Genomic DNA, 60,948 nt, shown 5'->3' with positions numbered 1-60,948 from the left:
CAATTCAAAGACAATTAAAAGTATTCTTGATGGAAGAGATTCAGATCCTAAGGTTTTGATGCTTAAAACTAATTTGGATCATCTACTAAATCTCTTCAAAAGTCATTGGCGGGAAAAATGTACAAACAATTGGAAGCAATAGTGGAAAAATAAAGATAATTGTAATCCTTTATCTGCTGATTTTTTATTTTCCTGTATGACTTTTATTTGCAGTTGTTATTATTAATCCAAAAAAAAAAATATGGGCATAGGATGACCATTTTTTTTATCTGTTGTAAAAGAATAACACTAGTCACACAATTGCACGGATACAAGCAAGCTCCATTGGAGATGAACAAAAATTAGGCTGTGCGGCGTGCTTTATTTTCAAATGCAGATGCCCTTTTGTCCATTTGTGATTTTACCATTTTAGAGCGGCATGTGTTGCATTACTCGACAAAATTTCAAGAACCAAGGATAGTCTTTCATCAAACATCCCCATTGTACATTCGTCCAATACGATTTACATATCTCCCCCAAGGCCTCAGTGTAAGAGACGACTCTATCTCTTCTACAGGTTTAAACTTGATAACAATAATGAAACCAGGATAATCAATTCAAAATTCAGCCAGATAGCCACCAACAAAAACAAAGCTATATTAAGCATTAACCAGCAATTTAGTCACAAAATCATTCTCCTATAACAACCCTGACTAACCTCTAATTTCTTTTATAACATATCATTAGGCCTAAAAAAATAGTGAGTGCTCCAAATATAACAAGTTGGCTGCAGCACTTGATAAACTAGCTTATAACAAACTTGTTATTTTCAATTATTTTCAAATACAACCTTGTTCACTCACTAATTTTTTTGGGATTGAAACCTTGTTCACTCAATCCTACGGATTGAGGGACCAAATTGTCATCGAATAACAAGATCTTCTATGTCGGTTAGGAGACCTGCATTTCCAAGAGACTTTTTGTCAGGTTGGTTAACCACCAGCTGCCCACAAGCACCGCTTATGTCCTGACCCATCTGCTTCCGAACTGTCGTTCGAACACCATAGTTGCCCCTAAGAATTTTCTGAAATCTTGATACTTTCTGCTCACAACTAGTTCTGAACTGACTCAGGGTACCAATAGGGTTGAAAGGAATTAAGTTCACTACCTGCGTCACAAGGATCAAGGTCGTAAGGAAAAATGATTTAAAAACTAAAGAATCATGTTTGATGAATGGAAGCTTGTATTGGGGAAGAAAGGTTTTAGCAAATAATGTTTGGAGATATTGAACTGGGTATCCATAAGGCATGTACAACATAGATGATAGAACTTATCAAAAAACTCCGGTAAACAAGTGCAAGTATTCATACAGACAGCGGAGAACAACTTCCCGAAACTAGTTATATACCCTTAATTTAGTGATCTAGATTTATTTTCCGAAATGCCAATGCCATTCAGTACAAAAATCGAAACCAAGTATCAATTTGATCATTCAATTTCCTTGGATTTCTGAGAAACACCGCTATTCTCCTGCACTATTAAGGAAAGAAGGTTAAACAGTTAAAGGATTTATGTTAGAATAGCATAAATGCGTAAAAGAGATGAACCAGAGAGATAAAAGTACACAACATCGTCAAATTTTTCAAGTGGCATTAACAAAAGAATCAAAATTCAGATGCTTCTATCTAATATGGTTCAAAGTACAGTCTGAGTTTACCACTTGAAATGCCTCCATCAGTTTCCCCAGTTGGTGGGCATGTTGCTCTTCATCATTCACCCCATCAAGCATGATGTACTCAATTAAGATTTTTTGCTGACTGTAATTAAGAATGAAATACTTTCACATTAAGATCTCATGAATGAAAACATATATAATCCTAGAGAATATAAGGCAACAAGTAATCTAAATATGAAAGCATTAACTCACCTGTTCCTTTGATATTCTTGCAATGCATCCATAAGCTTTTCCAATGGGAAAGCACGAGCTGCAGGCATTATCTGGCAACGGATGTCTTGGACTGGTGCATGGAGTGAGATTGCCAAATTCAAGCCAGGCAGGTCATTATGAAGTCTCTTAATAGCATGAATAATGCCTACCTATTATAGATGAAAAGGAAAACAAATGTTACAGCTAGATATTTCCAGCATTCAAGAGTTTTTGCCCAAGGAAATCAGATATATATCAATTTAAAATGTAGGAAAAATTAATCATTTAGTCCCTATAATTTTAACTCACTTGTAACTTAGTTCCTAAACTTTGACACATTGTAACTCAATTTTTATAGTTTTAATTCAGTTATAATTCAGTCTCTAAACTTTTTCTCTTGTAATTTAGTCCCTATAATTTCAACCACTTAAATATTGGTCTCTATATGAAAAAATAAAATTATAAAGACTAAAAATATTTTGAACTTTTAATATTTATAAAGATTGAAATAATTTAATAATTTAAAAAATTAGTTAACATAATTCTAATCTTTATAATTCTATTACTAATACTATAGATATTGTAAATATTATAATTTTAATCTTTCAATCTTTAATTATTATAAATATTAAAAATTCAAAACATTTTTAATCTTTATAATTTTATTTTTTAAAATATAGAGACTAATATTTAAGTGGTTGAAACTACAGGGATTAAATTGCAAGAAGCAAAATTCAGGGACTAATTACAATAAGGTCAAAACTACAATGATCAAATAATTAATTTTCTCTGAAATGTATCAATGAAACAGTATCCAAAAGTGCCTTGGGTTGTAAAATGAGAAAAAAGGCCTACAATACTATAGGAACACCAAAAACAAAGGAGAAACCGACCCAAGAGACTTGAATATAAATAAGATTGCAACTCAATTTAAAATACATTCATAACATCGTTAGGTAGAAAGATCAAATTTTGTAATCAATATAACTCAATGGAAAGCTGTTTTCTTCAATCAAACATTTTTGGTAAATGTTATTGTTAGGACCATGCGAGATAAGATATTTTGCATTTACTACATACAAAATATGACATTCCTTAAAATGCAGCAAAGAAGTCATAGCAAGGACAGTGCCCCAACAAAATGCAATCAACATGATTCACTAAAAGGTACAGAAGCATTAGCTGATTGGTGATTGTTAGGCAATTAAACTAGCAGAGTTCAATCCAACCCATAGAAACATAGCATCGATATAATGGAACGAAACTGAAATTTTTGTGAATCTCATTTCTGCCAATGGCCAATTCAGGGCTGGGAAGGAAAAGACAGAAGAGAAACAGTGGTAGTCTACAGAGCATATATATATATATATACCGTTGATATAGTAATCTTTTTTGGTGACAGTTGAAATGGCAACCCGGTCATGACACGAATAGATTCTACCAAGGAAGAATAGTTATTCAAAGGCTCTCCCATTCCCTGCAACAAAATATATGATTAGACTGCAGACTGAACATTAACTACAAATGCAGTGACACTTGTATGCATTATGCTTTTATAATAATGCCGCAGAAGAGAGAATGCTTGCAACTTGAGAAAACAGAGAAGGAAAATAACAAGTAAACATGATGGTCATAATTTAACTTCCAACACATTTGATAGTTTATTCATATTTCCTAAGAGACTTACAAGTGCCAAAAAATGGAACCCAAAACACAGATGATAGGAACTAATAACACATGGTAATTCATTACATTATCGATATTAAGTACTACTTCAACAACACAACTGTGTGTGCTAATCAGACATGACATGTGATCACGGGAACTTTTTTTATTCTTTTCTTTTTCCACTTATTTTTGGACAATTATAGAACAAGGAATCAAAGTAATGTCAAGTCTGACGCTAGCTAACTACTAAAAAGTGTCACCGCAAGTGGTTATATAAGACCATTATAAGCCACAAAAGTTGATGATTTTAAAGGGGGAAATCAAATCTTACAATTTTGTCTTTACTAGAATATCATATTTTCATAGAGCAGGGAAGACAGAGAATACAAGGAAGAACATTGTAATTAAGTATTTTGCTCCATCACAAATACAAAAGTAGAACCTTTTCAAATCAACAATAGTGGAGAAAAAAGAATCACCATAAAAACAACATTACGGATTTCAGATAAACAAGAGGCATGAACCAATTGTTCCACAATCTCTCCAGATGACAAATTACTTTTGAATCCCATACTTCCCGTAGCACAGAATTTGCAACCCATTTTGCAACCTACCTGTAGAAAACAGGAGAAATAGGCTTTTATTGCACCAACCACAAATAAAAAGGAATATGCTTCAAGCAGCCGGAAACAGATTAACATCAACGCTCAATTCTTTTTTTTTTTTTTTTTGGGTGGGGGAGGAACCTGAGATGATATACACAAAGTTGATCTCAGACCACCAGGACGAGGTTTACCACCGTATTTGCCCAATCGTGTATCATACCTCATTATCACAGTCTCCACAAAAGCTCCATTCTAACAAGAGAAATACCAATCACAGTTTAATCATAATTGAAATTGAAATATATGTGTGCCTATGTTCGTGAACCAATGCTAAATTGCTATTAGCAAGGATGACTAACCAGCATGCTTCAAACTCCAAATAATTCGGCAATTCAAGAAAACAATAAGCAGAATATATAGAAAATCGTGGGTTAATAAAAAAAATTACAAGCATAAAAGTTCAATTGACATCCAGTTTATAATTAGCACGCCCGTATCAAAACAGAAACAGGAAAACTTAGCATGAAGACTTAGGCTGGGAAGGATATGCGGGTGTTTTAATCTTCCAAGAACTTGAAATCTTGTTTGTATATAGAAGACGGAATAAGTGCGAATACAAAAGATTATATATCATTTAGATCATCTAGAAAACATCAGTTCAATATTTTCCCATATACGTAGCTATTGTGTACTGAATCATAAAGCAGTTAGGTTTCCAATGCTTGGAAAATTAGAAGTTTTCACTTTTCACATAACAGACCAGGCTGCAGAGAATCAGTTTCCAAGCCCCCATTAACTTCTTTCTAATTAAACTTAATCACACCTCACAAGAATTGCCCATTTTGTCTCCCTCACCAGAAACTATAGTTCGACAACAGCCTACTACCGTTCAATCCAAAGTTCCTAAAGTAACCCCTTTTGCCCCCAAAGAGAACACGCCCTGAATCGCCCAGAGCAAGATGCATTTGAAAAAAAAAAAAAAACCGAACGAACCCAAAGTGGAAATCAACTTGGCGCTAATTGCAAAGTGATCAGAGGAATCATAATGCTGGATGCGATAAATAAAGGAAGAACGGTCCATTGAGACCGTAGACAGGGAGAGGATCGAGTAGTACATGGAGCTTGATGAGGAGCTTGGTGGTGAGGTTATCAGCAGAGTGGAACACAGAGTGAACAGAGGAAGAGAGGGGCTTTTTGAACCTGGAACGAAGCAAGGAGTATGCTGCTGAGGGCAAAGACGGAACTTGCTTCTCCCAGTCGAATTCCTCGCACTCACTGTTTTGCTTCTGATTCTGAATCACATGCTTCCATATAATCGGAACAAACTTCGGGTCAAGCCCTGCGTTTTGGAACTCCCTCCTGATGTCGGCCGCGTCGAACACCGATTGCATAGGCATTCTTCACCTCCTTTGCCGTTTCAAGAGCGGGACTGCCCGGAACCCGATTAGGGTCGATGCTCCGGCAAAGAGGTGGATATGGGTAAAAATGGTAAACCAGAACCAACGAAGAAGAAAGAATCTCATATAGGCCCTCGGAAACAATTTTTCTGCATGAAAACCTAAAGGAATATGAAATTCCGCCGCGAGCCCAAGGACATGTAATTAAAAGTTTTGTTGAAATATCAATAACATTAGGAATCTCACCATATAAGATTGAAGGATCATGTTTCTAGAAAAATAAATAAATGCATTAATTTTTTGATTCACATGATTTTTAAAGAATATTTTGAGATTTGATAGACTGTGCATTAATTGTAAGAGTTTTATAACTTTTTCTTTAACCTGATATTAATTTTTTTACACAATTTTTATTATGACTTTGTATTTAAGAAAAAAATTGTTGAAATGTCATCAATATTCTTATCTCTTTTTTAAAAAAATAAAAAATAAAGCGTCACAATCACCAATAGTCAAAATTCCCTCGCTTGCAAGGAGGACATCACTGCCAACGGCTAGCCACCGCGCGCACGCGCGCGCGCGCACACACAGATAATGTTGAATGAACAAGTTCTTAAAAAAACTAAAAAATTAAGTTTATTCAATTTTTTAATATATGAATAAGTTATGTTTAAATATTTATAAATAATTATTTTGATATGAATAATAATATATTCATAATTAATTACAGCCCATGAAAATAATTAAAAAAATTAAATTTATAATATATATATATATATATTATTTAATATAATATTGATAACTTATCAATTGTGAAGAAACAAATTGTTAAAAAAATTTAACAACTTGGTTTTTAAAATTGATAATTTTTTTTATGCATGAACAAATCATATTCACATATTTACAAGCGATTGTTTGGATGTAAATAATAATATGTCTATAATCAACTACAACCCATAAAAATGCTTGAAAAATAAATTTATAACACACATACACTATTTACCTATCAATCTTGAATGAACAAGTTCTTAAAAAAACTAAAAAATTGGGTTTAAAAAAGAGAAATTACTTTAGGTGCCACTCAAAACTCAGTTGTCAATGAACATAAAAATAATTAATTGTGTTGAGTGGGTATTGTACAAAAATCTCCCTTTAAAAAATTGAAAACTTTTTTATACATAATTAAGTCATGTTTGAGTATTTGTGAGTGATTGTTCTGACATGAACAATAATATGTCCATGATTAACCATATTTCATTAAAATACTTGAAAAATAAATTTATAACATATATGTTATTTAACATGATATTGATAATTTGTCAATATTTAAGAAAAAAGCTATTAAAAAATTGAATAAGTTATATTTTAAAAATTGATAACTTTTTTATATTTAAACAAGTCGTATTTACATATTTATGAATGATTGTTCAGATATAAACAACAATATGTCTATGATTAATCGTAACCCATATTAATACTTGAAAGCAAATGCTATAACATATATATTATATTTTGTAATTTTTAATGTATTGTTAGATAACTTTGGTCGTTTAATGGTAAACTACCTTTTATAATACCGCAAAGTTAAGGGTTCAAATCATTCCTTAACTCCCTTTGATCGGATTTGATCGTCAGTGCTAAGATTCAGCCACTGACGATGACAACAGGCTCCCTGATGGTGATGGATCTCTAGTGGCCATTACTCGGCAATATTGACACTTTTTTATAAAATAAAAAAAAAAAGCTAAGGGCATTTATGACACCTCAATACAAATTTTAATTACATGAAAGCCCTTGAGTTTATAGAGAAATTTCAAGGGAGAATTTTAGTTAAGAACTATTGTAGAAAATTAATTTCAAGTAATTTCAAATTTTTTTTTGAAATTTTAGTTCAATCTAAAGGAGAAAAGTAAAAAAAATTTCGATGATAAATATCTTTCACTAGTTATTTATCTTCTTACTGCACTTGTTAATTTACCAATATTACTTGTAAGTTACATCCATTTGTCAAACAATTAATAACATTAATTATTAATTTACTAACTTTATTTTTAATTTACTAATATTAGTTGTAAATTATAAAATCTGTCAGTAATTTACAATTGATATTAGTAAATTACAATACTTATTAGTAGTTTACAATTGATATTAATAAATTTACAAGTAAAGCTAGCAATTTAACAACTTATGATGTTATTTATGATTGAAAAACTACTGTCAAGTTTTATATAATTATTCACATATCAACTCATGTAATTTGCAATTAATATTTGTAAATTAACAATCAAAGTAATGAAATTAACAACTTTAATTTATGATTTTACATAATAAGTTAAGAATATTTTAATCTTTTTGTCATTTAATTTTTTTTAACTTTTCTCTTATGAACTGATTTGAAATTTTAAAATTTTTTTGAGCCCGCCTAAAATTAATTCTTTTTAGTGATTCTTAAGTGAAATTCTCCCAAATTTTAATTTTCTTTGAGCCCCTCATGAAGGTAACGTACTTCTGGGGATATCATATGAAATTTTCCCAATGAAAAACGTCACCACTTCAATTGAATGCCCATTCAACTTATTTTTTTATCCAAACGAAAAAGAAAGTCTTATTTCCTACTTTATTTTTGTTTATAATTAATCAATTTATTTTCATATCAGCAAAAAATTATTTGAATTACAATAAAATTATTTCCATCAATGTCATCTCACTATATATATATATTTAAATTATAAAAATTAATGTTGCAAATTGATTAAACTAAAAGAACTGAGAAAAATAAAATAAAACTATAAAAATTAAAAAGAAAACACAATCAAAGCACGTTGTTTTCCTTAATATTAACACATATATTGAATTTTATACTCTCTCTTTAAAAATATAAGACATTTTTTGAGGAGTTATATTTAAAAATATAAAGTATTTTTAATTTTTTAAGGTGTAATTATTATCTTTTTTTAAAAGTGCCCCTATTGATAATTACTTTATATTTATTATAGAGTATTTAATGGAAATAAATATAAAAAGATAGGGTTAGTTGAAAAGTAGGTAATTATTTTATTGGGGATGAGATTCGATTAAAAATATTTTATATTTTTAAACGGAAAGAGTATATTTTTATTATATATTTATTGGAACCCCGCAACATATTTTTTATGTTTTTTAAAATCTAAATAAAATAAATCATCTTTTATAAAATTTATTTATTTTTTAATTTTAAAACAAATGGATCCAATGTTTCTGATTGAGAGATTATGATTAATAATTAGATCGATGGATTTGCTTTATTTTTGTTTATGATGATGATGATGCTTGGTAGATCTATTTCAAAACGAAGACATACAACTACTTGCTGTACTTATTCTATGAAATGGTATTCTTTTAAATGATAGTTAGCGTTACAAAATCATTTAACGGATATCACAAACCATATTATATGTTTTTTATAGGTATATAACAATGAAATATTCGTAAATTCATGCAACTTGTGTGTCTGTTTGTGTATCCAAATAATGTGGATGGACTATCAAGCAATCTCAGCGTTAAATATTTTGACGGAAGCATTGGCTTGAGACGAAGCTTCCCTATCGACTATCGAGCTTATCTTAAGAAGCAAACTTTTGACTGAAGATATGCAATAACAGACACCTTCCTTCCTGAACTCTTGTTTCCCCCAAGTCCAACGTTATAAATATTTTACATTCATTGAAATGTGAAACCAAACACAAATAATATTACTTTGCATGCCATATTTGACAATAATTATGAATCTATCTTTGACAATGTTTATGATCAATATCCTATACTTTAATTGAAATAAATTCACATATTTCTTTTTGATGCTCATTACGAATTTCTTAAGACTATCAAGTAATTAAGACCATAATTGTCTAGATAAATAATTTTTTCCAACAAGATTAATTTCTTTCAAATTCACATCGAAGGAAAAGAAAATTGAATATATAAAATTAAAAATATATACCTACCCATAAGTTAATAACAATAACAAATGGCTTTAACAATTAAACACACTAAAGCTATATTCTTGTGTAAATTAATTAGCTTTCTTTTGTTTGTTACAAAGAGGAAAGAAAAGAAAGAAAAAGAGAAATTATCCACATTCTCATTACAGAAGAATTTATGATATGGTTACCCAATCGATCATGGTTGAAGATGAATAACCATACTAAACAAACAAATCCACCATAAAAATTAAAACAGCCATAGATGAAAAAGACCAGGAAAAAAAAAATCAACCTTGTGTGTGTTTCCATGGACAATATAAAATGAAATCCTCAGTACTTCCGAACGTTGTTGGAATTACGAGAAACTAATTGAGAAGCATGAGATGAAGCTGCAGATTTTGCAGCGGGAGAGGCAGCAGAGAGGAAAGGAGGAGGATCTCTTGGGCTGACCAGGAACCCGTCCTTGCCATACCGGTGATCCGAGAACTCTGCGGCGGCAGCGGAGGCCGTGGACACAGGGAAGTCGGAGCGGGTCCTGCGGTGGGATGACCCGCCAAAGGAATCGGATCCGAGGAGCAAATGATAGCTGCGGCCGTTGGAGCTGTCGGAATTATGAGAGAAGCTACGGCGATAGGTTCTGGAAGGAGACTTGTGTTGTTGTTGCTTCTTGATGGCATGAATAAGATATGGAATTAAACCTTCCATGTTAATTTTTTGAAAAAAAAAACCAAGAACTTGCCTGATTCTGTATGGCTTGGATTAAAGGTACAAGAGGATGATGATGGTTGACGAGGATGGATGAGATATGGGTGTGTAGATATATGTATATACATATATAGCGAGAAAAGCAGAAAATGAAGTGGAAATTAAATGGAGGACAGCTCATCAGAAATCTGATATGAAAAGAATATACATGAAAGTGTCACGCGCCTTGATATAATAATTATGTTGTTTTACATGCATTATGTTAAATGGATGGACCTTTGAATTGTACAAATTAAATAATAATTCTACAGAGGCGGCTTTGTATGTATATGGAAATACTCAAACGCAGCTTTATCTGTTTGACATTTATGAGGAGCCCTCATATCTGCATATACGCATCTATGTGCGATGGTCAATGAATTTCGGTTGGAATTGAAATTTCTAGAACTTGTGTCCAAAACTAAGACCAAAAACGAGAGAGTTGACTAATTTTTTTTGTATAATGATTCATGCATATCCAAATTAGTTTGACTTTCTGTTTTCCTTTCGCGTCTTCCCCAACGGCACGTCACGCAACGGCCACAAAGTCAAGCTATGCCATTATCATGTTTAAAGGAAATGGATCCTTTCCAGCTTTCGCCTTCTGCTCGCCCTTCTATTCGGAGGGGAAAAAAGAAATGGACTCAGGTAAAATTGAGAATCTGTGAATATAATTATTTTTTTTAAGAAAATGGAGAATATTTTATATTATATAAAAAATAATAAAATGAATAAAAATATAAAAAATTTATAAAAATTCATAAATATCAACTTTAAAAAATTTAAGTCAATGTTTAAATATTCACGCGAACGGACACACACACGATCTTCTTTTTTTCTGTAGAATAAAGTTTCAATGAGTTGGGTCTCAACAGTTTATTAGAGTTAGAATGTGCTTTCAAACTTAAAGAATACTTATAAAAGTATTTATAGATCAACCATAAAAAAGATCATCATATCAGCAGCAAAATTTAAACTAATATCCTGATGAGTTATGGTTAAATCCTTACAAAAGTATTTACAAATGAATCATAAAAAAATCCTTAGCAAAATTTAAACTAATTACTTAACGAGTCATGATTAAATCTTTGCCAACTGGACAACTTTTTTATCTTTTGAAAACTGGCCAACTTTTATTGGCATACACATGGAATTTTCGTAGGTCAAGAATTATATTTTCCCCCTTTTGGGGCTGACGAACCAAGTGTGCTTATTTTAATCAGTGTTTTGACGCAGGAATCTTTTAAGTATATCATATCATTGCAGGAGAATATAAACCTTCGCAAATCGTCTTAAAAAATGGTCAAGACGAAAATTGAACATGTATCGTGTGTACACTTCCCCTTCCCTCATTGTTACTCTTTATTAAAAACTAGAGAAATAAATAATAAATTATATACAGAGATTTTGGTGTTTTTGATCTTTTATGCTGAAATGAAAAGATGATGCGGAATTTTCGTAAATAATAAAATAAAAAGAAAAATGACAATTAAAGACCTCATAACAACGTTAATTAAAATTACACATCTTGAATGATTGAAATCCTAATAATAAACAATAATCATTACTTGCATTAAAGTATTTTTTATTGATCAGTTTGAAATTTACAACTAACTTTTGTAAATTCTCAGTTAATAATACAAAGAATTTTAAGTATCTTTTATTGAATTCCTAAAAGATATTATCTATACATTGATAGCAAAAAATTGGCTTGCAATTCATAACTAATTTTCATAAATTTTCAAACTAATGTTCCAAAGTGTATTTTGTAGGTTTTTCAAGCAATTTATTTATATATTGACAGCAAAAAATTATAAGTGATCAATTTGCGATTCACAAGCAACTCTCTTAAATTCTTAACTAACATTACAATTATAATTCCAAGTGTATTTTATTATTTTTTCAAGTAGGTTATCTGTATAATGAAAACAAAAAAATCAAGATTCATAATTGACTCTTATAAATTTACAATTGATGTTATAAATAATTTCAAGTGCATTTTATTAATTTTTCAACTAAATATTTATATTTTTTAATTGCAAGCAAGGATAATGATTTATTATTGAGATTTTAATGATTTAAGGTCATAATTATAATTGATGTCCATATGGGGTCCACAGTTATCATTTTTCCTAATTAATCTGTGTGCTTGATCCACATCTATTTTAAGTCAAATTGTATTATGGGAAAACATCATTCAAGAACTACTGAGGCAATTTAATATTAAATAAGGACTAAATAATTCTAAAATATCACCTCAAGAGTATGTGATTGATTTGAAAATAATTTTAGATAGGAAAAATTAATCTTTTAGTCTTTTAAATTTTAATTTACTTATAACTCAATCCTTCAATTATGATTCACCTATAACTCAGTCTCTCAACTTTTGAATCACTTACAAATTAGTCCATAAACTTTTGTTAATTTTTTTATGTTAGCTTATATCTCACATCAATGAATAAGGAGAGGGTATTTCAGAATAATATATGAGCATTTTTTATCCCTCTTATTTGATAAGAAATTTAAAAAAAATTAAAAATAAGGACTGAATTATAGGTGAATCAAAAGTTGAGGGATTGAATCACAACGAGTTATAATTGAGGAATTGAGCAAGTGAGTTAAAAGTTAAAAAATTAAAAGATTAATTTTTCCTTTTAGATAATAAAAGACTATAATACCCTTTCTTTTCTTAACGGGTACTTGTTAATTAATAAATGGATACTTGTTGAAACATAATTTATATTTGTCTCTTCCTTCAATCAAGATCTTTCATATTCTTAAACTTATTAATTAACAAATATGTTCTTGTTAAATGTGAATGAGTACTTATTAATTAACGAATATATACTTGTCAATTAAAAATAAAAATAAGGATATTATAGTCTTTTTTTATCTAAATTTAATTTCAAATCAATCCTTAATCCTGTAGTGATATTTTAAAATTTTTTAATCTTTATTTAATATTAAGTTGCCTCAACAGTCCTTAAATGATATGTTTCCTTATTTTACTTATGTGTATTTATCATCATATACTTTAATAAATATGAAACATTTTTTTTAGAAATATAAGATAAGAAATTTAACTTGAACGAATAAAATTTAAAATTTTCGATACAAAATCCATGTTATTGGGATAAGATTAATAGATAATGCAGACGAACATATTGGCATTGCCATTGAGGGGTGCGTTGACAGAAAATCAGAATAGACAAATTAAGATATTTATTTGTGCGCGAAACGTTAACAAGCTGGAGTAGCTCAGTTGGTTAGAGCGTGTGGCTGTTAACCACAAGGTCGAAGGTTCAAGCCCTTCCTCTAGCGCTTTTCTCAACAGTAAATATTTTCCTTTTTAAGCCAGAATTTAACTTCAACTTTCATAATATACGCATGACATATCACAAACAGGACTCCCCCAAATCCGACCACTGCTAAACTTTAGTATATGGCTATTCCAATTTCATATAATTTAGGTTGTAGCTACTAGATACTTTGGAGTCACTTAGACACGAAGCCTTCTCCATTTCCACTTCCTGAAACTTTAACATCAATCTGGTGTTTCACCTGAGCTTCACTGGAAGAACCCACCAAAACGGTGTGCTTTCCGAGGACCAACTTCCTCTTCCCTTCACCATCCACCACACTCAGGTCTTGGCACACATTTATCTTTACATTCACAAACTCTATCTTCCCAACCTCCACTTCCACTCTCTCAAATGCCACCAATTGGGTCACCGGAGCTCCGTAAATTTGCCCCGATCCCACTGGATCCCAAAACACAAGCACCACATGGGACCCATCATACTTGGGTCCGTTGTTCTTCACAGCAATCACAAGCAGGATTGTCAAGTCCAAGCAATTTAAGGTTGAGATGTCCAGTGCTTGGCCTTCATGGAGGGACTGATCAAGGTCGTGATTGAAGGGAAGCGACGTGGCGTTGCTTTGAACGAAAATGGTTGGAGGAGCAGAGGCTATGAAAATGGAGAAAGAGGAGTAGCTCAAGCCATGGCCAAATGGATAGATTGATTTTCCTGTGTAGAATCTGTAGGTTCTTCCTGGGTAGTTTCTTGTACAATTGGCTCTCATGTTCATGTCTGTCATGGGAACCTGATCCACATACGATTGTGGGTACCATGTAAATGGGGACCTCCCACCTGAAAGTTTCACACTTTAGTTAGTCATTAGTAGTAGTAGCACTACTATACAAAATGATCTATGAGAATACTCCTAGCATTTCTATGGGCAAACGCTCTAAACTATAGATGGGGTTAAGTGATAAATTTGTATTTAAATTGTAGGTCAACAAACTTATGGGATCTTCAATTTCATTTTTGATGCAATCTTTTCCTTTAGTTTTTCAAAAACACTGCAATATCATCTCTTCCATTAACAAATATTAACTTTAATTGTTAATTAATTAAAAAGTTGCAAAATGATTTAAAAAAATTTCTTGATCATTTTTTGCAATTTTTTATGACATTGTCTGTAATTTTAGGTCCTTTTTGTAATTTTGTTGGTCTTTTTTTATAATTTTATAATCAATTAATAGTTAAAGTTAACTTTTATTAATAATAAAAATGACATTGTATTATTTTAAAAAATTAAAAAGAAATATTATGTAAAAATTGAATTTAAGATTTCAAATGATTTTGACTTATAATTTAAAAAGTGAAATTACCCATCAAAAATTACACACCTGGGTTGTAATCTCCAAATATAACTTGAGCAATTGCATCTCCTCCGTCTTGGCCAGGATACCCGACCCACAGAATCCCCCCAATGTTACTGATACTTTGAGTGAAAGAAATGTCAATAGGACCAGCAGCCATAATCACCAGAATCACTATCCCATTGGAGGCACCAGCCACATCTGTGACAAGCTTCTCTTGAAACCCAGGCAACGTCAGGTTCACTCTATCAAGCCCTTCTGCCTCAACAGATTGATCCAATCCCACAACCAACACAACCACATCAGCACTAGCCGCTACTTTGACAGCCGCTGCAATAAGACTCTGATCACCACATTTCACATTTCTACAACCAGGTGCATAAGTTAGGCCTGGCACGTACTTCTTTAGCCCTTGTAGAGGGCTAGTGTACCTACAGGGTATGCCAGCATAGTTGCTGATCATCACTGTGGTGGCATTGGCATTGGGTCCAATTAAGGCTAGTTTTTTGGTGTTGGTTTGGGATAAAGGAAGAGAGCCTTTGTTTTCCAGTAAAACGATGCCTTGTTTTGCAGCTTCTAGGGCTAATTGTTGGTTGCTTTGGGTGCACACATCAGATGGGCCTAGGTTTGCAAATGGAAGTGACTTTGGGTCATCAAAGAAGCCTAGTCTCATAAGGACAATGTAATTGTACACGAGGGCTTGGTCCACCGTGGATATATCCACTTTCTTTAAGTTCACTGCACTTGCCGTGTACTTTCCTAGATAGTTTCCACAGTTCATGTTTAAACCTGCATGATAATTGATAACATTTATGACATTTGGTATTAGAATAATAGTATAGGTTAGTCAAATGTTATTATTTAGTGTACCTGCTTTCAGTGCAAGAGCGACTGCATCTTCTGGCGTTGGTGTGTACTTAATTGTCTCGAAAAAGACTTGCACTGAATCACAGTCTGAAACAATATATCTGCATTGAAGCCCAACAGGAAGATTATAACTAAAATGCTTGAAAACTAATTTAATTTGTTTATATTTTATTATTTTTTTGGGAGTACTCGTGGAGTGAAAGAATTACTTAATTAATTAGTGAGGGGAAGCCATACCCGTCAAGATCCCATTGGCCTCTGACAATCCCTTGGAGGAGGTCAGGGTCGGCGCAGGTGGGAATCCCGTTGACTCTGTTATAAGAGCACATCACGCTGCTGACGTGTCCCTCTTCCACACAGCTCTTAAAGGGAGGCTGATATGTGTCCTCCAAATCTTGCTGTGTCACCTACACCAAACCTCTCACCCATTGGCCATTTCCCAAATAATTCAAACAAAAAAAAACTAATTATGCATCTATGATCTGTGCCTTCTATGTATTTAAGATGGCAGATAATATCAACCTGTAAAAAATAATATCATATAATATTTAATATTATTAACACCCCTATATAATAAGTGCATTAGTCATGAAAAATACGGCTTGTTTTATAGAACTCTGCAACATACGGATCATGGAGTATTATTTATTTTAAAATTAGCTGCCGTAAAATATTTAATGAATTTAAAATAAACAAATTGAATTAATCATATACTCTGTACTTGATTTATATATATTATATAACATGTAAAAATTATTGACATTGTCTAAAAAATAAAGAATTTTTTTTAAAAAATATTTTCTCTCTTTCACATATAACTGTTTACTTCATTCCTAAAAATTGTGAAAAAAAAAATAAAAGTGAAAGGAAGTAATTAATAACGCACCGTGTAAAGTGACTTGTAAAAAATACCATCAATTCTTTCTAGGTGACTTGCATATATAGAATCGGAAAGAGTGACAGACAAAAACATGTAATAATGATAATGTTAAGCAAGTATGCGTAGCGTAGATATGCCTACATATATGAATGAGTTCTATACTTTTTGAGGTAATATGCATTATTTAATTTCATTAATTAATCCTTCTTATCTGCGTTGTGCACAAACACTGCAAAAATATTAATTTCTGTTCAAGCAATTTAGCATCAAATAAGTCTCATTTACCTTGGCGTCAAAATGAAAGCGATCAATGCCTTTCCAATTATCAAGGTCATAAGCAGTATAATGCTTACAACAACTTGAAACCTTAAGCCTCCCACCCCTCTCGTCGTCGTCGTCCTCGTCGTCACCGTCAACTTCTTGCAGGCCACGAACGTACCTGACGGCATACCTGCTCACCACCAAGGGGTCCTCGCCGGGAGTCTCCTGGCCGCGGCCCCACCTCGGATCCCGAAACACGTTCACATTAGGACTCCAAAACGTCAACCCGGCGAGCCCCACATTGTACATGCTTCGAGCCTCCGTCGACACCACCCGACCCATCTCCAGCCACAAGCTCTCATTAAAGCTTGCCGCCGATAGTATCACTGCCGGAAAGCTCGTTGCGCCGGGGACAACTTTGTTGAACTTGGTGCCCGGGCCTACGTTGGAGACACCATGAAGCGCCTCCGACCACCACTCATAAGCCGGCACGCCTAGCCGGGGAATGCCAGCAGCAGTGTTCCCGAGCTGCTGGGCCTTTTCTTGGAGGGTGAGGCGAGAGACGAGGTCAGAAGCTCGGGTGTAGTAAGGTAGGGTAGTGTCGCAGAAAGGGAAGATGGCGGTTTGAGAAGAGGCATTGGTGCATGCATGTTTTTGGCTAACTATGGGAAGGGTTGGACTTAGAAGGAATGAAACACAATAAAGGAGTAATACAAGTTGGGTTTTCATGGTTTAATTTTGTGTTGAGATTTGAGTGTTGTGTATGTAGGGTATATATAGAATATAGTGACTACACTGCTTCATCTATTGATGGAATAAAAGTAGGAAAAAAAAGTAGAATTGAAGATTTATTTAGACACTCTGCAGATTTCAAACTTTAATTATTGTGAAATTGTATTTATTATTATCTTTTTTTTAATATTTCATTGATTATTATTATCTTTCATGATATTTACATTTAATTTTAGGATTTTTGAAATATTCTCACATTTAATTTAAAGGTTAAGTTAAACTGTTAAAAGTCTATAAATCACATATTAATTCTTGAATGAATGGAATCAAATAGTGAATTTTGACTTTCTTTCTTTTTCTCTTGGACATGTCGATCCAGAAACAATTGTGTGGGGAGCCAAAATTTATTTTAGCATTTTTCACAATTAAAAACAAAGTATTTTTTTTTTAAAAAAAAATTGTGATAGGGGTGCTTGCCTCACTAAGTCCATCCCTGCTTCTTAGTTATTTTTTAATCATCTCTATCAGCTCTTTCTCTCCCGAGATTCCCTTTCCCTGCGTGTGTTTGATTAGTTGTGAGAAAACGTGAATATATATGAGAAATAAGGGAGTGCAAATATTTTTTTTTTCCAGTAAAGGAGTGGAAATTTTTTTAACGGCAATAACTGTGTTTGGGAAAAATTCTAAATGATATAGAAATGCACAAACTGTTTCTTACAGAAAACTTTTTATTATATATTTTCAATATAATTTCGGCAGCTGGCGTGATTCGCGTAAATGAACTATTTTTAAGTGTTATGGGGTGATATAAGTTATAAAAATATCTATATATTACCACATGCATAAAAATGTTTAATTATATTCTGGATATACATATATATGCAGGTTTCCTTTGGTGCGAGTTCTAAAAGGTGGTTGCTTGTGAACTGAGATAGAATATGGCTAGAAAATAGATGTCGATTGTATGGTCATTCATATCATATTATCATATATGTAATGATCATGACATGCTTAGGCGAAACAAAAGCTTCTTTATCTGATCCACTACGTGGTCGGATGGTCCAGCACGTCGATCGTCCCTGTTGACGTAGTGCCGATATATTGTTTAGACCAAGACTCCAATCAAGTTAATCAAGTTAGTATACTTTCAACTTTGCCTAGGAATTGTATTATGTTTTCTTCTGATGTAAGTTTTCTCGTACTGCATGTATATAATTGATAGAGAAAAAGGGGAAGAAGAATCACTCATGCTTGGGTGACTTCTAAGATATACACATTATAGAGACAAAGACGTGCACCCACCTTATCCCGCCCAGTCATGATTTATTAGACAAGACTTTAATATTTTAAAGTTGATTTTTTTATTTTTTTTATAAAATATAAAATCTTATCTCTCTTTCTTTCTTAAAAATGTAGATTTTATAAAATTTACTGATTCTTATTTGAAAAACCATACTCTAAAGTCATATTATTAAAACCAATGAACCAATGCAAAAGAAAACTCGGGTTATTGAATGAACTGGTGCCTAATTCGGCCAGAAATGACCAGAATCAAACTTTTCATGATTGGGCCGGTCAATAACCATAATACAAATTCAAAGCAATTAACTGTGGTGCCCCTTATGGAAAAATACCTTGGGCCTGATTGGACCTCAGCCCATTGTGCTTCAATAAATGTAAAGTGAGTAGGAAGGAATGGACTCGGGAAAATCCCGAAAACGCAGGACCAGGCCTTCATCTTGTCAAGGAAAACATACCTGGAACAAATAAACTAATTAATTTTTAAGGTGTTTAATTTAAAGTTTTAAACTGAATGCAAACGAACATGGTGAACAGAGACTCTTTTATCTATTATATATCTATTTTTATTTAAAATTATAGCACGTAAACTAAGAAACATGAATAATGTAAAATACTCTTATTTTAGAAACAAAAGGAGAAATATGATAATTGGAAAAAAAAATGATAGGTAAGAAATAGGTGATAAAAGATTAATATAATCAGGAACGCATTTTTACACGCCTTCTATTTTCAAGTTAATAATCAATAATACTGAATAAACGTTTTGAACGAGAACATAAGATGGAGGGAATGGATTGTAGCAAGAAGTGAAGCACTATTTCATTGCCCATGAGTAATTATTATAGCTATGCATGAAGAAGTTGCCAACAAAATCAGCAATTGGCCAAAAGGGGGGGGGGGTTAGACCAATTCGCTATAACCTGAATGCACTAACCTTAGGTCAGACCAATTTGCCATAATCCATCCGCACTAACCCATCCAATTTTTAAATTGGGTTTGCATGGAGCACGAGCAGTGCCAACCCATTTTTGTTGTGTACTGGATAGGCTGCTGACCAGCCTATCTTGCTTATTGTAACATCATAAATATTCAACTTTAAAATTTCAAGCATCTGAAAAGAGTAAATTTGTCAAAGTAAGAGATTTATAAATTAATTATGTTTTTGGCTGACTAATACGGTTTATGGATTATTAGACAGTCTTAGAAGAGGGCTAAATTAAAGTTGAGTGGGCTGAGGCATAGAAGGAGGCCTAAAATAGTGATAAGCCTTTTCTGTGTTGCAGATAGACAAAAATCTGTGTAAATCAGTTTCGTCTTCACATCTTAAATTGAAGGGAGAAAAGAAAGAAACAAGAGAGAGAAGATGAAGCAAAGGCTTGGGATTGCTAGGGCTCCATTCTTGGACGGATTTAGAGGCATTTGGAGTTTGCTACACGTTTGGGTAAGTTCCTTTTCACTTCCCTCTCCCTTTATGCAAATTTATGTAATTTTGGTATAATGTGGGGTTTGATTCCTGTTTTTTTAGATTGTGATTAAACCCATTGCCTTAGTTAAGGTCTTAAAAAGTTAAATCAAGCATTTAAACCTAGATTTATAAATTTTATAGTAATTTAAAATTTTATATTAGAGTTTGGATGAATCCTAAATAAAATTTAGGGGTTTTGAAACAATATGGGTAAAGGATTGGCGTCATTAGTGTGTTTGGATACTAAAAGAAATTAAAAGAATGTATTAGGAGCCTTCATGGTGTTAAAGTAAAATTTTGGATATAGTAGGTACCCAAAATCATACTAAAAAGAGGATTAATTAGAATGAGAATTGATGTTAAAATGTTTAACCTCATAGGTTAATTATTGATCAGGAATTATTATGCCAGTGGATACTTGTGGAGCTAAGTTTTGACCACGATAACCCTTTTTGTAACAAAAAAATTGAGGTAACCAGATTATCTAAACTTTCTATTTGTATGTTTGGATGGTTGTGTGTTAATTGAAAAATAATCATTATGATTTTGTACCAGTATAGTATTAATATGAGAAATGATTATGATGTAAAGTGAAATGGATAATTATGTTTTGCACACTTGTGGTTTTGAAAGTTTTGTGCTAAATCATATGTTCATGTATATGCATTCGTGAAATTGTATAATTTATAGTGGAACTAATTACTCAAATATAATTCATATGTTTATGGCTATGCATGAATTTGTTGAGCACGTCTTTAGCATGATCACTGTAAGATGGTAAGAGTTCACCCTAGTATTTGTTTGGGAATATTGTTTGAAAATTCATATAATACACTAGCACCATGGAAGCTCCAGTGCATAGTTCTATATTTGTTTGGAAGCCCTTGTATTATTTGAGCTAGATTGGGCATACGACACTTTAAGTATTCATGAAATGGGGGAATTTATGGTCCATAATGTGTGAAGGCACATTTGGCTAGGGTTGGCTCCTACGATTGGTAAGCTTAAGCCTATCTAGTCACTTGGATTTAGTTCTATTGAATTTTCAACCCACAGATTCAGTCGGAAGAAACAATAAGGATATAAAGTGGTGTGTTGATCATGCATATCTCTAATGGATAGCCATGTGTGTGTGTGTAACATGATATGTATAGGATATGTGTTTTAAATGTAACTTAATATGCTCACTAACTGTTCTCACACATGAGTGGTTTGTTTAGATTATTTAGTTACTAAGTCCCCGATTCATCCCGTGGTAATATTTTACAAGGCAAAAGGAAGGAAGGTGCTATAGAGAATTGAGACTTGTATTGTATAGTCTTCTTTCTCCCTATTTTGTGGTTTTGTAATGAATATTAATTGATATTCATGCCAACTTAGACATGATTTGTTTAGGAGTCATTTGCATGAGAACTTGTGTAAATGTGTGTAGTACAACTTAAAATAATGTATTTATGTTTTTGTATTGTTTACATATTGGAATGGCCAAATGATGTTTATTGTGAATTATTATCACCCTTTGAATTCATTATGGAATTAGGGGTTTTGTTGGCCAGTTGTGTTTGGATTATTTTAGTTATTGTATATTTCGTCTATCAGGCTATTCGTGGTCTAATTGAGTCGATTCAAGTGGTTCAAAGCTTATTGGCACTAAGGTTATAGGTTTAGACACCCTTATAGTTGTTTTGAAAGGAAATGGATCAATTTGTATTCAGGTTTTCAACTTTTGAATGGTTGAGTATTTGGGTGTGAGACTGGTGTCAATAGCTAAGTGGCTCTAAGAACTACATGTGGACACTTGAATCGCTCAAATCAAACGTTGGATAGTGAAATGTCACTCTTCTGAAGTTAGTCTCGAAGTGATATCATGATAGTAGGGGTGTGTTGCGACGCACTGCACAGAGAGAAACATGGTTCCTTTGTGTTATCTGTCACAATGGGTAATACCTGGCCGTTGCGGATGGTGCATTTTGAAAGAATTTCATAGTACTTCGTTGAGGTAGTTAAGAGTTGTAATTTGTTTCCTATGCGTCCGCTATCTTGTTTATTTGACTTTAAATAATATGTTGGGCTTAAAAGTTCTTAAAAAAAGATTTCTTCCAATCTTTAGAAGTAATTTTCTAAAACTCTTGTGTTATGATAATTTTATATAAGAAATTTAATTCATCCTAATTATCATAATTGTATCTTGTGCCTCGTATTTCGTGTGTTTGGTAATGTCAGAATGAACATTATACCTATTACTCAATATTGGGGGACTAATCAAAAGGTCAAGATACCTCCTCGTTTCTCAAGTAAATTAAAGTCCATTTGGTACAATGGAATTAGGCTGTATGGGAGTGAAATTGAAAATGAAAATCATATATTAGCTTGTTTGGTATGTCAAATTTCAATTTCATATGGAATCAAATTCCACGAAAATGATGGAAATGATTTCCACTATATGACTCATGGAATTCTAAAAAATTCCATAGAAATGAGATCTATGACATTTTTCTCCTTCCTTTTTATCCCCACCTTCGACAAAACTTGTTTACCTCTTCCTAGATAGATCTTGCATGATGACGATGATGACAACGACCTCCTTAGTGACGGTGAAGGTGACCTTCTCAGCGACGATGATGGCTTCCCCTTTATTGATGGAGGTGATTTTCCCTTTCCATGGAGTTCGAAGCTTGCGACTGCGATGGCTTCCTCATTACCCCACTATCGATAAGAAACCTATTTCACAAAGCAATGATGATGGCTTCCAGAGCTTTCTTCTCCTTCATATATAGACAGCAATGATGGAGCAATGATGGAGACGATGAGCAACAACCACAACATAGTAGTAACATCTTACATCTCCTCCTCCCTGTTGTTTGTGAGATCGTTGATTGTTCTTCAATTGGGCTGCCTTTGATTTCTTGATTTTTGAATCTGGATTGTTGGCTGAATGGTTATTTCTTTTTTAATGTTGGTTTTTGGTCTTCAATTTGATAAGTGCTCTTGGCTGTACTTTAAATGGTGTTTTTTTGTTTTGTTTTGTTTTGTTTTACGGTCTTCGATTCAGCCTTAAATGGTGGTTTTTCGCTCTTTAGTAACGGTTCCTTTAGCAATCTTCAACGAAGGGTAATTATGGTGAATCTGTCAATATCTTCTTTTTTTCCAATTAAATTCATGGGCAATTTGGTCTTTTCAATGTATAAAGAAATACATTAAATAAAATTTATATCATATTTTTATGTGTATATCGAATATATTTTATTATTTTTACATTTCATTTCTACTTCCGTCTACATCCCCATCTCCACTTTCATTTTTGTTTTTATTTCATAAAAAACACTTTTATTATACTAAACAGCCCTCAAGCTTTTTTAGAGTATAGTTTCAAAATTTTGGGCCATTTATATGTTTCTTGGATTTTTGTTTTTGTCGTCTACCATTGGGCTTGAAGTGTCCAAATCTATAACTCTGCTTTTACTGGCGAGATGTATCTCTTATCTTTCATGAAGTCTTTTTACTACTTGCCCCAACGTCCACTTTATTGGGTTGGTCATTTTTTATTAAAGATAAATTTTTATTTCAACTAGAAAATGCCCTATACAATGTATGGAAGGGAAGAGAAATTCACCCGTTTTCTTATTCTTTTTTATTTGTCTCTGGACATCATGTGAGTATGTATATTTATGAGAAATTATGGCTCAATAGAGTGTGATTCTTGTGTTCAATGAGCCTATTTTTAGCAGGCCACAAAAATATGTTAATGTGTTAAAATGATATCATAAATACAAAATATCGTCACATGGTATTATAAAAATATAGTGTGAAAAATTTATTAAATATTAACATTCATAATTAGGCATGCTTTAATTTTCATAAACTGAAAAGGATGATGAATATAGAAAAAATGTAAATTTTTTTTAAAAGTCCATAATTAAGATTTAGAGTAAAATATACTAACTACTCTTCTATTATTCTTTAATTTAAAAATAACTAACTAATAATTATTTTTATTATTATTATTATAATTAAATATAAAATATATTTGCTTTTTATAAAACCTCTATAAGATTAATATAATTTTATAAAATTTTTAAATTATTTAAAAATTACTTATTTTTTATTCTTAAAACAAATAGATTCTTAAATTTTTTGAAAAAATTACATATATATTCGATACAAAAAATTATTTATTATAAGATTCATTAATAATTGAATTGAGATCATTAACAATACAAATTTTATAATAATTAATTTTTTTGTATGGGATTTGAACATAATTTTTGTTATTTTTTTTAACTATATATAAAAAAAGATGATCATATCAAAAATGATACAGACAAAAGAGTTGAGGGAAAAACAATTATTTTTTAAAAAAAGAAATTGACAGGTCTACAACATAGTTTTTTGTTTTAAAGAATGATCAAATTTTATTAAAACACAAATAAATCGATTACAAATACAAATGCGCAACGAATTTAAGTTTCATGCTCTCATGTCACTATTGATTTTATCGCTTCAGGAACAATAAAAAATTATTATGTTATATTTTATTATATTTTATTTTACTTCAATTTTATTATGAAGCGGACTTGTTTACTGAAATAAAAAAGAAAATGCTAGGATGAAGCATGAAGAGTCCATGCTTCGTTGTTAAGCATAGAGGGCGCCATTTATTCCGTGGACTCATGAAAGAGTCAATAGATCGGTTGCGTTTCCATCTCTAGCAAGTCTCCCTTCCCTTCTCAGACTTATTTCTCACACAACCATTGAACAATAACCAGCAAGTTCCAAGCTTGTTTTTATTTCCGTGAATTTCCGACCAAATTGTAGTGAAGCTAAGAATAAAGGCATGACTATTAACATCTGGGGTTCTTTTTCAAATTGAACTTCTAAGCTAACTATTTGAAAATTCTGGAAATCTCCGTATCTCTTTCTCGTCGTCCTTACAGTGCAGAAAATGAAGCTTCGGAGGTCATCGCTTTCTTTTCTCCTAGGGTTTCTGTTGGTTTCCTTCGTGCCCTTATCAGTGGCGAGATTCGTGGTGGAGAAGAACAGCTTGACGGTTACGTCGCCAGAGAAGATTAAAGGCACACAAGATAGCGCAATTGGAAACTTTGGGATCCCTCAATATGGAGGCAGCATGGCTGGGAACGTCGTGTACCCGAAAGAGAACCATAAAGGGTGTACAGAGTTTGGGGATTCCTTCAAATCAAAGCCTGGAGCTCTTCCGACCATCCTTTTACTCGATCGTGGAAGTAAGATTCTTGTACTTCGACTAATCTGTTGTTTATGTTGAATTTTGGGGTTCAGATGTTTTCGTTTTTTTTTTTAGTTCACTAACTGCTAAAATCGAGCAGTAAGATTCCTTTACTTCTCACTCCGTCGATTTTTCACTTTTTACTAATCTGAAATGGGTAGCATCTGTTGGTTTTAGTTAATTGCATTGATTTAGTTCATGGAGAATATGCCTCTTTTGTCAGTTTGTACTAACATCATAGTATATTTGTGCTTCACGTCTATCTCTTTCAGGTCCATCTATAATTTTCTATTTTTATTAGTTTTGTTCCCTAAGAAGTGTATTCTAGTTACCTTGTATTGATTCGTTGAATCCTATGTTTATATTTGTCTAATTTAAAATAATTTTGAAAAACCATTATTTGCTATTTCAGTTTGTTCTAAATGATTTGATAATCCAAGAAATGACATTAGGGTTTATTTGATAATTACAAAGTTAGCGGTTTGGTTTAGACATGCAACTGAAATGAACATATTTTGGAATCAGGACTAAACCCCACTTCATGATTATGTTTATGGATCAACAGCAATGCGTCTTAGTTCTTACAAATTAGGCCCTTTTAACGTTTCACTGTTCTTCCAGAATAATTCCTTTTTCTTATCTTCTCAACTCCTTTTACACTGCTTCAATTGAAATTTGTAAATGGATTTGTTTCAAGGTCCATTCCAGTTTGCTTACTGGTTGGATCTCCTGGTTGGTTGAGGGCTTTTGGTCTTATTTTGAATGAGATGAATACAATTCTTAATTGGGCTTGAGACTTGGTCATAAGAAACATCTTCTGAGTTCAGGAGGCATACAGATGACCAAAGGAGCTGGAATAAACTCTTACAAATAATGCTGTGACCATCAAATAATTATCACAGAGCAGCTTGATCAATTTGTAAAATAAATTCCTGATACCTCTGATTTGAAGTGCACTTAAATTTAAATTAAATGAGATTTGAGCCTTGAAACCTTCAAATTTATTTATGATGTAATGGCTTTAGCTTGTTCATATTTGACATGGATTCCTGGAAATCATGCTCATAATAACTATTTGAATAGTTCATTTGCTTAAGAATTATAAGCCTTCCAAAATTAATGAAATTACAGTGACTTTACCACAATACGATGATCCAAGTTGGTGATGCTTTCTTTGCAAAATAATAAGTATATGCAGGTCTAATGGATTGTCCCTATGGGCATTTTGCATTAACTTTTTATTGACTTGTTAGATACGGTAATTCATTGTTGCAAGCAATATGCTTGATTCATTTGGAATTCAGGTGGTATGCTATACATATGAGAGCGGCTAAGCTTCAATCTGTTCTATTGGGTGCATTCTTAGAGCTTTTATTTTGTTCTTTCAGATTGCTTCTTTGCTTTGAAGGTCTGGAATGCCCAGAAAGCTGGTGCTTCTGCAGTTATTGTTGCAGATGATGTTGAGGAACCCTTAATAACCATGGATACACCTGAAGAAGATGCAGCATCTGCAAAATACATAGAGCATATAACAATACCATCTGCACTAGTTGAAAAAAGTTTTGGTGAAAAATTGAAGAACGCCATAAGTGGTGGGGATATGGTTAATGTAAATCTTGATTGGAGAGAGGCAGTCCCCCACCCAGATGATCGCGTAGAGTATGAGCTGTGGACTAACAGCAATGATGAGTGTGGAGTTAAATGTGACATGCTGATGGACTTTGTGAAGGATTTTAAGGGAGCAGCACAGATATTAGAGAAAGGTGGTTATACACAGTTTACACCTCATTACATAACTTGGTATTGTCCACAGGCATTTACATTAAGCAAACAGTGCAAATCCCAGTGCATAAATCATGGAAGATATTGTGCTCCTGATCCTGAGCAGGACTTCAGCACAGGTTATGATGGGAAAGATGTGGTTGTTGAAAATTTGAGGCAGCTATGTGTTTTCAAAGTGGCAAAGGAAGCCAAAAAGCCTTGGGTGTGGTGGGACTATGTAACTGATTTTCAAATTAGATGTCCCATGAAGGAGAAAAAATACAACAAGGAATGTGCAGATTCTGTCCTAAGATCACTTGGTGTGTGGACCATCATTGATTACAATCTTTTTCTAGGGTTATGTTATTGATAATGACTTGTTAACTGTGTTTAATTAATGTGTGCAGGTCTTGACATTAAAAAAATTGAAAATTGCATGGGGGATCCAAATGATGATTCTGACAATCCTGTTTTGAAAGAAGAGCAAGATGCTCAAGTATTACTCTTTAGAATTATTATTAGTTTCATTTAATTACATGTATCTGCTCAGTAATTCACAGCTGCTTAATGAGAACTGCTTTTTTTGTAGATTGGGAAGGGATCACGAGGTGATGTGACAATATTGCCAACACTCGTGGTCAATAACCGACAGTATCGAGGTATATCCTGTATGCTGTGCGATCGGTGACAGTCTACTTTCTCAATTCTAAACAGTTTTTTTTTTCTTGTCCCAGGAAAATTGGAGAAAGTTGCGGTTCTAAAGGCCATTTGTTCTGGTTTTGAGGAAACTACTGAACCAGCTGTTTGTTTGAGCAATGGTAAATGTTTACTTCCTTTTCATACTGAGAAATGTGGGGATATTTTTTGTTCCTTGTTAGTTTTGAACCTTTTTCTTCTAAAGTGTTGAATTTTGTTTGTGATTATTGTACTTTAGCTAGTCTATTACACCAAAATAACTCAAGATACTTGGCTAGGATTTGCCACAAGCTTTAAGCTTATATGCCCCTCATCTTTTTCATTACATTCAGATACAGTTCTTTTTATTATACTCTAATGCTGAGTGGCATGCTATTCTTGGCAGATTTGGAAACAAATGAGTGCTTGGATAACAACGGTGGGTGTTGGCAAGACAAAGGAGCCAATATTACTGCATGCAAGGTATTTAACTATTTATATCTGTGATAAAAAAATTTGCGATATACCTAGTGCAATTAAAATTTCTAGAACCTGATTTTCTATTTGTACATATATGCTTATGTTTTTTTAACAGGATACATTCCGTGGGCGAGTATGTGAATGCCCCTTGGTTGATGGTGTGCAGTTCAAAGGAGATGGCTATACTATCTGTGAAGGTTAAATTACTGCAAAATTTACTTTTCTGTTTGTATATATTTCACTAGGATTTAATCTAAATCAGTGCATGATACTTGGACTGGAAGATGAAGAAAAGGGTGAAATAAAAAAAAAATCATACTCCTTCCGTTAAAAAATGTAAAGATTTTTAATTTTTCAAGGTATAATCATTTTCCCTTTTCCAAAAGTGCCCCTATTGAATAAATCATTTTATATTTATTTTAAGGTGAAACACCCTATTAAATAGGGGTAAATATAAAAAGATATGGTTATTTTGAAAACAAGTAACTACTTTATTGGGAAGCTAAATTTTGTTAAAAATCTCTTATATTTTTAAACGAAGGGAGTATTAAAACATTTTTCATCTTTTATTTTTTTACAGAATGGGCAAAATGTCTCATTCTTTTAATAACCAGAGAAGATTTCTACTCTAAATTTTGTCTATTATTTCAAACAAATAGCATGGTTGCAGTATATGTTGGTGAAAGAAATGAATGGTTGCAGTATGGGAGAATGTAGGCCAGAGAAGTTTCAGCCTGTCACCCTTAAAAGGGGCAAGAAAAAGGAAATAACTATAAATATAACCAATGACTCAAAATAGGAAACTATTTAAGGACAATACAGGATTTGACTTCAGCCTTTTAATCAAACAAAAACAAAAAATGTGATTCTTTTGCAGAATCTGCCCACTACGTGCCAAGAATCATGTCTTGTTAACTGGAGAACATAAGGAAATAAATAAAGGCATTATGACCTGAGAATAATCTCATGTTATATGTTTTGGCCAGAAAAAGCACATGTTAATATGTTATACGTGATTTCCAGCAATCTGTTACTGATAATTGCACTATTACTTCCCCCACATGCTCATGCTAGCAGAGTTTCTCTTTTCAGCTATTCAGTACTACTTGAAGGTTAAAAATAAAATAAGATGATGACCCAAACATGAAATTGTGTTTTCTTTCATTTTCTCAATTGAGGTCTGGGAGGCGGGTTTATAACTAAATGTGGTGAACCATGTGAATAACCTGGTGGTTATTGACTTTTGTGGCGATTTATGTCACTTTCATACTGTTAGTATTCCAAAGAACTCAATAATATTATATGAAGTTTGGATGGTTATCCGTTTACTGATTACGAGGTCCTTTAAATATTTAATTGGAAGGATTTATCTGCTATGGCATTGAGCCTCTTGGATTTTTATTATCAGTATGGTACACGTTTCATTGTTACTTGAGTTAGTGAATACTGGGCACTGTTCTGCAAACTTGTTTCTTTATGTTGCTTTTGTGGTGACACTGAAAATCTAAAATATCTTAGATTCTAGTATGATGGTTATTCAGTGATACATGTTTGGACACTCCCTTTCTTGATCTGTTGAAATGTTGCTGCATATTTTGGTGATCTTGTTTTATATTTTCCATGTCCTTGAGTGGATTTATCTTCAATGAATAAATGTCATCTGATAGAGCTCTGTTCTATATTAATTACTTTCAACAGAACTTTAAATGCAAGAAGGAAATAAATGAGGGAAATTTTGAGGTTTTGATATTAAGACTTAAGAACCGAATCAGTGTTATAAAAGAGAAACTCACTGATTTTGGCCAAAACCCTATTCCTTATGAATGAAAATTACAAGAAAAGGAAATAACACAGCAACAAGAACACGGTCTCTCACTGGTGTTTGAGAGACCAGCACTCTCCTCCCTTCTGTTTGACTCACAAAAACATTTTTGAGTGCTAACTAAAACAGCAACAGCAAAATAAAGCAAGCAAAAGGTGACCCTTGTATCTAAACTGAATCTAAGCCACCCTACCATACATCATGACTCAATCCTTAATTTCTGGATCCCAAGGATATTAACTCTGATCCACTGGGTATTTCTTTTCTGCACCCACCTGCCCCCGGATCTCCTCTTGTAAGTCTGACCATATCTCAGGGTTACATCATCATCATACATGATTTTGCATTCTTTCCCACTTAGATATGGAGATTACTTGCTGTGGGTTTGATCATTCTTACATCCAACTTTGTATTTATTGTTGCATTATATTTGTTGAGAAAATGAGGAGAAAAGAAGTTGGGGAGAAATGGAAAGTATCAAACAACATAACCTATTGAAAGACACACCCACTCAGATGGTGTAACCTAATATCTGAAAGGATATATGGATTTCATTTTGTTAATATCCTCTTTCATTTTTTGGGAGGTACTGAAACTAATATTACGGCTTAAGGTTGACGCAAATGGACGTGCTTTTAAAAAAAAAAAAAATTAAACCAGAAGATTTGACGGTAAACACTAAATGGAATATACGGCTGTACAAGACAAACAAGTGCATGTCAAACCAATCACTAACTGTTGCATTGACATGAAACATCTTATTTTGCAAATCTGTTTTCCACACTTGATTGAGTATGGTGGTCCATGATGTGTATGTTTTTTGCCATCAGTTATGTGGGTAATAGATCAGATCCTGAAAATGTAGAATGTCTTTCATTCTTTATTTATCAATGAAGAAAGCCCAGATTGGGATTTTTCTCATTTTCTTATAAATCATCTAGTTATGAAGAATGAAATAGGAGGGATGAGTCAGCCACTAATCAACTGCACAATCCCAAGATTCTAGGAATTAGATGATGACAATAAATTACTATTGGAGCATTGATTCAAGACTCTTAAGAGATAGGAACTGAAAGTCAAGAAAATAAAGATAAGATTAAGCTTTAATTGTTGAGGTAGTGGCCCACAATCTAATTCACACTTCTATTAAGCTAGTTTCTTCTGTGTTTACAGCTAGTGGACCTGGGCGATGCAAGATAAACAATGGAGGTTGTTGGCATGAAGCCCGGAATGGGCATGCATTTTCTGCTTGTTTGGTTAGTACCATTTAAATTTTTGGGCCCATCATGAAATTCGTGATGGTCAAATTTTAATATTTGTGGACCCCATGATGGAAACTGAATAATTGCATAAGCTATTGTTGCTTTGCCTACAGGATAATGGAGAAGTTACATGCCAGTGTCCTGCAGGCTTTAGAGGGGATGGTGTGAAAAATTGTGAAGGTGATAGATGCTGGTGTGTGTGTGTGTATTGTAGTTCAAATTCTTGCAGTAAATTTTGGTATTCAAAACGTTGAGGAAAATTCAGCATGCCATGAGTAGATTCCCATATCTTGTTCTGATATTATTAATGAAGTGTAACAGGATAATCCATGAGTGTCTTCTATGTGTACAAGATGGAGCAATATTGGGATTTGTGCTTACAGTTTTATCCTTTTTTTTTTCTTGGCCCATTGATACTTGACTCTGAACACCTGGGTCTAAATTGAGTTACTCCCTATTCTCTCTACCTTTCGTAGTCTCCCCTATGTTAAATTTGCTAGTTAGAATTTGATGCTGAACCCATTCAATTGACATGAGATAATGGAAGTCAATTAATGTGGGCCACGTTGCAGTATTGTGCCTGGACAGTATGCAATGTAGGCTCCTATGTAAAGTGTGCTTCTATAATTTGACACTTGGGCAACTTTCTCAACTATGTCTTTTTGCGCCACTCGTGAAATGATTATGGATAGTCCATTCTTTGGGTTTGGACAAGCATTGTGAACCTTATTGTGTCGTTTATTGATTAATGAGAAATGTGAGCTGAGGACCTAGGGAGTTATTTGCAGATAACTAAACGATGAATGTCCGAAGTTGATCTCTCTCTTCCTTCCTTGCAGACATTGATGAATGCAAAGAGAAGAAAGCTTGTCAGTGCCCTGAATGTAACTGCAAGAATACCTGGGGCAGCTATGAATGCACTTGTAATGGGGATCTACTGTACATCAGGGACCATGATACCTGCATAAGTGAGTCCATCAAACTCGACACATTCATTTGAGTAATGCTTTGTTTTTACATTCCCTGTTGGGTAATCTGCAGGTAAAACAGCTAGTCAGGGGAGATCTGCTTGGGCTGCTTTTTGGGTCATTTTAATTGGCTTGGCCATGGCTGCTGGTGGAGCATATCTAGTTTACAAATACAGAATAAGGGTAAGCTTTTTGCGTTCCCTTAGTTCAGTGATGTTATTAAATACTCTATTTATTGCTAAATTCCTATTGCATGGTGGGCTGTTGAGTCTGGCACTCGAAAGAAGAAAAATGGAATTTGCAAATTTTGATCTCATTCCCATGGAAAGTTAAATATGTGATTAAAATGGCCATTTTAATAACGAAATTATCCGTTGTTTTTGAATTTGCGCATTAAAGTTTGAGCTTGAAATGCCAGAAATTGTCAAGAATTTGAACACACTGCATGAATGTTAAATGAGACAGAATTTGAATCATGGGAAGACACTGATTTTATAGTCAACAAAGGGGGGATCAAACTGTAATTTTACCTTTATTTTTGGCTTGTGTAGAGGGTGACATTTCCTCCATTTATTACTTCATCATGTTTGATTGTGTGCAAATCTGATGGTATTATGGTGGATTTTGCAGTCATACATGGATTCTGAAATCAGAGCTATCATGGCACAGTATATGCCGTTGGACAGCCAAGGAGAAGTTCACAGTCATGTCAATGATGAAAGAGCATGACGAACGAAACACTGATATTTCTCTCTTGAGATCCTATCTCATGACACGCAGCATATACATGAATGTATCTTATCTTCTGCTCTTTGTAGCCCTTCACAATTCTCGGGATTGAATTTGTTGGCTGTATCATATGCTCAATAAATTACGAATGAGAAAGTTGTCCTGCGAGATTTCTTTTTCTTTTTCGTTAGAGATGTAGGATTTTAGTACAGGCTTAAAGTTGATGTCCAGATGATGTATATTGATTTGTGGAGTGACTCCTCATTTAGTGGTAATTTGCAGATCCATATCACATGAGCGCAATGTCTATACTGCTGCTACTAAAGAAATTAGCATTCACCGCCCGTGCGATGCACGGGTGCAATAAATTTTTCACAACCAACAACTCTTGTATAATAAATTTGGAGAAATTAATACATGAAACATTAATATCTAATGAGATGCTGAAGAATAATAACATTACACTATAGTTATCTTCAAGACGAATTTTTGTCTTTCTTCCCTCACTACTACTATCCCCCAATAATATTTTCAAACCTCTAATTGATTTCACTCTTGACAAACATAAAGTTGAACATGCATAAAAATTGGCCTCGTCAAGTATAATCCAACATATTTTAATGATTGACTTTGATTTTTATTAATAGTCATTGCAAAGGAGAGTGTGATGGGGAATTGTCTTCTCTGCATACGAAACGGCCACCTACTTTTTGAAGGATTCATGTCTATTCTATGGATTAACATTTTTTGATCACACTTTGATCCATTCAATGTTATAGCTTCAATAACTTATTTTTCAAGTCTTATAATTGTAAGTCGAGTTCTATTGCATAGACCAACAGCTTGATCAATGTTCCTCAAAAGCATGATTGGTGCCCCGACTTTCAACACAAGTTTGTGTGGAGGTAGTCCAGAGCTGTTTATTGTGTTCAAAAATCCTGTGATGTAGAGATTTTCAAATAAATCTGCATCTTGAATTGATTTGAAAAGAGTCTAAACTATAGTATTCAATAGAATCTCCTGATAGTAATGAGCACATATAATCATTGATTTTATTGAGAGTTTATTAAAAAACTAAACTAAACTACGGAGGTGCCATCAATAAACTAAACTACGGAGACACCTCATCTTCATGAGTGCCGATTTTTAACAGTTGAAAATTAACATTATTAGCCGACTATCAAGATTTGATTGGACTTGACTTCATGTTTGCTCAAGTTTCTTTAAGTAAGCTGCTTCATTTGATATTTCATAGTGTTTTTATTTATTTATTTTGGGTTTTTTTTATTATGTATAAGTGTTTTTTTATTAAAAATAATTATATTTGAAACACGATCAAATATTAAATATGAGTATGTCTTTTAACAAAAACTTAAATTTTAATATATTATGAAAAATTAATTCTTTTTATTAAATTCAAGTCTCGTGGAATTTTTTTTACATATAAAAAAGGGTCATTGCTCTAGTAATTTTCCGTGAACGCAATTAAAGTTTTCCTTTAAAACTAGAATCATAACCATTGTCTTGAACGGATAAATATTTACAGTAAATCGTAACTTATAATGACTATTTCTTGTCCTTTTGTTATCTTAATTTGATGCCTTAATATAATTTTTTCAAATATAAACTTTCTCACTCCACTGAGTTGACAAGCTCAACCAAGCATTATAGTATTGATAATTAATAATTCGTATTTTTATATAAAGTGATTTATAAAAAAAGTATTAATTTTTTAAAAAGGTGACTTACATATACTTAATAAAAAAATATGAGATATTTTTAATTAAATCTCATCTTCTATTAAAGTTGTTAACTGCTTTCAAACTAACATCACTTTTTCATATTTTTTATATTTAATAAAATGTTTTATTTTAAAATAAATATAAAGCAATTCATTTATTATGGTTAGTTTAAAAAAATATTAATTACATTTTAAAATACTGAAAGCATTCTATATTTTAAATATTCAATTCTTCAAAAAATATTTTATATTCTTGAATAAGACGAGTACAAATTTATCAGCCCATATGAATCTCATGAATGTGGTTAATAATACGAGTGGAAGCTCCTCAGTGTGTATTTTGTGCCACGTTCTCAACCAATTCATGTTGGATTTATATATATACGGAGGGTGTACAAAATATTACGCTGGACATTTTGAATCCATCATTTATTCTGTGTTTATTTGTTAGTGAGCTAGCAAAGCCTCATTGGCTATGTTGTAACGGATACATGTTTATATATATATATATATATATATATAAATGAGGCTCAAGGAAAACAGCTTGAGCTCGTTCCAAATCTTCAGGACTCTTTCCAAACCCCTTTCCCAATGGGAACATCAAGTCTATTTTAATTCACATACACTTGGTTAGCACATAAAGATGGCTAATATATTATAAATGAATAATTCAATTGATGTCTAGTCTATATATAACTTAACATTTTTAATAAGCCTAACTAGTTATAAACCATGAATAATATGACTTATTCCTCGGACTCTATGCAGCATAGAGAACCTATCCTAGTTATTTGATAAACAAAATGAAAATGAATGCAGCAAAAAACATCATGACATAATGTCCTTGGGAAAAGAAAAAATGGTGCATCCTGTTCCTATTGCCTTTCTTTGAGGTTGTTTGGTTGGGGTGATATTGAGGTCTAATCCAATATGCAATCCGTTGTAAGCAATAGGAGCATACATCCACAAGTCATCAGAGCTTAAAAGCTGTTAATTTGAGATCACAATATGAGAGGGAAAAAACAATTAAATTGAGAATCATCTCTCCAAAAAGGTTTTAGATGATGAAGTAACTTAGGTTGTTACCTTAATTTGAAGTTGTAGAAATTTCACATATTGGACAGCTTCCTCAAGCATTGTGCTGATATCCACCTGCATATTTTCCAAGTTCATCCAGCTTCAGAATTTAAGCATCTTAACCAATTGTTTAATACTAGTTTAAATTCACAGAATGTTAGGCATATTTTTGTGTCTCATCCACTCGAAAGTACCTTTGTTCCATTAGGGACAAGGTTTTGTAAGATTCTCAACCTTTCATTTATTCTCTCTCTTCTTCTCTGCATAAAAGAAGAGATATACATATCAAGTTAGTCATGCATAAGAACACAAGTATGTCAAATGTATTTTTTCAGCAACACTTGACATCTGAATGTACATGATAAGCCAAGACGACTAATGAATTGCAGGAGGCTTACTCTTGCGCTCGCGCACTGAGGATCAGTGGCATGACCTCTATCAGATCTTGATTTTCGATTTGGCTTGAGATCTATATTGTTTTTAGGGCTTATGTCATCTTCCTCAGAAGTATTGGAGTTATCATCTGATGAGCTATATCTGCTAGAGTTCTTCCCCTGAAGGCCTTCGTTGCTTCTATTTCTATTATCCTCTTCCTTGTTGCTTGTTGAACACTTTAAATTCTCCCTGGGCTTAACACTCCTCTTGTCCTTTGGGATCTAAAACACCAAGTCATGATGACAATCCCATAAATCAGCTGAAGAATATAGTCTACAGGCTAAATAAAATGCATACTGATATGAAAAAAGGGCTAATATACCTCAGTTGAGTTCCTTGATCTCTTTCCAGAGTTCTCCATGGAGCTGCTTTTATCATCCTCTTGTACTGGCTCAGAAGCTTGTACTTCACAATCCATGGACATGGAACCAAAGTTAATAGTAGGATCAGCAACATTTGAAGGGAAATAGAAGCTTTCGTCACCAGTACTGATGCCTATAGGCCAAAATGCAGAAGATGATTGAAATCCAAAGTTGGCATTCCTATGGAGATCATCTGGGACTGAACAGTTTTCAAGAAACTGGGTCATGAACTCAGCTTCCTGGGCAGTGTAAAACCCACTAAGAGAGCTCCATTCTTCAGAGATTATGTCACTAGCAGGCTCCATTATTTTTCTTTCCAAGCATTTCAGATAGAAGGGTCTTTCATTTTTTTTTCCAGTGTTGTTTGTGGAGAAGTTGGGGTTTTGTTTGAATGCTTGGAAGGAGAAGTAAGATGAATACTCTCTATTTATACCCAAAGAAAGTGTGAATTCATATAACAGAGTATATGTGGACTTGGAATTGCCAATAATGGGGATTTGATTTGACGAAGTGGTGATTCCCTCATGAAATGAATTTGCACTATAAGTTGAGGAACCAGACCCACTTCAAGGACTTGTCATGCATCATAATATTCTGCCAAAAGATTCCCCTCCAAGTATGTTAAGGTATTCCATTCTCCTACCATTTACTTACTAATATATCATATGGTCTCATTCATTGTATGAAATTTGAGAAACAAGTCATACTATTCATGACTTACAAATATTACACTTGTCAAAGTTATTAGAGTTTTTATAATATTATATATCCACATAGATAGTTGCACTTGAGTCATGCATGCATATATATCATACCAGACACTAGCATCTTCTGTCTGGATTGTTGTACCCACCACAACTATGTTAAACTGAAAGCTACCCCTTTATTTCAGAATAACCACATATATTATACTTCTTTCACACATTAGTTGGATTCTTCCCAGTTCACCAGTTTCAATATATTAGTCCATTGTATTCCTTTATGTTAATATGTGATTATTACTAACTACAGTATCACCCCTTGTGCACGTGTAGTTGCAATTTTGCATGCAGTTCAAACTAAGCGTTGGACTATTCATTCAGACTTGGGTGCAAGTGCAAGAAGACATTACACATCAAAGTTGTCTCCTGGTTTGAAACTGGCTTCTCCAAGTTAAAGTAAGCCTACTGACTTTAACTTTTGAATAATAGAACTAGAATCTTCTCTACTTTGATCCTGTACAAATCACCTTTTGGATGGGCAATAATCTTGTAAGTAAATTTTCATTACAACAAACGAAGAACAGAGGAAAGCGGTTTACGTGTATGATGATTGCACATGTTCATTGTTTGTCCTTTTTGCCACCTAATTTGCATTCCCTACCAGAATATATATTTCTGCAGGGTTTGCACCAAAAAAAAAAGGAAAAAAAAAAGATAGATATGCATTCAATTGATTTCTTATTTTATTTTAAGCCACTCAGGATGCACGCAGGACTGCAAAAGGCATATTTGTTGAATATCAAGAAAGAGCTGGCGTTTGGTTTTTCATATCCCACAGTTTTCTAATTTTTTTTAGATTAAATTATATTTAAAATGTTGGAATTATTTAGTATGAGCAAGAGATTCAAAGCAAATAGAAGTGAGCTAATATGATCTTATATTTAAATAACATATAAATGTTTAATGCACAATAGTTGCATAGAATGAAAAGGATTCAAGATTGTTCATTAACCTACCTTAAATTTATTTATGCCACTTAGACCCTACACACTCAGTCATACGAACACACTGATTATAGGTTAATTAGGTCGTAATCTCGTAATTATATTTTTTTGGACCAGATGCTGTTGGTTTAAACTATGAATAAAAAGGAAGTTTATTATTATTTATGAACTAGAGATTGGTTGATAGTGAAGAAGAAAAGGTGCATCAATCAAAATGGGGATAGTCAATTGTGATATTAATAGCACAGAAATTAAAGAAAGCGATAAACACAGATGTGCCGTCCACTGTTTGTAAACCAGCTTCTCAAACTAAATCAATTCTAATTTAATCAAACAACAAATTAAAACAATTTTGCTTACATGGCCTTTATTCATGTCACTTCTATATTTAATTATTATATGCTACAATATTTTCTGAGTTATATTTAACATTTTACACGTAATCGAATCCATATTGGTACACTATATAAACAAATATATTAGCTTAAGGCATGTTCTTAACTCTTATTTTTCACATTTTCTTTGTACATCATTGCACTTAAGAAAACTTAATGCTAATTAAAATCTATAATAAGGTAACAACTTCATTAACTAATGGTGCCGTGGGATTTGACTTTGGGAGCTCCCAAAATGCTGAGTTTCATAAGGATTGACTTTTGATTAATTTGTCAGCACAATCATACACTACACTAATTGATAATTTCAGCTTAATAAAACCCACATGTCAAAGAGGGTTCAGTCCAAATAATTGAACTTGGACATCAGATTTAAATCCGATGAGCTTCTTTTTTTGTCATATCTCTTTCAGTTGGACTTTCAAGTTAACTATAAGGAAGTCCATCACAATTGACAACCTGAATAGTCAAGTTTGTGTGGGGATTTTTTTAAAAAAAGTTTACGTATATGTATGCATTGCATATATACGGTAAACATATACTAATCTCTCGCTTCACTCTGAAAGGAAGGAAAACAAACAAATCTTATCCAAGATGGCCTAAGGGTTTAGAGTGTCGAAACTTTCATGCATTTGATTTGAATGAACAAATTACAGATAATTCTGTCGAAGGTATTAATGTAGGAGTTATAGTTGAAGACTTGAAGTGATCTGGGCAAATCGGTGGTGCAACTACATAGATTCAAGATAATTACAGAGCAAGCCGATAAAGAAAACGTGTGTAAACCCCATATTCCAATTCCACCCCAAACGAACGGAGGGCAAAGAACATAGATGCCTGTGAAGGAATTTAACGCAACACATTACTGTCATCACCATTCAAATGAAACTTATCTTCCATGCACTTATATATTTTTAACGAAACAGCAACTGGTCCGAACAATGGAGCCAAAAAGGTAAGAAGCGAGAGCACCGGTAACCAGCAATACTGAAACTTAACATCTCTCTAGACTTTCTGTGCGTCAAACCATCACACATCATCAGGAACCTCTTCACCAGGACCTCGTTGCACTAGTCTGTAATACAATATACCCATGGTTGCCATGCACGCCCTGCAAATAACCATAAAAACTTCATCATTACAAGACCGGCAGTCTATTGCACCACTATAGTTGTGTATCTGAGTTTTTAACTGGGATCCTCTAAACTTATTAAACAAGCTATCATTTTCAATTTTGAAGAAATATAGAGACAATTTTGAGATCTAGCATTTGATTCGTAGATCCTACTGGTGTTGCTAAACTTGTGTCTCACTTTTCTTACAATAATGATAATGAAATTAGAGCATGACTATCTTGTGCCACAATAGCATTCATGTTCCTCTGGGAGCAAGAAAAGAATGGTGTCCATGAAATCATCTCGAGGAATGTAGATTTAAGAATAATTGGACGTGAATTCAACCCTTAAGCTGTTGTGATCCCCATCAAGCTTGGAATACATGCAATTTATAGAAATTAAATGACATCTCACTTACTCACTACCTTCTTACTAGTACTAAAGTATTTTACCATTAGTCATTTTATATGTGATGCTGAAGTAAATCTCAATTCACAGAAATCTCAGACCTTTTGTTTTTCATCTTTTTAGTTTCTCCAAGACACAGTTTAATAGGAAAGAAAATGTAGAGGATAAGAAGCGAGAGATTTACATAATTGCAATCATGAGAAGGATTTTTCTTGGGTCCATCCTTGATGATTTTTGATGACGTGTACGGCCTTCTGAGGCTTCGTTTCCGTTTGATGCATCCTTTCTTGGAGGTGCAGTAACTGGTAGAGTAGGCAATGAACTAGACCAGAAAGGAAGCAATGCTCTAAGAAACTTATGGCGGAAGGAACCTATACATTTGAAATGATGAAAGCTATAATTAGCCAAGTGCCCATCATGAGAGCAGACGAAACTATATCTAATCAGAAGGTTTAGTTTCTAATCACATTAAATGGAGGCTAGAAACAGAATGCATAAATATCTTGACTAAATATTGAACATTTTCATCAACTTTCATAAAGAATATATCACCTCTTCTTGTATACTTTTTATGATCCCCGTCTTCATCATCAGCATAATATGAAATTTCAGAATTTTGCCGGTCAGCATGGAGAGAACTCTTCCTAGTGGTAGCACCAGGCTGCATTATTTGCAAAAATGAGGGGGAAAATATGTAATATGCATGTTTGAAACAGCACAAGATTCACAATGGAACAAAACGAGCAAAAATTTGGATATACTCATCACAACGGCAGGTAAATGCAAACAAGATAAGTGCACCAAAACTACTTGATTTTAAATGCAATTTCTGAGTAAAATTCTCTTACAAGAGCAGGACTCGATGTTTTGATGAGATTTCCTGCTGAATTAGGACTGTCTATTTCCACAATATCTGACACAGAAAGTTTAGGTCTTGTTCCAACTGGAGGTGAATATCCTTCAACTGAGTCTGATATTTCATTATTTTCCTTATTGATCAATGGATCTGAAGCAAATGCTGGAGGAGGACTGCGAGATTCTGTGACTGGCAATGACACTGGATGATTTCCAAAAAGACTCTTTTCCAAACCAGTCTATAAGAAGCAGACACAAAAATATTCAATATATTTTGCTTATACAATGAAAATGAGAGACACATAAAGAAATTTGGATGCAGAGAGAATGACCCGCTACTTTATCACAGGGAGAAAAAACAACTACATAAATTCAAAGTTGCATCACTGAATTGAAAATTCAAGGGTGGTTTTTTTTCTTTTTTCCTTTTGGGGGGGGGGCATAATTTATTTTCGCAATCATGGATCAGTGTTACTTACAACACTGAGCATTCCCAATTACATATAAACGAATAAGGACTTTGAATGAACATCCAAGATGGTATATCATGGCGTCTACCCTGAGGTGGCCCAAGAGATTACTTACCAAATGAGATAAGCATGGAGGTAAAACTAGTAACATCCTAGTTTTCATATAAATTATAAAGGAGAGAACAGCATAAATTATAGTGAGTGGTTTATTGCTAGTGAAAAATTATGCTGGCATTCCATATTATGTTACTTCATAGATCAAAAGTTTAATCCCAGATTTATCCACCCCAAACCCAATATATATCACCTTTTTGGGGATTTCAGGCTAGTCATTTTCTAATCTTCTACCCTTCCTTCAAATTCCCAACTCATTTTGTATCTATAGCCATAATAAAACCACAAAGTAAGCATCCCCTGTTCGTGCAACAAGGTTCAAACCCAGTATTATCCCCCCCCCCAATTAAAGAATCAGAAACTGACTCCTCCAAACAGTATGCATTTAATTTACATACCTGCACAATAGCTTCCTTCAACTTTGAATGAAGACGAGATCCAGAATCTTTGATGCTTTTGGGAGGCCATATCTGCATGCAACATATAAAATTTCATTTGTAATGACCAGGAAACAGCCAAAAGGTGCCAGAAGAGACTTCTAAAAGTTGGAAATACATGCAAAATCAAAGTTACAAGTGAATATAACACGTCATTTGTAATTTGTAGCTAACAAAGTGCTAATTTTTCAAATACAGCACACTTATATTTAATTGTGCACTTTCTTTCTATTCTATTGATAGAACTGTTTGTCTTGACGCTTCATATTATGGATAGAACTATTTGGTTTGGTTTGGTTTATCAAAAAAGACAAAGGAAAAAATGATGATGAATAAGAAGAAGAACTATTTGATCTGGCAAGTTACCATTAGTCTTCCCTTCCTTTACCCTGTTTATACATGTTTTAGGTTCTGACCAGAACCTTTTTTTTTTTTTTTTGGTTGGGGGCGGGGGACAAGCTAACTTTCAGGCAAGGGTAGACACACTATTTCCTACCAGAAATCAAAGTTATTCCTGAAACAGAAATCATTTTAAGGTAAATCTTACCGCAGTGGAACAAGAGGGGCACACAAATCCAGCTGGGGCAGTATGCGGAGGAAAGCTCTTGATATGTGAGAGCAAACAATTTGTGTGTATAACATCTATAGAAATTTTAAGTCCATATTACATAATTCAGTCTGTGTTCCAGAGGATTTCTGTAGAAGATATATATTTATGTGCACATGTATAAAAGCAGAACAACATACGCAAGCAACCCAGCCGAGTTGTTTGAGATTCTGTCCCCTCTTCTAGAACAGCTTGACATTGGCAACATTTAGGGGGCCAATCATACTCGCCATCTATAACCCATTCAGAGTAAGTCCGAACCTAAGAATAACGACACAAACAAAGTTCAAGCTCAGATTGTGCCTCCATAAACTTATACGTCCTCTTCCTTCTTAAATTAGTCCCCGAGAAAACATTAAGAAAAGAATAAAATTGAAGTCTAAGTCCACAACATAAAGAACAAAACCTTGATAATATAAATGCGTGAACAAAGTTCAACCAAATCAAAAGGGGGCGATCATTAGAAGGAAGAGAATCCGGCCAGGCCATCTTAGCAATAATTATAAAACAATTTGAGCAACACAAACTTACCACGCAGATTTGGTGCTCCGGGAAACAAATACATTCTCCGCAAACAGGAACTTTGTGCACGAAGCAATACAACTTAGTGGCCTATACGCCAAAGAAAACCCAATTCATAAGTCAATACTTCGTATGCAAATTCAATTGACTGGCGCACGTAGAGAATACAAAACCAGCTTTGGCCAAAAGGCCTCACAATAAAGACGAGATAGAAGGTGACCGTATTCCCCGAAGCTAGAAACCAAATTCACAACAACGATATGCTCAGACAGATTACTGCTAAGTTCAAATCCAATAATCAGCTTATGCTTGCGTTTCAAACACTTAATTGCATGAAACTAATGCGTAAGCTTATAGATCACACATGATCCCAAGTTACCATGCCAATCCGATCTATCTATCGGTTTATAAATAAACCTTAATTGCCCAACCGTATTCACAGTGAAATCACCGAGAAAGCATTGCGGCGTGATAGAGAAACAGGCGAACCTTTCGACACTTGCAGACCACCATTGCATTGATAGCTAAAATCTGATGAGATTAAAACAAGAGAACTTCACAATGATTCAGCTAGGTTTGAAGGTCATTTTCTGGGAATTACAGCGAAGTGCGAGATCGAATAAGCTAATTAGAGGAACCAGAAAAACACTCTAGATATTTTTTCAAATGTTTTTTTTTTTTTTCACTGGTATTGCAAGTTCATACTTCTCTCGCTGAGCTCACTGCGAAGAACTCCGTTCTTCGGCCGTCGAGATCCGTTTCGTTTTTTTTTTTTCAAAAATTTCATAAACGGATACAGAAAAGATGTTTAAAAAAGCTTTGGGCCGGGTTATAAATCGGGCCCAATTATCGATATACAACGAGATTGCAGCCGTGGCCATAATTTTGAGATAGTCATATTTTTATCGTTCTATGAATAAAGGAGGAAACCGTTAGAATTTAAAGTGGGCGATCATGTTTTCTTGAAGGTCACCCCCATGACAAGCATTGAGAGATCAATTCAAGCTAAAAAGTTGACTCCACGTTTTGTTGGTCCTTTTGAAATCCTAAAACGAATTAGGACACTTGCTTATTGAATTGCACTACCATCAAACTAAGCCTAAGAGAATAGTCGATGTAAAAGAGAAGTAGTTGAGGAATAAGACCATTCAATCATCATAAAATGACTCCCGAAGATGCTACGTGGGAAACTGAAGAGAAAATGAGGCAATTATACTACCAACTGTTTCCATGAGGTATGTTTTAAGCAATTATATGAATTTTGGGAAAAAAATTCTCAAAAAGGGAGGAAAATTGTAACATTCTCAATTTTAAATCCAGTTAATTAAGCTTAAATAGGCTAATTAAGTGTATTAGTAAGATGTGTGGCTAGAATGGCCTAACAGCCGTGTTTGGTCTCAATTTCAATTCTAAACGCAGCTTCAAAGGAGAATCGGATCACCTAAGAATGGAAGAGGAAGAAATTTTGATAAAAGTGATTCTATGCCACACACCGCGGCTTGTGGATGAGCTACGCCTGTGAGAGGCTCTCTGTTAGATTTTTGCTGTACTAAGTCGTGAAACTGAAGCAAAAGAGAAGATAAAACAAAAGGGACTAAGAGGAGACGAAAGAGCTAAGCTAAGGCGTGAAGAGACCGACTTATAGGAGTAATTTGAAGCTTATAAACACCAAAAGTAAGTTTTTTTATTTAAATTTTTCTCTCTTTTTCCATTTTCTTAATGGTAGAAGTTAGAGTTTGATTAATAATGGTGATTTTTAATTCATAAAGGCTATGGGTTCGAATCCATTAACTTAAATAGAGTTAATGGAAGTAGATTGAGCTAAGTAAACTCAGTACTTATGGTTTTATGATGATTGATAGTTGGAGGATATTAAATGTATGAAATTCTCATAAATATGGTGGTTAGGAATAAGGTGGTTTCATTAATGATCGTTTAAGAGCTCAATGTTGAGTATTAAAAAATCTTGAGTATTAAGAAATGTTGAAATATTAGTAAAAATAGCTCAAATATGGATATTGATGTTTTGCATGATAAATGATTATAGAGTAACTACCTTTGACACCATTCAAACTTCTTAGAAGCTTTGTGAGTGAGAAATTAAGGGGTCAAACCTTTAATCTCTCAAAGGTTTAAGGTAACTAAAAGAATTCTATCTTATGCTTTTGTGTGTTTATTAGTTTATCGATTTATGATTGATCATTGAAATGTATAAATTAAAATGAAATGCAAGTGTGGCTTGATTTGTTAGAAAATTTACTAGATTAATTTTGTGAGTTTTATGCCTTGTGATGTGAAATTTTTTGATAACAATATCGGTGAATTCTTGTATTATGAAATGGGAGTTCTATGAATTTGTGATTGAGAAGTAACATAAATTTTTATTTATGAGGAGTTAAATGATATTTTAAATAGTGGAGTTCAATCATTTTATGGGCGTGAGATATAATGATTGTGAAATTGGAGTTCGATGACTTAGTTGGTTTGGAATTTCATAAAAATGTGTTTAAGAAGTTTAATGATTTGTGAAATGATAAAGTCCAATAAAACTGATTACGTGAAATTCTATAAATTGTATAAAGTGTGAATTATTGCATAAATATGCATTGCATAATTTTGAAAAACGAGAATTCTCCTAGGAAAAGGAGTATATGATAAAATTCATGTGGTAAGGCCTTATCTGTGTGATGGTTTACTTGGATTAGTTATATCCATATTGTCCCACTTGTTCAATAAGGGACTATCCCACTAATTCAACGAAGGACTTGAACTTAGCTAGCTATCCACTAGTTCAATTAGAGACTAGTTTAGAGTGTATGACATCCCTTAGTGTGAGAAATGGGAGAAACAGTGTTCCATAAGTGAGTTGAGTGCACTTTGACCCGGTGATCTCCTTACAAGTGTTTATGTTAGAAAAGTCATGAAATATGGACTATCCCATTATTTTATAGCCCACGATTTTATATCAAAGGAATAAGGAGGGTATAAGAGAGTATGATCATGCATATAATGAGTAAAGAGCATATAGTTATTTATGTTGTGACTCTGATAATAATAGTCATGAATTGAGTGATAATTACTCTTGAATATGTGTGATTGTATTGTATGACAAACTTTCTAAGATGTGAAGATTGTTGAAAAATTTTATTTCCTAAATATGTACTATTATACTTGGAAGTGTGAACATAGATTCTCACATGGTTTAAAGTATTGATATTATTTACCACTTACATTTTAAATTGATTGACATACATAAGTATGGGTTAGTCAGACCCTGATTACTGAATGGTTGTATTCATCCCATTATCTTTAATGTTACAAGGAATAGCTCAAAAGGTGTGGATAGAGGAAAACACCTAGAAGCTTAGGAGCGAGATCCTATTATAGTAGGCCTCTTTATTTTGAGAATTTATATGTGTATGACAATTTCAATTGCCAAATTAGGAATTCTCATTTGATCCTCACTTACATTATGTGAATTGTAAGTTGTAAGTATATTTTGGGTCCTAGGAAGTAAGCTAATGATATATGTTATTTGCTATAGGGCTAAAGTACTAATACAAGTAAGAGTAGAGCATATTATGGAGTATTTAATGAAAATTATGGTAAACTCCTCCTTGTATGTTTTTTAGATTAAGGAATTAAGTGATGAAAATTTAATTTGTGAGTATTTCACGTGATTTAATGCATTGTACGAGTTAGTCTTAATGATTTTTATGTGGTCAAATTGGTGTTAGTAGTTATTGGCTATTGGTAAATGTTTTGGATACTTGATTTTATGAAAATTGTCAAAAAAGTATAAGTTTTGAAAAGTGTGTCTAATTTTTTATTTAGAATGAATTTAAATCTAAGATCAATGTCATTAGTTAGAGCTCAAAAAGAGCTTTCTGTAAATACATAGTTTGCATCAATTGAACATCGGTCGGAGATTTAGGATGTGTCAGAAGTTGCCCCTAATACTGTCAAATTGATATCAAAAATTACTGTCAAAATTCGTGCAATTTCGCCACAATGCATGGTACCACGAGTTGCGGCAAGTGTCCCACAGGTAAACATGTCACGATGCATGTTCAAAGAGCCGTAACGCACGCCTCAAAATTTTTCATAAATTCTTTTGTTTTAAATTCTTAAATAAATGCACTCACATATGTAATGATCCCATGCTTTCGCATATTTGTGAACTCTGATTTCTCTAGTTGCAAGACTTTGAAAATGATTTTAATTTTGCAAACTTGGGGTCCCTATTTTGCTAACCATTGAAAACTTAATATTTTGTTAATTACTATAATCTCATTCCCTAATTACTTGAGACTTAATTTTAATTATGAGATTAGAAGGAAGAGGATATTACAAAAAAGGAGTGTGGTGACTAACTAAATTATTTAATAAGATCTTATCATCCAAGAAAGTGTCTGACAATCAGAGGAGAAGCACCTTAATTCCTATTTATAAAAATAAAGGAAATATTCAAAATTCTGCTAATTGCATAGGGAATAAACTTATGAGTCGTATAATGAAATCGTGGAAAAGAGTAATTGAGCATAGGTTAATATTAGAGATTGGTGTTAATAAGAATCAGTTTTGCTTTATACCTGGTAGGATAATTACAAAAGCGATTTATCTACTAAAAGGATTAATAAAAAGGCATCAACGCAAAGATAAAAATTTACACATAGTTTTTATTGACTTGGAAAAAACTTATGCCGTATACCGAAATAAGTACTTTAGAAAGTCTAAGAAAAGAAAGGAGTATGAGTTGCTTATATTAAATCTATACAAGATATATATGAAAGGGCAACAATTAGTATAAAAATATATGGTGGTAAAATAATAGACTTCCCTATAAGGATTAGCTTACACCAAGGATCATCTTTGAGTCTTTATTTATTTGACCTGATCATAGATATCTTGGTTGAGCATATTTAAAGGAAAATCCTCATATGCATATTTTTCACAGATGATATATTTTTTATTATGGAGACAAAAGAATAGATTAATTGTAAACTTGAATTTTAGAGGAGGATATTGGAGTTAAAGTGTTTCTGCTTGAGTGGGAGTAAGATGAGATATTTACATTGTAATTTTGATAAGAGGTCAATCAATAATAATTTAAAAGTAAAATTGAGAGATTAATTATACCTTAAGTGAAAAATTTTAGATACTTGTGAGCTATTATTTAACACAAGGAGAAAATTGATAGGGATATTACACATATGATACAAGCTAGGTAGTTTAATTAGAAAAAGGTTAAAGGAGTTATTTGTGATCGTAAGGAAGTTAATAAACTTAAGGAAAGTTTTATTAAACTGTTGTAAGACCAACTATATTATATGATAGTAAATGTTAGGCTTTAATGGAATAACAAAAGTATAAAATTGAAGTAGTAGAGATGAAAATGTTAAAATGGTTGTGCAATCATATAGATAAAGATAAAATTTGAAATGAACACTTATGAAAAAAAGTAGGCATAACATCTATTAAGAGAAATGATAGAAAATCGTCTGAGATGGTTTAAACACGTGCAAAGAAGACCATAGGAGGCACTGGTAAAGAGAATGAAATGGATAATTTCAAGCAATGTTAAGAGGGGTAGAAAAAGATCAAAAAAAACACTTATGAAAGCTGTTGACTTCTTAATTAATAATATTCATAAAAGTTTGATAAATGATGAAATATATTATTATAATGATATCATACAACCCATATAGTTGACCCTACTTATTGAGATAAAACTTCTTGTTGTTGTAGTATTAGGCTTCTACAGGAAGTGTATTTCCCCATCATCCACGCCCTTCTTTTTTATATGAGAGAATGACAATAAAATTCTTCTGAATTATATAAATGTTAATTTGATCTCTTAAAATATTATAATGTCATTAAAATTTTAAAAAAAATTCCCGTCATTAATAAAGTTATATAAATAACCAAATTGCCTTAATAACAATATCAGGAAGTTGTAATTTACCATTGCATTGTTTCAAATATAAAAAAAATAAAGTTGTGATTATTTAAATAAAACTTGTGATCATTACTTGTTATTTCCAACACTTGTAGCAATATTAAGAATTTGTGATTTGTTGTTACATTATTGTAAAATATAAGAAAGAAAATTGTGATTATTTAAACAAAACTTATAATCATTACTTATTATTTTTAACATTTGTAGTAATATTAGGAATTTGATATGCGAAGTTGTGATTTGTTGTTGCATAATTGTGAATATAAGAAAAAAATTATAATTATTTAAATAAAATTTGTAATTGTTTTATTTTCAATAAAGGTGATTTGGTCACTTATAGAAATTTATTAATAACAAAAAAATTTTTAGAGACTTTAAAAAAATTATGATATTTTAAGAAATTAAATTATCATTTATATAATTTTAAAAAAGTTTATTGTTATTTTTTATTTTTATATTTCTGTTATGAAAAGCTACAGAGGCTGTTAAATGTTAATTGAATGAAGATTACGAATTTGCTCTTAAAATAAGAATAAATTACTCCCTCCGGTCTTATTTATAAGTCATTTCTACCAACCTCATCAATACCAATACAATAAAAGTACAAGAAATAAAAGTAAGTGAAATTCCAAACATGCCCCTATATAATAAATCTAAAAAGTAATGTCCTGTTACTTTTTCTCTTTCATGAAGGGTAATTTTGAAATACCTCTCAAATATTACCTAAAAAGACGCACCATGACTTATAAATGAGACCAAATATACTTTCTAAAATTGGATTTATAAATGGGATCGGAGAGAGTATAAACGAAGTTTTTCATTTTTTCTATTATGATCTGATACCTGGCATGCCACTCATTAGTTAAACTTAAAAACGACTGCGCCGTTTTAATGGCTTCTCGAGATAGTGTTAACACTTGCCACCGGGAATAATGGACGTCCTTGATTTGAATTTGAGTACTCCCGAGACCTTAAAATTTTGAATAACTCGGCGTCTCTCTCTTCTCCACAAGTTCACATCAAAAGACAAAAATTTCAAATCACTTCCCTCCTACTTACGTTCTCTCTTTGCTCTGAGGTTTCCTCTTATACAAAACCCTAAGATTGCTGATCGATCACAGCATGTCGTCTGTGATACCGCCGCCGGCGCCTGGCCGAGAACTCTCGAACCCTCCCTCCGACGGCATCTCAAACCTTCGGTTTTCCAACCATAGTGATCACCTGCTTGTCTCCTCTTGGGATAAGGTGTGTTCCTGCTCTCGTTTCTGGTTACTTGTCGTCTTTACTGTTTCCGCTAATCAACAATTTAGTTCGTGATGCTGAGCTTGAGCTTCGGTGAATATCTTATCAGAGTGTACGATTGTATGATGCCAGTGCCAATGTGCTCAGAGGAGAGTTCATGCACGGTGGACCTGTGCTTGATTGTTGTTTCCATGACGATTCTTCAGGATTTAGTGCTGGCGCCGATAACACAGTGAGGCGGTGAGTTTGTTTCTTTTGAAATTTCCTTAGTTCCTGAGACGTCTTGTGTGAAACGTGCTTAGGCATTTTTCCCCCGCCTTTTTGTGGTTTACGGTTGACTCCGCATGTTGAGTTGATTGATTGCGTGTAGTAGCATACTGCGATCATTGCAATGTAGTTAAGCTCCATGAATGTGCTTAAGATCGATTCTGAGAAGTAGGGTCAATTTACTGGTGTTTGTTTAGACAATGAACGTTGCTAAGGTTAGCTTCCTCTTTTTTCTGCATACTGTTAATGCATTGGTACTTTCATGACTCTAGCGATGATATTCATGTCACGTGTCAATAATGTGAATCCATGTGCTTCAGATATAATGTTATTTACGAATTCCAAGTTCTATATTTTATGATTTGGGAGATAGATATTCTAAACACATGCCATCTGAGTCCATTACTCCTATTTTGTATCCTTTGTATTTGTTTCTATTACTCATCATAATTCACGGCTTCCTTGATTTTAGTCAAATTCCAATTTCATCTAAAATTTATAATTGAAGTTGCATATCTTATATCCGGCCAAAAAAGAAAAAAGTTGCTTCTAGGGTGCCCACACATAGCCTTGTGTAGGTCCAGGTTGCCAGCGTGAGTGCCAGGTTGCTTGCCCAGGTTGGCACAGGCGTCCTGTGCATGGTCCAGGTTGCCTGCCTGCACTCTTGCGCAAGCAGAGGTTGCCTGCAATCAGCCTCACACTTCGTCCAGGTTGCTTGCATACTGCAATAAGTTATGATTCTGCCATCTTTTTGGGCTTAATCTAAGTTGAATTTAAATGTAAATATGTAATTTTTCAAAGCAGTTGAACATTGCAATAAAGTAGTTAAAGTTAAAGTCCAGCTTGTAATGTAATTGTCATCTAATGAGAGTTGATGTTAACTGCATAATTTGTTCCAGGTTAGTTTTCAGCTCTAATAAGGAGGATGTTCTGGGAAGGCATGATGCACCTGTTCGTTGTATTGAGTACTCTTATGCAGCAGGTCTGTTATTGTGGTCATCAATATCCACTTAGAATTTACTAATATTGCTTACCTTATCTCATTAATTTTCTCTATTTTTAGTTTTTCCTTATATGTAGCTGAGGTCCATAGGGAAAGAAATTTTTCTCTGATATGATTTTACAGTTAGAATTAGCAATGACAGGAACAGATTTTGATTATTCACTAATGACCCTGTATCACTCTTCCATGCCCTTGGCTCATTTGAATGTTAGTTTCATGCATATTGAATTTATGCTTCTCTCCCCAGCCAAATTTAATGTGCCTTTAGTCAGAAACCTGTAAGAATAGCAAGTAAAAACTCAAGATATTGCTCATAAAATTTTGGATTATACGCTTACTAAAACATTGATCAGAAAATCATTCTGGATATCTTCAAAATTTTCGTTTGGTCATGTTCACTGGAATGAATAAGGTCATGTAGATGAAATCTATATTTCCTTGAAGACCATCACCATTATTGAAATGGTTTATCACGTTAAATTGTCAAACAGTTGTTGCTATTTTGATGTATCGTCTTATAGAAGTTTTGTGTACATATATATTATTATACTGCCCTCTCTTTGGAATTATTGTTCTATAGTTGATGCTTGGCATCGTTATGATGAGCAGCTTCAATAATGGTATATCTCTCTTATTTGTTGTTGTGACAGGCCAATTGATCACTGGTAGTTGGGATAAAACCCTGAAATGTTGGGACCCTAGAGGTGCAAGTGGGCAAGAGCGTACTCTTGTTGGGACATACCCACAACCTGAGCGCGTTTACTCTCTTTCGCTGGTTGGGCATCGTCTAGTTGTAGCAACTGCTGGAAGACACGTTAATGTTTATGATTTGAGGAATATGTCTCAGCCTGAGCAACGGAGAGAATCTTCATTGAAATATCAAACCAGATGTGTGCGCTGTTACCCAAATGGAACAGGTATTTACTTGAGCTTCTGGGCATTTTTGGGTAAATTGTTCAAAGTTGTCTCCAAATTCATATTGACTTCCCTTGATAAAATGACAAATATTTTCTCTCATGCACAGTGCTTTAACGTATTATTTTAAGCCCTAAAATTACATATGCAGAGGAACGCTACAACCATGTGCAAATGAATGAAGGAATCTTTGTATATTCATGTTGTGCATCGTGTAGTGAAATCCCGCTGATGACGTACTGTACAACAACAACAACAACAAGCCTTTATCCCACTAGGTGGGGTCGGCTACATGGATTGCAAGACGCCATTGTGCTCTATCATTTATTAAGCTTTTAGAAATATTATTAATTAAGAGATCACGTTCAACAACTTCCAAGAGTGTTCTCTTAGGCCTTCCTCTACCTCTCTTAATCGGACTCAAAGTTATATGTTCCACTCTTCTCACTGGTGCCTCCCTTGGTCTTCTTTGTACATGCCCAAACCATCTCAACCGATTTTCTACCATTTTTTCCTCAATAGGTGCCACCCTCACTTTTTCACGTATGTGCTCATTTCGAATTTTATCTTTACGTGTATGTCCGCACATCCATCGTAACATTCTCATCTCTGCTACTCCAACTTTATGCTCTTGCTGTCCCGTTAGAGCCCAGCATTCACTACTATATAACATTGCCGGTCTGATAGCAGTACGATAAAACTTTCCTTTAAGTTTATTAGGCACCTTACGGTCACAAATAACTCCTTTAGCTTTTCTCCAATTAAACCACCCAGCTTGAATTCTATGCGAAATATCTCCACTGATTTCGCCATCATTTTGAATAATGGCTCCCAAATATCTAAACTTTTCCACTTGAGGTATGATTTGATCTCCCAATTTCACTTCCAAATTATTTTCGAATAGTCTTTTACCAAATTTACAATATAAATATTCCGTCTTACTTCTACTCAGACGAAAACCTTTCGACTCCAATGTCCTCCTCCATAACTCAAGTTTGCAATTAACCTCTTCTCTTGTCTCTGCTATAAGAACTATATCATCCGCGAAGAGCATACATTTCGGGATTTCCTCTTGAATATGTTCCGTCAAAACATTTAAAATCAAGTTGAACAAATAAGGACTCAGAGATGATCCCTGATGTAGTCCAATCTTGATAGGAAAATCCTTTGTTTGACCACAAGGCGTTCTTATACTAGTTTTTACCCCCTCATACATATCTTGTATGGCTTTAATATAAGCAATCCGTACTCCCTTTTTTTCCAACGCTTTCCAAAGCACTTCTCTTGGTATACGGTCATAAGCTTTTTCCAAATCAATAAAAACCATGTGTAGATCTTTATCTTTACAACGATACTTTTCCATTAATCCCCTTAGTAGATAAATTGCCTCTGTAGTTGATCTACCTGGCATAAAACCAAATTGATTCTCAGAAATACTTGTCTCCAATCTTAACCTGTGCTCAATTACTTTCTCCCGCTGATGACGTACTGTATTTTGTCATTTTAAGTTTTATTCCTTATATATGATCCGATGCATTCTGTACTCATATGTTTACTCCATGCAGGATATGCACTTAGTTCAGTTGAAGGGCGAGTTGCAATGGAATTTTTTGATCTCTCAGAGGCTAGCCAAGCAAAAAAGTTGATTTTTTTCCCTTCCGTATATCTATGCATGGAATTCTTCTTTTCTGAGATTGAAATTAATATTCTTCTTACCTCTTTTCAGTATTTATGATATATTTTATGGTTTCATGTGAGAATAGCATATGTTCGTCTTCACCAAACTTCTTGTCAGCCAATGACTTCTAAGCTTTCTGCAGATATGCTTTTAAGTGTCACAGAAAATCTGAAGCTGGAAGGGACATTGTCTATCCCGTAAATTCCATAGCATTCCACCCCATGTAAGTACTATAGAGTTCGTTAACTGGGTCTTGTACTCTTGTTTATTGTCAAGTTATGAGGCACGATGCAAAAGGTTATATATTTAATTTTTGCTCCAAAGAATGACTAAAAACCGAGGGTTGCTACGATGTAGTAGGGATGCAATGGGAAATTCCTTGGTGTTTTGCCAATTTCCTTCTATGAGATTCAACAATGGCTCCTTTATACAATCTCAAAAATGATGGGCATGAGTATGATGTTAATTAGACAATTAAATACTTGCGCGTATGCTTGGAACCATTAGCCACATTGAAGCTGAAAGGTGACAGATGATACCATAACTAACTGTGAAATTCAGCTGACTGAAAACCAATTGGTGAAAAATTGATCTGGGATGATGTGAAATTATGATTGTTCTTGGCAGCTGATTAGTCTGTGCTGGATCTACAGTAATACCCAACTTAGTTGATACTTTATGCTTAAATTCATGTTTCAACTATACTAGGCTACAAAACTGAAATGTTTTCTTTGCCTTGTTGATCTGATTGGGATATGACGGAGTTGTTCACACTAGGATATCTTGGAGTGATTAACAGGGTGCTGCATGACTTATTCTACTTGCAGATACGGTACATTTGCCACTGGAGGTTGTGATGGTTTTGTAAATGTATGGGATGGAAACAACAAGAAGAGGCTGTACCAGGTTTTAGTTGCTTTATTTTTTAAAATATTTATTTCTATCTTTCACCTGAGTGAATTGCTGAATTACTGTTCTCTTTCAGTACTCAAAATATCCAACTAGCGTTGCTGCACTTTCATTTAGTAGAGATGGACGCCTCCTGGCTGTTGCATCGAGTTACACATTTGAAGAGGGGCCTAAGCAGTACTCTTTCTCTCTCTCACACCCCCCTCCATTCATATGCATTTTAACCTGAGTATTTTTGCCTAGTTAAAAACTTTTGAAGAGATTGTGCTCAGAACACTCTGTGACTTTATTATCGTTGTTGCTATTTTTGTTTAGAAAAAAGAACACTTTGTAACACTAACCTGTGTTGCAATTACTCTGCAGGCATGAACAAGATGCCATCTATGTGCGCAGTGTAAATGAGATAGAAGTCAAACCGAAACCCAAAGTCTATCCTAATCCACCAGCGTGATTCCTGATGAACGTAGTAATTTATTTTCTTTTTACCTACTATGCCGTGTACTTTGCCCAATTCTTTGTTACTTTCGTATGTAAACTAATTATGCGAAGTTCTCAATTTCTAGATACCAAATATGGCGAGATTTCAGCTTTTTCTACTTTTTACTTGGGTGCCTCTATTCATGGAGATATCTATGTTGTATAAGTTGACTTCAAGATTTCAATCTAGTGAGATGCCTGTCCTCACTGTTACATATGGTGGTTGACCTGCCAATAGGATTAATCAATGCTCAAAATATTTCAGTTTTGAAAAAAATCCATTTAATTTCACCTTTTTGGACACCAAGTCTAAATCCAAGTCGACAATTCAATGTGGTAGTTTCTGGTCCATGTGGTTATGGGCTGAAGACATATCTACAAGAAAGTAACTCAAATATTTAGTCGGTGATGAATGAATGCTGAATTAGTCTAACGGATTTCCGAGGCGATTATTAAAAAAAAAAATGTCTAGATTTTTCTTCTCTTTACATGTTGTTGCATGTATTCTTAGTGAGGGATTGGTTGAGCTTAGACAGGCTAACTGTTGTTTCTATTCGTCGCTGAGATGTGGAAAAGATAACTGATTGTATTATACAGGTATTTTAAATTTATTGCCAATGATTATCCAACTTTACAGTTTACACACATACAAAAAGATGGATTGCCCATTATTTTCCCAAAAAGATAAAAAGGTATGCTGAGAATACATGCGATGAGGTCATCGAGGGATAGAGCAAGAAGAAACAGCCACTAGAATGGGGAAGTATTTTCTTCCATTTCCCTTCACTTCTCTTATCTCCATCATTTATTAATTTTTTATTTAAAAAAATTATTTAATAAAAAATTTTGAATGATAAAGATGGCGGAAGTGGAGGAAAAGAGAGAAAAAAAAAAAAAGGAGAGACTCCTGATCCCTATAATGGTCACTTGCTTGAGAGAAAATTCATGAGGATTGAATCGTGTCAGGGTAAAGCATCTAGAACCTTCCACGTGGCACCATGTCAGCTTCACCACAGATTTGGACGGCTTTTTAATTTAATTTATTTTAATATATCTTGTTTGCGATGTTCCGTGCCGGATGAGGATGAAAGGAGTAGTAGCACTGTTTGAAGCGAACCAGTGGATTATTAACCATCAACGGCTTGTCAGTTACAGCCAACATGTGGAAGTACCTGAACTCGAGAACTCAACCGCCACGTGTCACCATAAGGTCCCTCCCTTATGGCTCCTTTTTTGTCCCTCTCTGTAGTCCTCACTCCCGCACTCTTTGTGCCTTTACTTTAAATTAAATTTTTACATACATATACATGTATGTATGTATGTATGTATTTAATTAAGGAGCACAAGAGAGATGCCAAGCAACATTTTTTTGGTATATATTTAAAAAATAAAAATAAAAGGGACGCAAGTGAGGATGAGGTTGGGCGAGTGAGCTGGATCCCCAAGTGGCCAAATGTGCGACTGCCAACCAGTGATTAAAAGAATTAAGGGAGTGGCCACCGCCTAATTGGGCGCGACTGAGGCGCGTGACGTTAGTCTTCCCTAAGGCATGACACTAACAAGTAGCTATGCTGTTCCTGCTGCCTCCATTACTCCGCATCGGACTTGAATTCAGTGGGCGAATTCAAATCCATTCACTCCTTATTCCGTTATAGTCAGTATATTTTTATTAATATTTAAATATTATTAAGATACATCTTTTTTGAAGAAATTTAAAATAATTCCTATAATGAGGACACCCTCAATCTCCTTGAAAAAATTGAAATTTGACATATTTTGAATATTACATGACAAAATTTTTAATAATAATTTAATTAAATTGAATGGTTATTATGGTGTTATATGAAATACTCGATAAATGAGACCACTCGATGAACACAAATCTTCACCGGACTCTAATTTTTTTAATAAAACCAAAGGCATAAATAATAAACTTCAATTGATATGATTGGAGTTGGGAAAAGCTTCAAGATAACAAAGCTCTCTCAATGAACATTTATTAATTGAGTTACATGATAATTAAGTTTACCGTAATGTTATTTTAATAAAGTAGTATCGTTGAAACGAAGGGATATCGGGATGATGATTCAATGGGATTGAAAGGTGAAGATGATAACAAGTAGATGGGGGTGAAGGGTTATGGATAGAAGAAGTAGTTGAGTGAGGAGCAAAGATGGGGAGAGAGAGAGAGTATTGGCGGAACAAGTCACAAAGGTTACGTTGACACATAAAAGACGTACGCGGGTGACAGATAGCTCACTTAATTAACCCCAAAGTAATTCCAACGACAGTCTTCTTCTTCCCTTCACCTTCCTTGCTTCCCTTGCCATCCCTCCGCGAAGTAACCTCCACAAAACCGTGTTTTGCACGCATCCAAACAATGTTGACTTCCCTTTTCGCGTTCTCATTTTGAGTTTGTGTTACAAAACGCAGACCCCATCACGTACCTTTGTTTTGACTTGGAAAAAGTCCTCTCTCTCTTCCTTATTTGACCCACTTCACTCGCTCTCTCTCTCTCTCTCTCTCTCTCTCTCTAACTCTTATTCCACCAACTATCTTCTTCCTTCCTTCGTTTATTCACCTTCTCTTACTATAAATTCCTTCGCCTCACACCCCCCTTCCTCATATCCACTCTCTATCTGCCTCTCTCTCTCTCTCTTTCTCTCTCAAAAGCAGTTCACTTTTTAACCTGCTTCACTCTCTCAAACAATGGCTTTAGAGGCTCTCAATTCTCCCACTACTGCTCCAACTTCTTTCACCTACAAGCAAGAGGAAGACGATGATGAGCTTGATCTTCACTGGTCCAAGGGCAAGCGTTCTAAACGACCTCGTTTTGACTCTGCCAACCCTCCTTCTGAAGAAGAGTATCTCGCTCTCTGCCTCATCATGCTCGCCCACAGCGGCCACAACAAAACAGCCACAGACTCCGCCTCCGCCGCCTCTCCGCCGCGTCCTTCTTCTTCATCATCGCCTCCCAATAATAATCCTATCAAGCTAGCTCATAGGTGTACCGTCTGCAATAAAGTATTCTCTTCTTACCAAGCACTCGGTGGCCACAAGGCCAGCCACCGCAAGTCCTCCTCGGAATCCGCCGCCGCCGCCGACAACGCGTCCACCTCCTCTGGTACCGGCACGGGCAGGATGCACGAGTGTTCCATCTGTCACAAGGTCTTCCCTACTGGTCAGGCCTTGGGTGGGCATAAGAGATGTCACTACGACGGCGGCAACGCGAACAGCAGTAGCGCCGGCGCCGGCGTGTCCTCGTCCGAGGGAGGCGGCGCGTCCACTGTAAGTCTCCGGGGGTTTGACTTGAACCTGCCGGCACCCCTGATGGACTTATCACCGGTGGGACTCGGTTCCGGCGGAGATGATTCCGGGATGAAGAAGAGTGTGGAGCAGGAGGTGGAGAGTCCGTTACCGGTAGCAGCCGGTAATAAGAGAAGTCGTGTGCTTTTTACCAGTGAAATGGACGATGTAAAGCCTTCTTCGCCTGCGTCGTTATAAAATTGATACGGTTCTTAGAATACAGTGAATGAAATGAATTGATTTGTAATTTAATTAATATCAGTTTCTTGATTGATTAGGATGAGACTTGATTCCTTTTTCACTTATTGCTTTCTTGTCACTCTGTACAGACATATTTGTTCATTGCTTTTTTGTCATGAAATAAATTTACCATTCTCATTTTTATTTACATTCACGTGCTGAAATTAATTATTGTCTAAGGAATAAGGATATACATACTCTTCCTGATCATGATATTAGTAAACTAATCTCGGTGCAGGTCACTTGTAAATGTTCATTGTTCATTAAGGATATGTATTTACCATTCTCAGATTGATTATTTTTCTCGAAAGATCAAGAGAAGAGGCCAAGGGGAAAACAGTAATCACTCGCAATAATGCAAGAGAGAGAAGTGAATCATCATGCTTTTGTTGAAGTGGCCAATAAGGGAAAAACACATTCGATTTCCAATTTTTTTCTTGTACTTGAAAAGTACAAGGTGACCAAAAAGGCCGTGGTTTAGCAGATGTACGGCCTTTGAGACAAAAACTGGAAATCTATGTTAAAAGGGGCATAATAATTATTAGTAATTAATAAAGGACGTCAATTTAGATATATAACTTTATGATTATTGATTAAAAGTATTTATACTTATATATCATCCATTAACAATATCCTTATACTTAAGTTGAACTTAATCCTTACAAACTATATTATATTTATTTTGATAAATCATCCTGAGTAATTTTGCCAGTTAATTTCAAACTAATTTCAGCTTACCACTTGTGTTTAAAAAAAAATCTCCTTTTTAAGATAGATGACTAAATCATCTTCTATAAATTATAGTACATATTTTTCTCATTAAATGGCAAATACATTTGAAATATTTTATCTACTCAATGGCATTTATCTCTCAGAAAACCAAAAAAAAAAAAGAAAAAAAAAAAAGAAAAAAAAAGAGGGAAACCCATTAATGATGGGTTGGCATTATGAAGTTATAGAAGATTGACAATTGAAGTTAGATGAAGTCAAGGTCTTTTCCAATCAATCACCAATTCTCGTGGAATTTTCTCTCTCAAAATTCTAAAACACAAAATTCCGCAGCCGCGTGAACCCCATTAATACCACCAACATTGAAAACGAAGAATTCCATGCCAGTCAATTGTCACTTGCTAGCATTCATTTCTTCTTTTTTTTTTTTTTGTAGCATCTGTTATTTATAGGATATTCTATTTTTTTATATTTATCTTTATTTTTATACATTTATTAAACATTAAAAAAATTTAAAAATATTTTTTGTCTTTATTAAAAAGGTAAATGTAAAAATTTATTAAATTTTAAGAGAGACAGTAAAATT

General features: G+C 33.8%; 8 protein-coding genes and 1 non-coding gene across 11 annotated transcripts; 4 read left to right on the top strand and 5 right to left on the bottom strand.

Annotated features, from left to right (window-relative positions):
- Window positions 1–624: 624 nt before the first annotated feature.
- Window positions 625–5,747, bottom strand: LOC129285071 (uncharacterized). Its single transcript, XM_054920616.1, has 7 exons — window positions 5,295–5,747; window positions 4,321–4,431; window positions 4,054–4,188; window positions 3,279–3,383; window positions 1,907–2,076; window positions 1,697–1,796; window positions 625–1,147 (listed from the first exon to the last, which is right to left on the bottom strand). Exons 1-7 carry the CDS (start codon window positions 5,574–5,576, stop codon window positions 902–904), a joined length of 1,149 nt encoding a protein of 382 aa, XP_054776591.1. The 5' UTR covers window positions 5,577–5,747; the 3' UTR covers window positions 625–901.
- Window positions 5,748–9,669: 3,922 nt separating this feature from the next.
- On the bottom strand, window positions 9,670–10,356 carry LOC129287310 (uncharacterized). The gene has a single exon (XM_054923523.1). It carries the CDS (start codon window positions 10,241–10,243, stop codon window positions 9,869–9,871), a length of 375 nt encoding a protein of 124 aa, XP_054779498.1. The 5' UTR covers window positions 10,244–10,356; the 3' UTR covers window positions 9,670–9,868.
- Window positions 10,357–13,487: 3,131 nt separating this feature from the next.
- LOC129287309 (probable beta-D-xylosidase 5) lies at window positions 13,488–17,678 on the bottom strand. Its single transcript, XM_054923522.1, has 5 exons — window positions 16,981–17,678; window positions 16,053–16,222; window positions 15,819–15,916; window positions 14,976–15,737; window positions 13,488–14,433 (listed from the first exon to the last, which is right to left on the bottom strand). Exons 1-5 carry the CDS (start codon window positions 17,296–17,298, stop codon window positions 13,778–13,780), a joined length of 2,004 nt encoding a protein of 667 aa, XP_054779497.1. The 5' UTR covers window positions 17,299–17,678; the 3' UTR covers window positions 13,488–13,777.
- Window positions 13,530–13,603, top strand: TRNAN-GUU (transfer RNA asparagine (anticodon GUU)). The gene has a single exon. It is a non-coding gene; the product is annotated as a tRNA-Asn (tRNA).
- A 7,400-nt stretch (window positions 17,679–25,078) lies between the features above and the next one.
- On the top strand, window positions 25,079–33,681 carry LOC129285677 (vacuolar-sorting receptor 1). Its single transcript, XM_054921450.1, has 12 exons — window positions 25,079–25,695; window positions 27,086–27,778; window positions 27,866–27,954; window positions 28,048–28,117; window positions 28,193–28,276; window positions 28,540–28,616; window positions 28,729–28,810; window positions 31,609–31,691; window positions 31,811–31,877; window positions 32,537–32,665; window positions 32,739–32,848; window positions 33,296–33,681. The coding sequence occupies exons 1-12, from the start codon at window positions 25,398–25,400 to the stop codon at window positions 33,392–33,394; spliced, it is 1,881 nt and encodes a 626-aa protein (XP_054777425.1). The 5' UTR covers window positions 25,079–25,397; the 3' UTR covers window positions 33,395–33,681.
- A 2,198-nt stretch (window positions 33,682–35,879) lies between these two features.
- Window positions 35,880–37,382, bottom strand: LOC129285148 (transcription factor RSL3). The gene is made up of 5 exons (XM_054920710.1): window positions 36,970–37,382; window positions 36,611–36,868; window positions 36,407–36,472; window positions 36,222–36,287; window positions 35,880–36,122 (listed from the first exon to the last, which is right to left on the bottom strand). The coding sequence occupies exons 1-5, from the start codon at window positions 37,312–37,314 to the stop codon at window positions 35,964–35,966; spliced, it is 894 nt and encodes a 297-aa protein (XP_054776685.1). The 5' UTR covers window positions 37,315–37,382; the 3' UTR covers window positions 35,880–35,963.
- A 2,433-nt stretch (window positions 37,383–39,815) lies between these two features.
- LOC129285147 (uncharacterized) lies at window positions 39,816–44,383 on the bottom strand. Its single transcript, XM_054920709.1, has 9 exons — window positions 44,127–44,383; window positions 43,647–43,727; window positions 43,256–43,376; window positions 43,056–43,150; window positions 42,470–42,541; window positions 41,481–41,726; window positions 41,185–41,293; window positions 40,817–41,003; window positions 39,816–40,220 (listed from the first exon to the last, which is right to left on the bottom strand). The coding sequence occupies exons 1-9, from the start codon at window positions 44,148–44,150 to the stop codon at window positions 40,139–40,141; spliced, it is 1,017 nt and encodes a 338-aa protein (XP_054776684.1). The 5' UTR covers window positions 44,151–44,383; the 3' UTR covers window positions 39,816–40,138.
- Window positions 44,384–50,514: 6,131 nt separating this feature from the next.
- Window positions 50,515–56,304, top strand: LOC129286773 (mitotic checkpoint protein BUB3.1). Of its 3 annotated transcripts, none has more exons than XM_054922801.1 (10): window positions 50,515–50,841; window positions 50,948–51,078; window positions 52,005–52,087; window positions 52,759–53,025; window positions 54,589–54,664; window positions 54,844–54,924; window positions 55,529–55,607; window positions 55,687–55,787; window positions 55,974–56,076; window positions 56,174–56,304. In XM_054922801.1, exons 1-9 carry the CDS (start codon window positions 50,719–50,721, stop codon window positions 56,059–56,061), a joined length of 1,029 nt encoding a protein of 342 aa, XP_054778776.1. In that variant the 5' UTR covers window positions 50,515–50,718; the 3' UTR covers window positions 56,062–56,076; window positions 56,174–56,304. The 3 variants fall into 3 exon arrangements, with proteins under 3 accessions (XP_054778776.1, XP_054778775.1, XP_054778774.1); XM_054922800.1 differs by having other exon boundaries at window positions 50,516–50,841; window positions 55,974–56,073; XM_054922799.1 differs by having other exon boundaries at window positions 50,516–50,841; window positions 55,974–56,304.
- Window positions 56,305–58,709: 2,405 nt separating this feature from the next.
- Window positions 58,710–59,781, top strand: LOC129286645 (zinc finger protein ZAT10-like). Its single transcript, XM_054922620.1, has one exon. The coding sequence runs from the start codon at window positions 58,797–58,799 to the stop codon at window positions 59,589–59,591; it is 795 nt and encodes a 264-aa protein (XP_054778595.1). The 5' UTR covers window positions 58,710–58,796; the 3' UTR covers window positions 59,592–59,781.
- Window positions 59,782–60,948: the final 1,167 nt, after the last annotated feature.

The sequence above is a fragment of the Prosopis cineraria genome, unplaced genomic scaffold (genome assembly GCF_029017545.1).
Source record: "Prosopis cineraria cultivar Desert tree isolate PC_DT_omini unplaced genomic scaffold, ASM2901754v1 PC11, whole genome shotgun sequence".
NCBI lineage: Eukaryota > Viridiplantae > Streptophyta > Magnoliopsida > Fabales > Fabaceae > Prosopis > Prosopis cineraria.
This window is presented reverse-complemented; position numbering and strand designations above follow the sequence as displayed.

Excerpts from the sequence above, each read along its gene's own strand:
- LOC129286645 (XM_054922620.1), top strand. The coding sequence starts at position 58,797 with ATGGCTTTAGAGGCTCTCAATTCTCCCACTACTGCTCCAACTTCTTTC.
- LOC129287310 (XM_054923523.1), bottom strand. The coding sequence starts at position 10,243 with ATGGAAGGTTTAATTCCATATCTTATTCATGCCATCAAGAAGCAACAA.
- LOC129285147 (XM_054920709.1), bottom strand. The coding sequence starts at position 44,150 with ATGGTGGTCTGCAAGTGTCGAAAG. Across the intron at positions 43,377-43,646 it reads CGGAGCACCAAATCTGCGTG|GTTCGGACTTACTCTGAATG; the intron begins GTAAGTTTGTGT and ends CGTTATTCTTAG. Across the intron at positions 40,221-40,816 it reads CTTCTCATGATTGCAATTAT|GGCGTGCATGGCAACCATGG; the intron begins GTAAATCTCTCG and ends GGTTATTTGCAG.
- LOC129286773 (XM_054922801.1), top strand. The coding sequence starts at position 50,719 with ATGTCGTCTGTGATACCGCCGCCGGCGCCTGGCCGAGAACTCTCGAAC. Across the intron at positions 54,925-55,528 it reads TCCATAGCATTCCACCCCAT|ATACGGTACATTTGCCACTG; the intron begins GTAAGTACTATA and ends TTCTACTTGCAG. Across the intron at positions 55,608-55,686 it reads ACAAGAAGAGGCTGTACCAG|TACTCAAAATATCCAACTAG; the intron begins GTTTTAGTTGCT and ends GTTCTCTTTCAG.
- LOC129285148 (XM_054920710.1), bottom strand. The coding sequence starts at position 37,314 with ATGGAGCCTGCTAGTGACATAATCTCTGAAGAATGGAGCTCTCTTAGT. Across the intron at positions 36,869-36,969 it reads GATCAAGGAACTCAACTGAG|ATCCCAAAGGACAAGAGGAG; the intron begins GTATATTAGCCC and ends TTGGTGTTTTAG. Across the intron at positions 36,473-36,610 it reads CTCAGTGCGCGAGCGCAAGA|AGAAGAAGAGAGAGAATAAA; the intron begins GTAAGCCTCCTG and ends TCTTTTATGCAG.
- LOC129285071 (XM_054920616.1), bottom strand. The coding sequence starts at position 5,576 with ATGCCTATGCAATCGGTGTTCGACGCGGCCGACATCAGGAGGGAGTTC. Across the intron at positions 3,384-4,053 it reads TCCGTAATGTTGTTTTTATG|GGAATGGGAGAGCCTTTGAA; the intron begins GTGATTCTTTTT and ends ATTTTGTTGCAG. Across the intron at positions 2,077-3,278 it reads AAAAGATTACTATATCAACG|GTAGGCATTATTCATGCTAT; the intron begins GTATATATATAT and ends CATCTATAATAG.
- LOC129287309 (XM_054923522.1), bottom strand. The coding sequence starts at position 17,298 with ATGGGTCGGGTGGTGTCGACGGAGGCTCGAAGCATGTACAATGTGGGG. Across the intron at positions 15,738-15,818 it reads CGCTCTTGCACTGAAAGCAG|GTTTAAACATGAACTGTGGA; the intron begins GTACACTAAATA and ends ATTATCATGCAG. Across the intron at positions 14,434-14,975 it reads ATTTGGAGATTACAACCCAG|GTGGGAGGTCCCCATTTACA; the intron begins GTGTGTAATTTT and ends TGAAACTTTCAG.
- LOC129285677 (XM_054921450.1), top strand. The coding sequence starts at position 25,398 with ATGAAGCTTCGGAGGTCATCGCTTTCTTTTCTCCTAGGGTTTCTGTTG. Across the intron at positions 27,955-28,047 it reads AAGAAGAGCAAGATGCTCAA|ATTGGGAAGGGATCACGAGG; the intron begins GTATTACTCTTT and ends CTTTTTTTGTAG. Across the intron at positions 28,811-31,608 it reads TGGCTATACTATCTGTGAAG|CTAGTGGACCTGGGCGATGC; the intron begins GTTAAATTACTG and ends CTGTGTTTACAG.